General features: G+C 35.3%; 1 protein-coding gene across 1 annotated transcript; it reads left to right on the top strand.

The window, feature by feature from the left end:
- Positions 1 to 21,791: 21,791 nt before the first annotated feature.
- LOC128554546 (interferon-inducible GTPase 5-like) lies at positions 21,792 to 55,990 on the top strand. The gene is made up of 6 exons (XM_053535816.1): positions 21,792 to 21,869; positions 33,934 to 34,036; positions 36,257 to 36,378; positions 37,759 to 37,902; positions 47,512 to 47,580; positions 48,325 to 55,990. Exons 3-6 carry the CDS (start codon positions 36,270 to 36,272, stop codon positions 49,482 to 49,484), a joined length of 1,482 nt encoding a protein of 493 aa, XP_053391791.1. The 5' UTR covers positions 21,792 to 21,869; positions 33,934 to 34,036; positions 36,257 to 36,269; the 3' UTR covers positions 49,485 to 55,990.
- Positions 55,991 to 61,124: the final 5,134 nt, after the last annotated feature.

Raw genomic sequence — 61,124 nt, 5'->3', positions numbered from 1 at the left:
TAATTGGAACTTGGCCCACTTTTGGGTCAAGTAACACCTTTGCAACCAAAATACCTGTTTTCTCAACAAAATCACAAGAACCTTCAACTAAACAAGTTCTAGACTTGTCTACATGATCAAGAAATTTTGCTTGTACCATAACCTCAGAATTTGGTTCAATAACAATATTCTCAGAAACAGCAATTCTGCGGCAATTTGACCTAGATTCATTTTTGAAATAACAAGGAATTTTGTCACCTTTCACCATCATACAATTTTTGCTAATTATCAAATCACAACTGTGTGCCCGCATAAAATCTATTCCAAGGATAGCCTCTTGTACTATATCTGATATCAACATCTCATGTTGAAGTATATGACCACCCTAACAAATTTCCATAGTTGCTTTTCCTAGAAAAGGTTTACTTTCTCCAGTTACTGTACATAGCATTGTTGTAACAGGCAAAATTTGTACCATTTTCCCATTCATCCAAGATTTTGTTACTTATATAGAAACATTAACACAAGAATCACACAAACAAGAAACAAGATTTTTATTTATCATTGCATCACAAAAATATCCATTCTGTTTGCCTAAACTATCTACTTGAATGGTTTCGGACCTTACATTCTGTTTGGTCTGGGTGCGGCCCTCCAGCCCGACCTTTGTCCGTTTCCCGAAAATCTATTACCTTGAAAGTTCTTGTCATTATCATAATTGAAATTTCTGTTCTGGCCTCATGTTATTGTTAAATCTATTCTGTGTTTGATAAGACCTATTATTATTGAACCTTTTCCTATAATTTTGACCCCCTCCTGCCTAAATTGCCCTGACTGATGATTTTGTACAGGTAAAATCCCTATTATCTTGTCTAGTATTATATGACCTATAAGATTGATCATTCTGTTGTTTGTAACCCTTGTCTGTGAATCTAATTGCTCTATTCTCTCTGTTAACCTATCTATTTTTCCTAGAATATTTTCTAACTCTGGTTTTTGTGTAGACTGGTTTTTCCCAGTGTAAGCATTTACCGGTTCATTATGTACCCTCTGTTTATCAGCCAACTTATGTGTCTCTAACCTGACTGCAATTTTTTCGGCTTCAGAAATAAATTTTGGACAACATTCTCTAAGACGTAACCTTATATCAGAATCTTCAAGACTATCAATGAAAGCATCTAGTGCCAAAATTTCTATAAGCTCCGAATTTGCATCTGGACATGCGTGTCGAGTCAGCTTTTTAACGCGCTGAGCTAGCTCTGGAATAGACTCAGATTTTCCCCTTGATAAAGATTTTAATTGTGACCTAAAAATTTCAGCCTTATTTCTAGTACCAAATCTTGCCCTCAGGACCTCAACTAGACGATCATAATCCATTTTCTGTAATTCTGACATTTCACTCAAAAGTGACCTAGCATTTCCTGTCAGACTGCCTGCCAAATATAGAGATTTTGCTGAATAGTTCCAGTTATTTATCTCTGAAACTATGTTGAACTGTGTCAAATATTCTGAAATATCTGTGGACCCATCATACACCTGGGTTTCATTTTAAGATTATTTACATTATTCACAGAATAACTGGATTGTACATTATGATTAGTGTTTACATTTCTGTATGTTGATAGTTCAGGCATAGAATAATTTTGTCTTGGCCTAAATCAGTATTCATACCATTTGAATCAATATCTCTGAAGTTAAAATAACTTCTGGGTCTGGTGTGTCCTTCAGAAATCTTACCATGTACCCTGTGCAAATCTGACTCAATTGATTCCATTCTATCCTGCATTTGATCATGTAACTGTTTTAAAGTACTAGTAATGGAGCTCATTTCTTTTGTCATAGCACTTAATTTATTTTCAAGTAATGAGTTATTCTGAGAAACTTGTAGGAGTACTTGTTCTATCCCACTTAGCATACTATCATTTTCCATATTTGTTTCTGAATTTACAGTGTTTTCCATTTTTAAATCAATAATACACTGCAATAATACACAATCAAGTATTTGTAATCAATTCTGCTAATCTGTGTATTCTTTTTCTATTTTTTAAGGTTTCCACAAAAGGCTGATTGCAACTAGATCAATGTACCTTTGCAATAATTTGTTCAAATATTAAATAAAATATTGCAAAATCTTATTTTTATATCAAATTTCTATTATTCCTGTGAAAATTTTCTTTATTCTTGCTCAACAAGACTTTCCTGAAAAAAATATCAACAATTACCCTTTTTAATCAAATTTTCTAATAAATCTTTTCTTATTTAAAAAAAAATAATTTATCCCACTTCTGACACCAAAATGTTAGGATGGACCGAGGTCCAAACGCTAAATAAGAAAAGCAGTAAAAGTTTACTATATTTATTTTCACACCCAACCTGGTGTAAAAATATGTCAATATTTATTTATACAACAACAATATTTAACTGTAACCATTCATTGAATAATACCTGTATCTTATGAGTATTCATGCTCAATATATCTTCTTTTGCGGAGAACAGGTTTGTACTGGTACAGAATCCAGGAACACTGGTTAGGTTAACTGCCCGCCGTTACATGACTGAAATACTGTTGAAAAACGGCGTTAAACCCAAAACAAACAAACAAACAAATTAATTTTTATCGTTATCTTTATCTTATTCTATCTTTACCATTCAGATCAATATCAAGTCTCCAACTGATGGCCATTTAAAATTCGGCCTATTTGTATGAATGTTTTTGTTTACATTGTGATGTCATCAGGTTTTCCCGTAAAAACTGGGTCGCCCTCAAGAATTCTGGGAAACAAAATGGCGGACATTCACAACGTTGTTGCAGGAGCAACTTTATATAACTAATACAAGATAATATATAAATGATTGAAATAGTAATTATGGATATTACTTAATAAGGTACATTTCTTAATGTTATTACCAATAATGGTTACTAAATATTGTCAGAGAAGTATTATTTTTGATTGAAAGGGCATTGCATAAAGTAGGTGGGGAACAGCACATCACTAGTAAAGAATACGCTGGAATCTTGAACCTGCAGATTACTGTTAATAGAACAGGCCGAATCTACTACTTCCAACAAGTGGAGTAAGAGAAGTACACGCCTGAACCGATGTGAAGATGGACAGAAATGATGCATCGTGTCAGCTTTTAGGTACATTTTCTGCGAGTTAAACATTAGATCAGGTTTTCATTTCTTTCATAATTCTAGCTCACATATGATCGCCCTGTGTCCGTCTGATCGTCAAACATCGGTCGCCATCGTCAGTTTATCTTGTAAAGACCCTAGATGCCGCAATTTTTGCTCATTTCTTTAACAACACTTGATCAGATTTTTTTCTCCAATAAAATCGGCCCCTGGCCGGTGGGCGGGGGGGGGGGGAGTAGAAAATGCAGGCTGTATCTCCATGCAGAGGGGTACGACTCCCCCGAAAATGGAACCGCCCGTTTCCGGAGAGGAGGGTCCTGGATGTTGAGGTGCCCCATAGCACTCCGGGGAGGTGATGCATGCTTGTTTACATGTGTGCATCCTCTTTTTGGGGTGTGGGTGCCAACACACATTTTTGGCCTCTAATTCGGTCTAGACGTTTTTGGCTGTCGTATCGGCCCAAAACGATCAATCGGCTGGTCATGCCAAGCCCTAGGAAATTGCACTTTAATTACTCTTACATCTTCTAATTCGTAATATCAAATTGCATCTGTTTTTTTTTTCCTTTTGACAATGCACAGTTATCTTTTTTTGGCAAATTAACGTCACACAAAATCAATGTACTTTCCTTCTCTCGTCACATTTTACTGCATTCACCAACTTTCATAGTACGTTCACACAAAAGTATTGAACACGTCAATGCAATATGTATTACAATTTCTATTTTTTAGAAGGCGGTGGCTTAGGACCAATTGGTTGGGTAAAGTAGCAATCCCTTGAATCCCCTTATTGCATTTTTGCAATACAGCTGGTGATATAAACAAGATTGCAAAATACCTGGCCGAGTTTATCACTACAGTATCCCTAACATGTTTGAGCTGGATATCCGCTCTCCTTACATGTTCCCTTGTTGGACTCCGCGGCGTTTGGGGCTACGAGTGACGAATCTTAACAAATTCCACATGGAAAATCAAAATAAAAACAAACGACCGCATACCGAAACAGACTCCGATGGCACGGAAGGTGAGAATCCCTCTCACCGACCATACACATCCAACATGGCATTTCCAAGATTTCTATTAATTCAGTCAACTGATGAAACTTTTAAAATGACAAGTCTTTCTCCATTCGTAATTGAAAAAACACTTCAAGTGTAGCTGGTGTTCCGAAGTCCGTTAAAAAGTTACGCACAGGGGATCTGTTCGTTGAAGTAGAAAAAGCAGCACATGCTCAAAAATTACTTAAATTAACAACCTTCTTCAACCGGCCATGTAAGTGCATTGCACACCGCACTCTGAATTCCTCAAGGGGGGTCATCCGCTGTCCTGATCTTTCTGGAGTTTCGGAGTCGGAAATTGTGCACGGCCTTACTGATCAACATGTCACGGCTGCTAGACGAATCAAAATTAAACGATTAGGAAAAGAAATTAACACAAACACTATTATTCTTATTCTTACTTTCGGCATACCTTTCCTTCCTTCAGTCATAAAAGTTGGATACCTCATGACAAAAGTTACAACCTATATCCCTAATTCACTTCAATGCTACTGCTGCTTCAAGTTCGGACACAACGAGAGAAACTGCAAAAGTGATCACATTTGCCCAAAGTGCTGTCGAGATGGCCATTCCCATGACGAGGACAAGTGCAATTATACAGTGCGTTGTGTGAATTGCGGCGAGCCACATTCAGCCAGGTCTCGCGATTGCAAGACGTGGAAACTCGGGAAGGAAGTTCTTCATGTCAAGTTCACACAAGGCATTGGATTTCCAGAAGCCAGGCAAATTGCCAATGATAGATTTACATCTCAAGCACTCGCAAAAACTTGTTCATCAATCACTAAATCTGTCGCTATCAAAACAACACAGTGTATTGATGTTTTTACTCAAACAGATTCAGTTACCGTTTCTCAAAATCCAGCCCCAACTTCGGAACCCGGTAAACAACAATCAAATGTACAGAAAAATTATCAAGGTAAAGCTCCAGCTGCAATACAAAATATCCCTAATTACAAGCCACAACAACAACAAACAAGCAATGTATATAACAATTCAACAAGTACTTAATCATCGGCAAAGGTGAATAAAACACCTAGACAAAGAACTAAATACCGGTGGAATGTGGAAGGGATCTAATGATCCCATTAACCACTACAATCGGTTTGAACATCTAGCAGTAGATGTAGATATGGAAAACGTGGAGGATGGACTTTCGTCTAAGCCTCCTGCCATACCTCCTAAACCTTTAACGGAGAAAAAGATTACTAGGATGTCTTCTTCCGCGAAGACTGAATAGTGTGAATACCATGTTTCCAGAGAGAACATATTTATGTCAAATAAAATAATCTAGTGGAACTGTCATGAACTTAAAGCTAATTATAATGAAATTCTCCTGCTTCTATCAAAATATAAACCCTCTTTGATGTGTTTAAGTGAAACCTTTTTGAAAGAAAGTGACAACATACCCTTTAAAAAGTATTCAACGTATAACTTTATCAATAACAGTTCAGAAAAGGCTTCTGGTGGCGCATCAATTTTAATAAATAATGCACATCCGCATAGAGAAATTGTTTTGAATACTACCATTCAGTCAGTTGCATTGCAAGTAACTATGGATCGACCTATAACATTTTGTTCAATATATATACCTCCTAAATTTAAGCTTAATCTTGAAGATCTTGACAACCTGACCAATCAGCTACCGCAACCGTTTATTCTGATGGGAGATTTCAATGGTCACCACGAGTTTTAGGGTTGTTCTGATAGCAATACTAGAGGTCAAATTATTGAAACCTTTATTCAAAGAAATTATCTCTGCTTACTGAATGATAAATTCAAAACATACAAACATCCTGCTACAGGACACTACTCTTCTCTTGATTTGTCAATTTGTCAACCAAGCCTTTTTTCTTGACTTCGAATGGAGGGTGCTAGATGACTTTCATGGGAGTGATTTTTTCCCGATTATCTTATCAAGTGGCCCCTTGCCGGCGGGAGGATAGAAAATGCCGGCTGTATCTCCATGCAGAGGGATACGACTCCCCCGAAAATGGAGCCGCCCGTTTGCCGTGGGTGGCGGCCCGTAAGCCGGAGAGGAGGGTCCTGGATGTTGAGGTGCCCCATAGCATCCCGGGGAGGTGATGCATACTTGTTTACATGTGTGCATCCTCTTTTCGGGATGTGGGTGCCAATACACCTCTTTGGCCTCTTATTCGGTCTAGACGTTTTGGCGGTCGTATTGACCCGATACGATCAATCGGCTAGTCATGCCAAGTCCTAGAAAATCTCACTTTAATTACGCTTACATCTTCTATTCTTCATTTAGAATTGCATTTATGTGTTTTCATTTTTATATTGCACAATATTCTTGGTTTTTTTGGCAAATTAAAAAAAATGTGACCTCTAGAGTGTTAACAAGCTTTTCCTTTGATTTGACCTGGTGACCTAGTTTTTGACCCAAGATGACCCAGTATCAAACTCGTCCAAGATTTTATTGAGGGTAACATTCTGACTAAGTTTCATTAAGATTGGGCCAAAAATGTGACCTCTAGAGTGTTAACAGTCAAATTGTTGCCGACGGACGGACGACGACGGGCACAGGGTGACCACAAAAGCTTACCTTTGAGCACCTCGTGCTCAGGTGAGCTAAAAATGACAAAATTAAAGCGTTAGTTAAACCTGGCATATTCATGTATCGTCACCATGCTACAGTAAAGTTTTCACATATTTTCAAGTCACACACTTCTTCATATGTCTGCCTGGAAGCATCAAAATGTTGGAAAATTGTTGCCAGAGTTTAAATCAGTTTACAGATAGGAACTGTGGAAGCCTATAAGCAGAAACCAACTTTCAGACTGAATCAAAATCTCTTAACTTAAAACTATGACTGTGGGGTTATATATCATCTATATATAAAACATGAATAAAAGTTGTGGGGCACATGCAAAGTACGAGGACTGAAGCCCCCAGATCGTGAGGTTTTATGTATACACACACATATATATATTAAAAGTTACTCCTGGACAATTATATAATAAATAAAAAAGAAAAACATCCAATGGGTTTCCTCTATCTGTATTTCTGTCTACCTACCGGTTTCATATCATAATCATCAGGGCAGACATATAAAAAAACAAACTTTTTTATATGTCTGCCCTGATGATTATGATATGAAACCGGTAGGTAGACAGAAATACAGATAGAGGAAACCCATTGGATGTTTTTCTTTTATATATATATATATATATATATATATATATATATATATATATATGAAATTGATCTATGCCGTAAAATATAAGAAGAAGCTGCGTTCATTCAAACGCTTGATGCTCCCCGGTGGCAACCCAAGAAGTTAGTTTCAGGAGTTAAAAAAAAAAACATTTTTGTCTTATACTCGTAACTGGATTTTCATCATCGATGGTCCAAAGACTAATCACTCGTGCTTAAGTTAAGTGTTGTATGCTTAGCATATTATATCAAGACGTGAACATGATCAAACATCCATTGAGAGAATAAATAACAGAACCATGTTGGTCCTTAGATAACTCGCCCTGATATTATCACCTCGGCAAATATTATTACTCCAACACAAGTATTCATATAGTTTAAACAAGCAACTCACTATAAAGTGACTTAATGTCTTTAGTTGTTTCCAATTAAATTCAATAAATTCAGATATTCACAAAAGTGTCATCTATTGCATTTTCTTTCAAGAAATTTACAACTTCAGCTGCTGAGGAAAGTGAATAAAAATGAATTCTAAATGTGTATCTTCCAGTTTCTAAACGAGATGCAGAAAAACTAAGATTATCAAATATTAACCTATATTTACGAGCGAAAACACAGGATAATTTTAATTGTCGTAAACTATAGTTTACCTTCTTGAACCCATATTTACGTTTGATACACTAGGTTTCTCGATTGAACAATAAATTTCGGTCATTATCCTAAGTTTACGAGCACGAATCTAAGTTTACAGGTGTGAACCGGGTTCACGAGCGTGAACCATAGTTTGCAAACGTGAACCTAGGTTTACGACCGAAAATCATTGTTTTGTTGGAGAAGTCTATAGTTTCACGCTTGTAAACATAGTTTCACGCCCATTAAACTACGTTCAAGCACCTATATATAGGATCATGACTGTTAACTATGGTTTACGCTCGTAAACATAGGCTCACGACCGTAAACATAGTTTTACAGCTGAAATTGATTGTTGATTTGATAATCCTAGAATATCAATCGTAACCCATGGTTTACGTTCGATAAACTAAGTTTCTTGATTGAACTATGAATTTCGATCGTTATCCTATGTTTACCACCGTAAACTTGGGTTTACGAATGTGAACCTACGTTTACGAGCGTTAACTATGGCTTTTTTCTTTACAGATTTTATTACGACGTTATCCCAAGTCTTCGCTTGAAAAAATAGGTTAGTATTCAAAAAACCTGGTTTTACGTTCAAAAAACCTGGTTTATCGAACGTTAACCTAAGTTCACGTTCGTATACCCAAGTTCATGTTCGTAAACAAAGGTTCACGTTTGAAAATATAGTTTCACGTCCGTCAACTATGGTTCATGGTCGTAAACATAGTTTCACGTCCGTAAACATAGGTTCCTGGCCGTAAATCCATGTTACGATCGAAATTCATTATTGATTCTCCTAATAGATCAACCGTAAACCATGGTTTACGTTTAATAAACTAGGTTTCTCGATTGAACTATTAGTTTCAGTCGTTAGCCTATGTTTACGATCGTTATCCATGTTTACGCTCTTAAATCCCAGTTCACGCTCGTAAACCATAGTTTACGAATGTGAACCTATGTTTACGACCGTGAACTTGGGATTAAAATCGTGAACCTATATTTATGAGAGTGAACTATGGTTCACAGCGTTATGCTCTGTTTTTGTTCGAAAATATAGGTTAGTATTCGAAAAACCTGGTTTATAGATCGTTAATCCTAGTTTTTTGACCGTGAACTAGGGTTTACATAATAATTGGACAATTGCTGTGCCATAAGAGTGAACTAAAGTTTACGCCCGTTATCCAATGTTTTCGCTCGAAAATATAGGGTAGTATTCGACAATCCTAGCTTTTTGACCTAGAACGTAATTATGTGATAATTGGCTGGCCGTGAACAATAGTTTACGGATTGGCCCAATGTTTACGAACGAGAGAACCTTATGTTTATGACTGTGAACTTGGGTTTACGACTGTGAGCCATAGTTAACAAACGTGAACCTAGGATTACGTTCCATAAACTAGGTTTCTCCAATAAAATTATGTGAACCTATGTTTACGGTTGTAAACCCACCTTCCCTGTCCTAAACCAAAGTTCACGGTCGTTAACCTAGGTTCACGTTCGTAAACTATGGTTTACGCTCGTGCACCCAGGTTTACTCCCGTAAATATATGTTTACGCTCATGAACTTAGGATAAGGAGTGAAATTTGTAGTTCAATTAAGAAACGTAGTTTATCGACCGTAAACCTGCGTTCACGAGCATTAACTATATTTTACCTCCGTCATCTTATGTTTTCGCTCGAAAATATAGGTAAGTATTCGAAAATCTGATTTTACGTTCGAAAATTCTAGATAATCGATCGTAAATCCTAGTTTTTTCGCCCGTGAACCTGGGTCCACGTAATTATTGAACAATTGGCTCGACATAAGCGTGAACCTATGTTTACGATCGTAAACCCATGATCACGGTCGTTAACCCAAGTTTACGGTCATTAACATAGGTTCACGTTCGTAAATTATGGTTTACGCTTGTGAACCCAGGTTTTCGCCCGTAGATAGAGGTCTACGCTCGTGAACTTAGGATAACGACCAAAATTCTTAGTTCAATCGGGATGCCTAGCTTATCGAACGTAAATCTGTGTTCACGAGCATAAACTATGGTTTACGCCCGTCATCTTAAGTTTTGCTTAAATATATAGGTAAGTATTTGAAAAACCTAGTTTATCGATCGTTAATCGTAGTTTTTCGACCGTGAACCTTGGTTCACATAATTATTGGACAATTGGCGTGCCATAACATAGGTACACATCCGTAAGCCCATGTTCACGCCCGAAAAACATAGCGGATTTATTTTCCTAATTTATTGACTGTAAACCATAGTTTACGTTTGATAAACTAAGTTTCTCGCTTGAACAACAAATTTCGGTCGTTATCCTACGTTAAACTTTACGGTCATCTATGTTTACAAGCTTGAACCTATGTTAACGAGTATGATCTATGGACCACAGTCTATGGTTTACGAACATGAACTTACGTTTACGACCGTGAACATGGGTTAAGCACCGTGAACATATGTTAACGACAGTTAACATAGGTTCACGCTTGGGAACATAAGATAACAACCGAAAATCATAGTTTTGTTGGAGAAACCTAGTTTATGGAATGTAAACCTAGGTTCACGTTCGTAAACTACGGTTCATGCTGACAACCCAAGTTCATAGCCATAAACATAGATTCATGCTCGTAAACATAGATTCATGGCAAGCAAATTATCAATAATTGCGTTCAAGGATTATTGAATACCAACCTATATTTTCGAGCGAAACTATACATGTAGGATAATGGGCGTAAGCCATAGTTTACGCTCTTAAACGCATGTTTACGATCAATAAACTAGGTTTCACGATTGAACTATAAATTTGGGTCATTATTTTAAGTTTATTAGTGTGAAACATAGTTTACGAACATGAACCTATGTTTACTGAAAATCACAGTTTTGTTCGAGAAACCTAGTGACCCAAACACAATAGACATTATCTACCAGCTATCATTTAAAATTTCCCACTTGACAGTCGGTATTTGAAATTAAATATTTAGCAGTTAGCATTACATTTTTGCATTCAGTAGTAAGCATAATGCATTCCGTACATTCATTATAAAAGCTACACTTATAAGGATACAGATCTTTTACCAATTAATATAAAGAATTTGACAATAAGCATGACTTAAACATTTGGCATTTACCATTTTAGCAATAAGCAATGATATAAGATATAATTATGACATTTATCATTTGGTATGCACGGAAAGATTTCGTAGTAAGCATGGTGTGGCCTTCAATACAAACTAAATCAAACAAATTATGTTCAAACCACCTACTTCATATGAATAACAACATGCTTAGAAATCATCCGTTTCATTTTTAGTTTTTTTTTATTTCTGAATGGCTCATAAATGAGACGCGCCATGAGAAAACCAACATAGTGGTTTTGCGATCAGCATGGATCCAGGCCAGTCTGCGTATCCTACCAGTCTGGTCAGGATCCATGCTGTTTTCTAACGGTTTCTCTAATTGCAATACACTTTGAAAGTGAACAGCATGGATCCTGGTCTGGATCAATGCTGGTCGCAAACCTACTATGTTGGTTTTCTCATGGCGCGGCTCATATTAACTTTTAACCTGTATTATTAGTTACACTGCTTGCTGGTGACAGGATACGGGATATACGCTGTCGAGGAAATACTTGGTTTTTATTGTGGATGAAAATTAAAATTAAATCTTTAAAAAGGTAATGAACAAAATGAGATTTTTGTCAAAGAAGTCGGCGATGTAACTCCATACACGATATTATGAAATATATAATATCTAATCCGATTTGAACAAAATATGCAGAATAACAATTAGTAAATATGTTTCATTACGTGTTACAGGGGTGGATATATGCATTTATTTATCCGTTGTTTTCATAACATGATGCTATAATGATTTATAAAATATTGTAGTGTTTGACGTTGGAATCAAGTACATTCGTGTATATATAGCCGGGTAGAATATATAACATTTATCTTACATTAAGTATTGACTAATATAGGATTTATGTTCTCTTGAGAAATAAATCTATGTTATTTTTCAGTAGGTACGCATGCGCATGAGCTGTTACTCTAATCCAGTCTATATAATATAACGTGCTTCGATTAATCACTTTCACGCACGAGTGGTTCACGGGTTGGGTCGTTTTGATCAATTTTATATTTCAAACCGGTTCTTTACTTCACAAATAACTAAGCAGGCAAGCCGACACTTCGTGTATAAAAATATGTTCATCACATGTTTGAAGAGCTCGCGTTTTCCAGTAATGTTGCCACAGAGAGGAGGATGCAAGAAAAATGTGCCCTCATCCAAGCGTTAGTGATGGATGAGGGGCATTATTTGAGTAAAGCCGGAGGCCGAGCATGTATGAACAGCAAGATGTTCTGCCGATACGGTTGAGAAGCGCGCTTTAAAGTTATTGAAAAACTGTATCACGTGACCGCTCCATGCACCGGAAGCGATGAACAGCTGTAATCATAATTTAAAGCAAATTTTTGTTGACGATTACAATACAAGAATACAAGGGTTGGGAATCATACTTTACCATTATAATATATACACATATATATGAGCAAAAAAGGGAGGGTTCATACATGCTCGGCCTCCGGCTTTACTCAAATAATGCCCCTCATCCATCACTAACGCTTGGATGAGGGCACATTATTTTTCATAAAGCCTTCAGCTCTCGCATGTATGAACAGCATCTTTAAAGTATCGTCAACAAAAGTACAATAACAAAGAGAAATAAGTATACTTTTACTCCAAGTAATATATATCAATCACTACATATAAAGGGCACAACACCTACTTTTTGCTCAAAACTGCTTCAGCGAAAGATAATTCTGATGGAATAACATTTCTAAAATAGAATTTATGAAAGTTTTTCTCATTACTCCAATCAGCAGTACTCAAAATAGTTTGCAAAGAGCATGTACTATATGCTGCTGACACTGAAGCTGAACGAAAGGAATGTGCCTTAAAGAAATCACTGTTTATCCCTGCTAATTCAAGCACTGTCTTAAGCCATCTGGCTATAGTACTTGTAGATACGGCTTTATAAGTCACGTAAGAAACAAGGAGTTGTCTAGAATTTCTCAATTTTTCAGTCTGTTTTACATAATAAGTTAAAGTATGCATAACACACAAAGATTCATCTGGGTAATGTTCCAGTTTCAATACAAAATTATTAGGTCTACCTGACCTTGTAGTTTTCAATAAATATGGAAAGAAGAACTGAATCTTACTGTCACCAAAATGTACATGATATAAATTCAAAGACACCAAAGTTTGAGCTCTGGGAGCTGTTGTCAAAGCAATAAGTGCAGTGAGTTTAAAAGTCAACATTCTTAGATTTAAATCCTCTAAAGGAAAAAGGCTTTTAAGATATCTTAACACTACTGAAACATCCCATGTGAATTTATACCGACAACCACGTGGTTTTAAATGAAATACTCCCTTCATGAATCTGGGTATCAGAATACTTGAAGAACACCAGGAGTTTCCAAAGAAAGGCAATGTCTGCAGTAACATACTTTTATGTGTGTTGATTTTACTGTAAGAAGATCCACTTTTCAGAAGAAAACAAAGATAATTTACTACCTTACTTTCAGTTGTTTGAAATGGATTGCAATGTTGTTTACGACACCAAATATACCAGAATCTGAAGGCCAAATCATACTGTTTCCTGGTTTCCCTTTTTCGCCAGCCCTCGAGGATGATTCCAATAGCTTGTGATGAAATTCTTGCACTTTGCAGCGATTCCCTGATATGACTGCACCGATCAAGGTGATCTGCTTTGCCAGAGGATGAACCTCTCCACTGTGTGTCAGTCGCAACAAATCTTGATGTCTTGGTAGCCTGACAGGATAATCAATCAAAGTTGATAATATCAAAGGAAAATAAGCTTGTGATTTCCAATGAGGAAAAACAATAATTGCTTTATCTACTTCATCTTGTATGATTTTATTTACCACTTTTCCCAACAAATTAAAAGGTGGGAAAATGTAGGGCGAAAACTCTTTCCAAGACAAAAAAAAAGCATTGTTATGAAAGGCTCCTGGTTCAGGAAACCATGTGACAAATGTTCCCAACTGTTTATTCAACCTGGATGCAAACAAATCTATATCAGGTTGAAAGAAATGTTTACATAAACGGACAAAAATGTCTTTTTTCAACATCCATTCTGTTGAATTTGAGAAGTTTCTAGAATAGAAATCTGCCATAGAATTGTTTGAACCAGCGACATGAACTGCAGAAATAAAAATACTTCTTTCTAGACACCAAATCCAAATCTGTTATGCAAGTCTATCTAGTGATTCTGATGCAATACCACCCATGTCATTGATATAAGTAACTGCTGTGACATTATCACACTGGAAGAGTATATGAACATTCCTTTTATTGGAATTCAAAGACTGCAAAGCATGGAAGATTGCTAATAATTCTAAAAAATTTATATGCTTTACACATCCAACACTATTCCATCTTCCACTTGCGACTTCCCCAGAAAAAAACATCATAACAACCCCAGCCTAAATTCGAGGCATCTGTGCTACATTGTATAGAAACTTTATCTGGCCTAACTGGCTTTCCATTTTTGAGGTGTATGTTATTTATCCACCAAAGCAACTCCTGTTTTCCAACAACTGAAAGGTACACTTTATTCTGGAAATTGAACTCTGAACTCAAACCTACAAATTTGTCTCTCTCTAAGGCTCTATAGTGCATAGGAGCTTCTAAAACTGCATGAAAGGCATTAATGATCATTCCAATGAAGGATGCTAAATCTTGTACAACAACTTTTTCCCCTTTTAATAAAATTTTTGCTTTCATCAAGATTTTCTGAACCTTATCTTCTGTTAAGAAGACTTTAAATTGAACTGAATCTAAAATAAAGCCAAAAAAGACAATTCTCTGTGTAGGAACAAGAACAGATTTTGACTCATTCAAAACAAACCCTAGAGAGGTCAATGTGTTACCATGACACATTTCATAGATTTGATGCATATTCAAAGAGCCATCTATATAAAATGAACACCTGGCACCTTGATGTCTCAGCCAAGCATAGATTGGTTTTAATATTTTGGTAAAAACCCTAGGGGCTGAAGATAAACCAAATGGGAGTACAGAAAACATCCATAGGATATCATCCCATTCAAATTTTAAATATTTTTGGAAATCATCGTGTATAGGAACAGTAAAATATGCATCAGTTAAATCTACTGAAGTAAAATAATCATTTCTCTGCACAAGATCCAAAACAATTTTGAAATGTTCTTGTTTAAAATGCTCATATACCACGAATTTATTTAAATGTTTCAAGTTAATAATTGGCCTAAACTTTCCATTTGGCTTTGGAACAACAAAAATATTAGAAACATATTGTCCTGGTTCCCATTCTGATTTTACAATTGCACCTTTCTCAGCCAAATTTTTAATTTCATTTGAAATAACTTGTTTCTCTGTTAATGAAAAGGAAATCACATTTGGAACTGAATACTGGACTGGCTCTTGAATAAATTCTATTTCATAACCTGTTATTGTTTGAAGAATCCAAGGATCATTTGTAAACTTTTCCCATGTGTTCAGAAAAAATTTTAGTCTACCTACCTTAGGTAAACTGTTCGTTTGGGGATGTTACTGTTGCACTTGGCTTTCCCCGACCTCTAGCACCACGCCTATACATAGCTCTAGACTGCCACGGCTGGTAGTATGTATCTGTACTCTGTGGGTGGTTAGAGGCATAGCCGCCATAAGGATGAAAACGACGACCCCTGTTTCCTCTGAAGGAGCCTCTACCCCTAATAAAAGGTCTACTAAACTGATCTATACGAGAAGAAATAGAAATACCAGCATCACAATTTTTAATTTCTTTAGCTATGTCGTCTCCGAACAATTGCGATGAGATAGGCGTACTCTGACTGCACAGATTTCTATATTTTTTCTTTAAATTTGGTCTCAATAGATACCTTCTACGAAGTGATAAGTGATACTGAACCTGACCAAACAAGGTCAATGCAACCAGATTTTGTATCTCAACTAGCATTCTATCATAACTTTTGGGCTTCTTATCGAGAATTTTCCAAATTTCAGGATTTATCAAAGGTGGACACAACTCGTCACAATTTTGAGGGACGTTATATTTCAACATCATGTCCTCTACATCACACTGTGAGGTACAAGCAGTATTGATTAAAGAGGCTAACGATGAAACAATTGGGTCACCCTTGACCACAGATTTTAGTTTTGGCATGGACCATTCAGTATCAGAAGGATCAGTGTTTTCTTTTGAATCACCGCCAAACATTGCATTTAACATATTTTGTGACATGTTTTTATCTTGTACAAAATTATCTTGGTTTTGCAGGTAAGACAAATCAGAGTCTGAAACATCCTCCGCATCTATTTGTACCCTTAAATTTGGTCTAGGTTGATTATAACTGTCAAAATCGTCATAATCTGGCTGAAAAAATGCTTCATCATCATAGTTTTCTGGGTGCATACCAGTGGACAAGCCCAGACCTAATTTTTTCTTCAAATTTGCAACGTCCTCAGAGGACAAATTATCTAAATCTATCATATTACTTTTCTTAGATTTTTTTCTTTGGTGGTTTGCTTTGGGTTTTGGATTTTGGTTTTTTCTGTTTTTGAACACCTTTCTGATTTTGAACACCTTTCTGACTTTTACCACTACGAGTGGGTTGAACAACCTCTTTATTTTTATTTTTGCTATTTTTTGACACGGGTTCATCAACCTCGCATCCAATTTCTACATTAGCACCCACGGGCGGGATATCCTTATCTTCAAAGCCCGAAACTTCCCTCTCGGATTCTGAGGGACTTTGGTCATGGCGGGGATCTACGTCCTCGCTTGAGCTCATATTTACAAGCTAAATGATATCACTCGGGATACTACGTCCTCGAGTAGCTCAAATAGATATTTATAAATGGAAATACTTACGATAGAAACCAATAAAACAACCGGAAAAAAAGAATTTTAGCAAAACACGTGAACGCGATGCTTCTCTCGCCAGCGCAAAACATCGAATGATTACAGCTGTTCACCGCTTCCGGTGCATGGAGCGGTCACGTGATACAGTTTTTCAATAACTTTAAAGCGCGCTTCTCAACCGTATCGGCAGAACATCTTGCTGTTCATACATGCGAGAGCTGAAGGCTTTATGAAAAATAATGCAGATAAGTTTTGAAGAAATTGTCTTTTTCCTTTACAGTGTATTTCATTAAATTAAAGAAGAGTGCAAGGCTGCAGTAGTTGGCCGCTGGGGCACATGAATGCACTGTGGTTTGGATGTTTTCATGTGTTGTTTGTGTCCAGCAGTCATTTGTTGTTTGCGGTATCAGGGGCTGGGTTCTTTTCGAGGGAAATCCCCGTTTCTATTGAAAAGTAGCAGCAATCGTCATTATTTGTTTGTTGCCGTTTTGTTGGGACGTTGTGTTGTGGATATTGGGTGACAGTTTTACATGTCTCATGTCAAAGATTTGACACGTTGCAAAATTCTATTAATTTAGGATGAAAGCTCAAAGTTTACACTGCTTATACCGTCAAAACTAAACGACTATCCTCAACGAATAAATGAACTATCTTTGAACATTTCAAGACCGAAGGCCGCAATACGTGCATATTTTACAACAGCATTATCAACAACATTTTATTTGTTTCACTACTGCCTTAGATATACACTCTATTACAAATGAAATGCAAAAATTAAAAAACGATTGAAAATTGAGAATGAATGAACGCATCTTTCTATGGTTGTTGCTACTAGCAGTTGAATAAAGCGTATTAATTTATCATGTTGTCCATTATGGTCATGTTGCTGGCGTTGCAGATGGTTATAATACTAAGTATACTAGAACGGATTTAGTAGATTTATGTACAGAAAAGGTCGATGTTGGTGAACACGACTAGTGGTCAAGACGATTCTTATGATGATATTGGAATGGACGATTTTGATGATGATCACAATGATTATCAACTTATTACTGACGTTGTAATTATGTCTCTCAGAGGAGATACTGGTCCAACGCACTCGTACAGGAGAATTAATTTTGTTTGTTTTTTTGTTCAAAAATGCTTTTTTTATGCTGTCCGTGTTGATCACGTGAGCTATATAAAATTTATATGATCCACAATTTTGGTATGCCTTTAAAGGTTTGATACTGCGGTAGTATCTTAAAATTCAAGCTCACTTCCTAGGTTGGCCACTAGATCAGCATCTTAAGTTTGGCGTTCGACTGGCCTTCTCTTATTATTGGTGTTAAGGGCGTGCGCTTCTTAACCGTTATAGGGGGCCTTGACCTACATGGTCGGTCGTTCAACCAAATTCCTCGAATTGACTGTATCTTATATTAAACAGGGATTACAACTCCTCGGCCAATTGGTCTTTGACCCGTCGAAAGTTGTTTATAAATGTGTACTTGTAAGTCAGTACATATTATATATTTTATATATTTGTGGATCACTTTGCTACAAACCTCTAACATTTGGGTATGTTGAAACAGACATCATCCCCCTGTTTATGTCCTTGAGTGCCGCTTAGTGGACGCATTGGTCGAGAGGGCTACGACGCTTTCCCACGGAGGTGAAGGCCCCTGGTTCGGATCCTGGCTACTCCCATTGCGGTGTGTCCTTGGGCAAGGCACTTTATCACGTTTGCCTCAGTCGACCCAGCTGTAAATGGGTACCAGCAAACTGCTGGGGGTAAGGTATAAATGGTTTTAACTGTTCTTAAAATAGGGTCGCTCAAAAGCTCTGCAGAACTTATGTTAATTGTTTCAATTGTTTCACAAAGCGACGGTAAATAAAATTACCTTTACCTTTTACCTTTTACCTTTTAGTGCAGTTGATTGCTTGGAGGGTTAACTATTGCGCGGCACAATGTGCCCGATCCTCACCTTTGCACCCGTGTCTGTTGCGTACAATGTATAACTAAACATTTATCAGTTTGTGGAATAGTATTCTCCAGTATTTTGTGCGTTGGATATCAACTTATCTTTTCAGTTTTGCAGGTCCGCATAGTGGTGTGGGCGCCATATATTATTTATTCCTCTACGTGTGTGTCCGTGCGTGCGTGCGTGTCTGTCTGTCTGTCTGTGTCCGTATGTCCGTCTGTCACAAAGCTTGTCCGCACTCTAAGATGAACATTTCACATCCGATCTTCACCAAATTTGACGAAAATGTGTTTGATCATAATATCTCGGCCAAGTTCGTTAACTTGCCAAATTGGCTCAGGCACTTCGGAATGAAGGCCCTTGAAACTTGTTTTTTATAATCAAAGCACTGAAAGTCTGATAAGGCAGTCGCGTTATAATCAAAGCACTGAAAGTCTGATAAGGCAGTTGTGGGAGATATGCGCCTTTTTCAAAAGCATCTCTAGTTTAAGAAATATAATATCGTGGTTATTTACTAATTCTTCTAATTTTATAATTTTGATGGTATCCTCATGATGATGATGATGTTGATGATGACGTTGGGCTAGTAATCATACCTTTGAACGCAATTTTAAATTATTGTGATGATGATGGTGGTGGTGGCGGTTATGATGATGATGATGATTAGACTATGCATTTTACTGTACATCGGGTAATAATTACAGCAGTACTATGTTGATCTTCCGAAACTGGAAATGGTTTTAAATTAATCATACATTAAGTATTAGATTGCGTCACATTTTGTTCATTATACAGCAGTACAATCTATTGTTTTGTTTTATTTTAAGCAGGCATTGAAAGTAAATTTCTTTCGGGCGATGGGATAAGAAAACAGGCATGTGGACAATAGAAATTTATGCCGGTGTTGGGTATAGTAGTTAAAATATGTTATTTGGTAGCATTACCAGAAGGTAAGTAGTCAGGTAAAAGCTACATGTTATTAAACCTTTGTTTTCGGTCCCTTTTGTTCTACCATCTAAATCGGTTTATGACCACATTATTTATTTTAACGCTTTTTATCAAAAACTATTTTGATGTGGATGTTGTAGAAGCGAAAGATAAAAAGTCGATGTTATTGTATTTGGTCCGTGTTCTGCCGTATATGATACAGACTATACATTGGTTTATGTCTGTAATATCTGTGTTTACGCTTGTAATTAAATTGTTTTACTCTGGCTTTTGTTAAATCAAAATTTCTAAGGAGGTTAATTTGATCGAACTGATTTGAACGGCATGTGTCATATAAATTTTGCTTTCGAATTACGACTTTGACTGTGTTTTCAGTGCTAGATGGTGCCTGCGCATGCATGTATTATGTAAGAAAATATTCCGTATTACATTGCCAATGGCTTAGTCGTACAGGAATTGCAGTAACATTGATTCTTGAATATTGCAATAGTATGGTATCTTAATGCCGCCATCTTTTTAATAATTTTCGTCCACACTGCCAAATCTAGGGCTGTGCGCTTTGTGACATTATCGTAATCACGAAATCATTTATCAATAAGCAACATCTGTATAGTAATTCTATTATTTAGTTATTTGGTTCCGAGGGGGTTAACCCAACATAATAGATAATAATTTTGATACTCTATTTACTTTTATTTAGATGCTTGTGTATGCAGCTTGTATATCCTCTTGTCACAGGCGTTGTGCTGTCGATATATGTCATTATACCGGAAGCAAGGAAGAAGCACTGTCGAGTCAAACAATACACTAGGAATAGAAGGGCAGCCTGAGAGCACTGTCGAACCATTTGGTGGTTTGCATGATACTCTGCTAATTCTAAATATACACTCGGAGTGGCAGGGTGGCATGACCTCGGTAGAGTTCTTTCACCTTAGACTGGTGAAAGTAAATGGAAACTTTGCAAGCAGGGTAAGCAAAACACTATTAAGTAAAATTTTTGATCTATTCAAATATACGTAATTACATACTTGAATAATGGCTGAATTATAAAGTGCGCGTCTTATAAAGATTACCACCTGACCTATTTCGGGTTAGATCCAACAAATTATCAGGGAAAAAGTAACTGCTGCATATTATTGATTAGATAAAATCAAGAGAAATAATGGCCAAATAGAGTTGAATATAGCTTATATTGCCATCTTTGAAAGTAAATTATCCGGAAAATCTGGTATTATTAAAGAAATGAATGCTTGCATGTGGCTATTCAGTAATTAGATACAATATTCAATGTACCATTTTATGGACGAATTTTATTTCATAAAATATTTGGTGGCCCTCAACACTCTTTGTGCATTTCGGTATGGCATATTGTATACACAATCATCAGTATAATTTATCATGATGTTGAGAATTCGTTGAGCATCATGGCCTCGGAATTTCGGCAGCTGGATTTGCTAGCAGAATTTGCAATTTTGCATTTTCTCCTTCCATTGTCTAGTACATGTGTACTTATCATAAATTTAGAGCTTCAGCATCATAGCGTTGCCTATTTGTTTTATGCAAATTGGCTAGAAATCTATCTTTTCATGCTTCATTTCATGATACTTCTATCTCATACAATATGCCATGATATTTCTTTAATTTTCTGTAATGATATTATAATAATAAAAGTCACCTTATCCCATTCAATCAGCATTTGTTATTAATGGTCAATAGTCAGAAGCGACAGACTGCTCTTACTGATATATGGTTAAAATCTAGGTCAGTTCTCGTCATGGTTAAAACAACATGTCTCTCAGAGTGCGGGCGAGTCTGTCGCTTCTTATTTTCATGTCCTACGGATAAAATAATTAATCATCTTCCTTGTTTGTCGTCTCGCTACTTGTATGTCGGTTTTGTAGTTATTTTAGTTCCCGTTCTTTTGTCATGTGATCAGTCATGTGATCAGTCATGTGGTCATTCTTTATCTGTTTGACGTCATTATTTGCTTTAGATGAAGAGAGGTCAGACTGTTGAAGTATCAAACTTGTAGACAGATATCACTATTGTGGAGTAGTTACAGGTAAGTTGTGATGACTATATAATGACTAATTTTGTTAAACGTTCCGTATTTATATTTTCTGCTTTGAAAAACACTTACATTGCTTTTTCGATAGAAGGCGCTGTGGTGAAGGGCGTATTTTCAATACCTCGCCACACTATTTTTTATTAGTTTTAGTGTTTTGACACAAATTTTATTATATTTCGATCTCTTCTGTTCTGCACGACATTTATGTTGTGCTAGTGTACTGTTTAATGTTACAGCTTGATCATTTCGGCCTGGGTGGCTCCAATACTCCCGCTGTAAAAGCTTTTGGTATTGTTTAACCACTCTTTGAATATAGTGACTGGTTTTTAATTTTGTCTTTTGGCAATTTCTGTGATATGCAGGTTCCATAACCACATATCCCCTCTGTTTAGATCGGCCCATTGTTTTCTCGTTTAGGGCACAGCCATTATTTTATCTGGGACCATATGCCGCTTTTCATGGAACTGCACTCTGTGCACTAGTGAAGGTTCCATGTGCATCGTCTGCAATATGAATACATCTGCGGAGGTCTCTAAATTACATTCTGGTACTTATAACATGTGTAAATGTTGAGTTGTGCACAACCCGGGGCTAGAGAGCGAGGACGTTAGCTTGCATTTCCACTACCGTCTAGGCTCAAAGAAACCGAGCCTGCAACATTTTCATTTATGTCGTGTTGTGCGACCTGTGTTTTTCCACATTTTTTCTTACTAATTTCTATCTACGCTTAGAGAAAAAGGTGCTGGTAAAATTGATGTATTGGTGGAAAGCGTATGAAACAATGCTGAGCATATCAAAGAGACTTGATAACTGTTCCTTTAATCAATCATAAACCCGCATGGCTGTGGCGGCAATGGAACTTTTCGTCTTGATGCGAATACAACGACGCAAATGCTAGCACTCTAAAATACGCCAAAGTCATATCGCATTTTATTAAAGTTTTAGACACAGTATAACATTTAAGAAAAGGAATTTGTGTGACTTTTAGCTCGAATATTCGAAGAATAAGTAGAGCTATCCATCACACTACGGCGTCGGTGTCGGCGTCGGCGTCACACCGTAGTTAAGTTTTTCGTACCAGTCCACATTTTGACAAAGTCATTTGAGATAAAGCTTGGAATCTTTCAACACTTGTTTACCATCACCATGTCCAGTTATAGGCAAGAGTACATAACTCCATCAAGGATTTTGGCTGAATTATGGCCCCTTTCGACTTAGAAATCTTGGTTAAGTTTTTCGTACCAGTTCATATTTTGACAAAGTCTTTTGAGATAAAGCTTTGAAACTTTCAACACTTGTTTACCATCACCATGTCCAGTTATAGATAAGAGCACATAACTCCTTCAAGGATTTTGGCTGAATTATGGCCCTTTTTGACTTAGAAATCTTGGTTAATTTTTCGTACCAGTTCATATTTTGACAAAGTCTTTTGAGATAAAGCTTTGAAACTTTCAACACCTGTTTACCATCACGATGTCCAGCTATAGACAAGAGTACATAACTCCAATGATTTTGGCTGAATTATAGCCCCTTTTGACTTAGAAATCTTGGTCAAGTTTTTCGTACCAGTTCATATTTTGTGTAAAGTGTTTGACATATGCCTTTGAAACTTTTATCACTTGTTTAGTATAATAGTCTCTATCTGTAGAAAAGAGTACATAACTCTGTCATCTACTGTGGCTGAATTATGGCCCGTTTTGGACTTTGAAATTGTTTCTGTTTTCATACAAGTCCAGTTTTGTCAAAACTATTTGACATTTGGCTTTTAAACTTTGGACACCTGTTTATCATCACGATTCCATCTGTAGACAAGAGTACATAACTATTTTGACTGAATTATGGCACTTTTTGGACTTTGAAATTGGTTCTGAATATCTGTGGAAATATTTTGACCCCATTCTTCAATCAATTCTTCGAATAGTCGAGCGCGCTGTCATCCGACAGCTCTTGTTCATTTTTAAACTCCTTATTGTAGCTACGTAATTTATCTCAAGGTTTGCGATAGTTTGAGTGTTTAATAAGGTAATCAGTCATTGTAAGTTTTAACTATCTCATTCCCATATAAAATAGAGCAGATATGATCGTCTTCAACATATTTGATACATTGTGTTGATTTCTCTGCCACTGTTCGTTTGTATAAATTATTGCAATCATGCTTAAAGTACGTGTCAATAGGGCTAGGGAGAGTCAGCGTACACATTATACACTTTATATAAAAAAAAATGTTGTCGAGCTGCTGAACGAGTATGCTCTCTCTGGATGTGCTATTACAGGACTGCAGACGCTGCAAGTTTTGATCTATTGAAGTGGCTATGTTGAAGTATTTCGCCGAGTTTGACTCTAAGCTAGATTCAGTTGAAATATCTAACACTACCGACTCATTTGGGAAAATAGTGGGACATAGATATTCGGGTTATTAGCAAAGATGACGGTCCACATACTATAAATTTGTACAAATACATCAAAGTTTATAATTAATGGTAGGAAATGTGATACTTTCATAAACAGAAATTCATAAGTTAGGTCATACTATTATCAACTCTTAACAAAATCTACAACTCCTGACAAAATCTACAGTCATTGAACAGTATGCTGGCAGGCCAGCTAGTCTATGTACATGAACAGTCAACAGAAAACAGATGTACCCCCATAAATACTGGTGCACTCACACAGTTAAATAGGAAAATCGTTGTGATACAAGAAAAACATATTTTTAGTAATAATGGTTAAAATGTACTTGTATCAAATCTTAGACCAGTAGTTAAAGATGGTCATTTGCTTTGGCAAGAAAACTACAATACATTAAACACTTGTTAGCATACATTAATCTCTTTAATACATCTAAGTTAATGGCATATGGACTCAATGAAATATTTGCCTATGTAAATAATAAAATAAACAACTTTTAACACAACAAAGGTTACCCTTATATTCTACCTAGTTTATATGATCTTGGATAAAGACTTTTTCTTCTGAGGTCTAAAAAGTAGAGCAATAGGTCTAACAATAAAAAAGCACCTTTTTACTCTGATATACATGAAACCTTGAAAAAATATTTTCGTTTCGGAATTTTAAGAAAAAGGTTCATAATAAAGTCATAACATCAACTCTACAGGCTACATTCTCTTCTTCATTTACATGTAATACGAGAGAATCTGTGACTTGATAACATATATTGAAAAATTTGATTTGGGATCAAGTACAATGCAACTTGGTCAAATAATCGTTTACACACGAGAGGCAACACTATCCTACTTTTTGATTTACATGAAACATGGACAGAATGTAAGTCTTCATAAAATCTCGGACAGATTTTCAAATGTGGGTCACTGTAGTAAAATAAAATAAGGTCATTTGGTCAAGTCATACCAAAAAACGTCATTAACAATCTAAGTGCCATATTTCCACATGGAACTTGGTCAGAATATTTTCTTTATACATTCAAGCACCATTACCAAACTTGTTCATCTGGAATAAGGTTATCTTGTATAATGTGTTGTGTATGTTGTCTTGTGTGTTGTAAGCGTTTCTTTCCTCTTTCTTCTCACTACTCCATCACCCTCTGCCATCCATTCCCCTCGCATTAGTGCTCCATTGCTTTTGCGCCCGTCTCCTTTTACTATGAGTAAGTTGTCGGTGCCCACATTAATCTTGGCTGCCGGCCTGCGTTAGGCGGTTCTCGTCTGTTGTTTTTCCCGTTTATGTGTATGTGCTTGTGCGTCTGTGTGTAACGAGCGGCGGCCACGTTATTGTCATATCTTACTTGTCTGTATATTAGTTATATGTATGCGTGTATGTATGTGTCTTCGCTGCTTTGGTTTACGTTGTAGAGTAACTGTGTTTAAGGAACGTAGTATTCCCTTTTTAATATTCATCATTATTCTACTTTCCTCATCCCCCATTTTCTAACCCTACCCCCTCTCATCCTTTTTTTAGCTCACTGAGCACTAAGTCCGTCGTCGTCGTCAACAATTTGACTGTCTACACTTTGGAGTTTACAATTTTGGTCCAATCCTAATTAATCTTGGTCAGACTGTCACTCTCAATACAATCTTGAACGAGTTCGATATTGGGTTATCTTGGGTCAAAAACTAGATCACCAGGTCAAATCAAAGGAAAAGCTTGTTAATACTTTAGAGGCCACATTTATGACTATATCTTCATGGAACATTGTCTGAATATTAGTCTTGATGATCTTTAGGTCAAGTTCAAATCTCGGTCAAATGGGGATAAAAACTAGACTGGATTATTGTTAGGTCAAGTTTAAATCTGGGTCAGGTGGGGTCAAAATCTAGCTCACCTGGTCAAATCAAAAGAAAAAGCTAGTTAACACTCCAGAGGCCACATTTATCAGAATACCTCTATGAAACTTAGTCAGAATGTTAATCCTGATGATTTTAAGGTCAAGTTTAAATCTGGATCAGGTAGGGTAAAAAATTAGGTCACCAGATCAAATCAAATGAAAAAGCTAGTTAAAATCCTAGAGGCCACATTTATGACTGTATCTTCATGAAACTTGGTCAGAATGTTAATCTTGATCGTTGACGTTTAGGTCAAATTAAAATCTAGGTCAGGTAGGATAGAAAACTAGGTCATCAGGTCAAAATCAAATAAAAAGCTAGTTAACACTATTCATGACTTAATCTTCATGTAACTTGGTCAACATGTTAATCTTGATCATTTTGCGTCAAGTGCAAATCTGTTTCAGGACACCAGGTCAAATCAAAGGAAAAGATTTTTAACACCCTAGAGGCCACATTTATGAATATCTTCATAAAAATTGGTCAGAATGTTAACCTTGGTGATCTTTAAGTCAAATTCGAATCTTGGACATGTGGAATGTGACTTACTGTGACAGTCCTACTTTTTTTAAGATAGAGCCTTGAAATTTGGATGACATGTCTTGTTTTGCACACCGATCTTAGGATCCTCTTGTTTTGTACAGTCAATGTTAAACTCAATGTCATACTTTAGAACTGCTTTATATCAAACAAACTGCCCTATTGATAATATGAAACGTTATCATTACCCAAAGTAAATAGTCATGCCCACTCTTGCAAATCTACATGTTTAATGTTGAACTGAATGGTTTAACTTCTATGTCCTTAGATATTTTAAACCCCTCAAATTTATATATCACTTTACTGTAACGATAAAATAACCTAGTTAAAATTTTCATCCAGTGGTTTTAGGTCACAAAAAGATAAACATGAATAAAAATCAAGGCATTAGATTGGAGTTTTGTTTTATTTATTTATTTACTTTGTTTGATATACCTTAAACATTAAAGACAAGAATCAAGGCAATTTCAATTTATTTGGCCTTTATTTAGGCCTGATTATACATGGTTAGGCATCACTTCATTTGATGAAGAGTTATAATGAGGTACACAAAATCTTCAAGAAAGATAGTATATCATACAGCGATACTGTGAAAAAGATGGTATAGCCATACAAACACTTTTTTTTTGCGTAAAATACATTTGATGAAATGCTGGCGGTTCATCTGAAGATTGTTTTGTTAACAAGTTACAGTCCAACTTCCAACTTTTGCTAGTAGTCACCTGCCGGTATTTGCATACTTGAATTTCACAAATTGTTAATCATTTCGAAAGATTGGGTTATCAATAACAAGATATAAAATATTATCAAAACTTGAGTATTTTCCCTTCTATGGCTATAATTTAACACATCTTATGATTGACAGTCATTCAAAATTCATGAGACTTCTTCAAAAATATGATAATATATCAGGAGACGCTGAAAAAGATCAGTACCCTTGTTAAGTAATCACCATTCCTGAGCAGCCATTCTCCCATGACTGGTTGTTAAACAAAGGTTTGACAGTGTGTGTTAACCAGGGTTCTCCATGTGATATCAAACTCATCTTTTCCACTCAATATTTTAAAATGAAAATTGATCTATAGGTAGCTTATAGTAAGGTCTATGTTTAGATTATTACTTGAAATAGGAAAACAGTGCTAGCTTTAAAATACAGTTGAGATGCAGTGAGATCAGTGTCATGGTCATAAAAAAACTATTCTGAATTGAGATATTGAAATGCAACTCTGCCTTTTGGTAGCTTTAGTACGACCTTGGTACGAACTGCATATTCGCCCAATTGGGCCAAGGTCAATGTTGCCAAAGATAAAGTTTGCTCAGTAAGAGGAAAAAAAATACCATATCAGCAATAAATGCTTCAAAATGTCTACAACTGTTTTTTTCTCCTTAAGCTTGTTAACACAAGGGATTGCTTTTTAATTCTTTTTACCCTTTTTTCACAAATTTGTGGTAAATCGTCTGATTACAAATGATATAGGGTAAGAGCATTTCAGCCTCATTTAACTATCCCTGTCTGAAGGCGAAGGTATATTGTTTTGGCGTTGTCCATCGGAAATAAAAATGCGTATAATTCAAAAAGTACTTCAGCTAGAATCACAAACATCACATAATTATTAGGTAGGACACCACTTTTGCTCACACAATAGTATTATTCCCCTTGCCTCGGTAAAGGCAGAATTTTTCCCCTTGATTTGGTAATGCATTTAATTCAAAAAGTACTTTAGCTAGAATTACCAACCTTAAATAATTATTAATAAGCACATGGTATTTCCTTTACTTTTAGTACTACTCTTCCCCCCCCCCCCCCCCCACCCACCCACTTGACTAAAAGCAGAGTTTTCCCTTTGCTTTTGTAAAAATTAGGAATGTGACTGCATCCAAGTGACCTTTTAATGTATCTTCTTAAAACTTTACACAAACGTTTATCAATTTAGAGCTGTGTTGCACACACCCTGTTTGTCCGGATCACTTCAATAACCAGAGTTATTGCCCTTGAATTGTTTTACAATCCATAAATGTCCCCATAGCAAAGTAATGCATTGATGTCTCTTCATGTGGTGGTGCATGCATATCTTTCCTCAAAATCTCTACAGTTACAGCAGTGTTCATAAATTCTCGCAAAACAAAGCAACCCATTGATGGATCTTAATGAAACTTAATACAAATATAGATCACTATAGGACAGAGGTTTTCCCCTTGGTTTGGTAGAAAATATGATCCAAAAACCACAGCACTGTCCTATTAAACATAACATACTTATATGTGAAAATAAAATACCTTTTAAAGTACAGCCTCCTCATTTTGTTTTCATTCACAAAAACAATCTGTTAGGCGGGGTATATAAATTCACTGAATTTGTTTGTTTTATTAGCACATCTGAGCCAAAGGCTCATGAAGAGCTTTTGTGACTACTCTATGTCCGTCGTGCATAGTCAGTCGTGCGTCCGTCAACTAATCCTAAAACATCTCCTAGAAAACTACTGGACAAAATTACACCAAACTTCACAGGAATGATCTTTGGGAGACACACACACACATCCTTTCAAGTTTGTTCAAAGAATTGAAATCCATGCAGAACTCTGGTTGCCACGACAACCGAAAGGAAAAACTTTGAAAATGTTCTTGTTTCAAACCGCAAAGCACAGAGCCTTGATAATTTGCATGTGGCATCATCTTATGGTCCTCTGTCAAATCATGTCTCTTGCATGAAAAGAGGCCCCGCCCTAGGGGTCACAAGTTTTCCTAGATTTATATAGGAAGCAACTTTAAAAATCTCGTCAAAAACCACAAAACCTAGGCCTTTGATATTTTGTATGTAACTATGTAAATTTGTGGTCCTCTACCAAAATTGTTTAACATTATGCCCCTTGGGTAAAAAGAGGCCCTGCCCCGGGGGTCTCAAATTTTTCATAGCCTTATATAGGAAAAAAAACATTAAACATTTTCTTGTCTGAAAATGCAAGGCCTTTGCTTTTAATATTTGGTATTTCGCATTGTCTTGTGGTCTTTTACCAAAATTGTTAAACTTACAGAAAATATTAAATAAAATGATCTTTTTCGTTTAATGTAGCTTCAAAACATTTCGTTTTTAAAGTACGATATGTTCTAATTATTTTATCAATGGACCGTATATATCAGGGAATGACAGCAGCCATTAGCAAGACGCAAAATCATCAGCCATTTTAAAAGAAAACAAGAGTAAATTTATTAATGACTGATAATATCATCATTTCGTTGACCGATGAGTTAGCGTCCGACCATATACGTCTGTCATACCCACTTCAACTAAATTATCAATATAAATGAAAACTACAACACAGTTTAGTGGGAAAAGGCCGCGACTTTATTTAAAGATTTCTCATGCCAACTGGCAAGGTGAGATAATGTTTAAAATGCACATACTATACAAACAGCTAAAGATTATATTGAAAATAACCTAATTTCATTTGCCCAAGCGGCACTGCAAAGGTACAAACAAAATACATTAAATAAATAAGATAAAATTTGAATCAATCGAAAGAACAATTATCCCCAGCGATAGCTGCAAAAGTGGGAAAAACTATTAGCAATAAACATTATCAAATAACCAATACGATTTGAATCATTATTTTCCGTCTTTTGTAGTTAATCACCTTGCCTAATGCCATACCTGAAATGCGCTTATGTGTGTTGAAGGGCAACTAAAATTATTATTTTATATACGTATATATACATTATAAATAAATAAAACTGCTTAGTAAAATAATAATTGCCCCAAGGTTAATAACAAGCGTTAGTTATATCATATCAAAGTAGAAATTTGTTTAAGGTTTAGCAGTATATTAGAAAAACATAGAATTTTTTTAGTGAACGAACAACATCCCTATAAACAACCCATCTGTCAAATACGTTTTTTTTCTGTCCCGTAGAATTGGATACTTAAATATTCTAAAAGATTTGTCCCCCTACAAAAAATAATGCCATTTGTACATAAATAGAATTAAACAATAGTCAAAACGATATTTAACCTAGTTGTGTAAATATTAAGCACTCGTACCATGTTGCAAATGCACCAAACGAAGCTAGACATGTAACTTTTTTTTAAAGCAATGATGAGATTTTAAAGGCGCTGAACTGACCAAAGTGTGGCCCCTTCACGCAGGCCCTTTTCAAAATTCAAAATATTTATAAATATGAGTAAATTGACAATGGATTTGTAGAATGAAAATTGTTTTATATGCTACATTTAATTTTCGTGTAAACAATTATTACTATCTATAATTTGATGATGTTTACAATTTCTTCTCCAAAACATGGACCCAATTCACCCGTGTATACATGTAAACATCTGTTTTAAAGTGACACCCCTCATTTGTTTTAAACACGAGAATGTACTTACATTATTTGATAATGTAAATGTGCCGCATTTGTGGAACATTTGTTAAGCATGTTAAACATACAGGGAAATAAACAAAAACGTTAGTAGAGCAATTTAAATGTGATGTAGAAAAAAGGGGTATAAATTATTTAATATTCTATAAGCGTTTCAAAGTAGATTTTAAACATACGTCTATGTTTCTCATAAATATTTTCCAATTTTACAAAATTAAAGCATTTGGTGTCCTCGTGGAGGCAAGCCCCTTTAATGTGATTAGAAAAATGGTCATGATAATGTTTCATTTATCAGCTAAATAAATAAAATGTATGTATCAGGGGCGATCCGACCTAGACAGTTATTACCATTTGTATATAAACATGTATATAAGATACTTGCCTTTTCTAAAATAGAGATGTTTCACTGCAATAAATGGCTGCAGATACGAATCATCCTGTTAAATGAATGCTCATCTAGATTTTGATCGGACGTCAATCAACACCACAGGTGTTCAACCCATATACTTAGACAATCACTGGAAACATGGCGACAGTAAGAAATTTGTGAACCATTGTGCCAGTCGATGGAATCTGTGATGGCAATTATTAAGCCAAATGCCGCTGAAAAATATTAATGAAACAGCAGCATAGCGGATGTAAGATTACGGTAATGATCTTATATGTGATACTCCTTAGAAAACAAAACTCACGAAGAGAAAAGGACCTGTAAGGTGGCTGGAAGATACAATCTGGCTGTCAGACATGCGTACCATGGAAGTGTAGTCACCTATATCATTTCTGATACCATATAACAACGATAATTTGTTTTACAATTTTAACTTTTAATGTTGATCTGCAGGTATTTTCCTTAAATTAGCACGAACAATAATGAAAGATCTGAACATTAAAACTATCTACGACAATGCACTTGTATGCTAACTGGACAGGTCAAGACAACATACTATGCCCGAATCATGCAAAAATACCAATTAAACATAAATCCAAACTGCCATGCCCTTATGTGCGGAACTCAAATTAGCTATAAACAAAATTTTCTTGTACGAATTTTGCCATTTTTAACTAAAACCTACTTGTTCAAAGGACAAAAGGATACAGTACACTTACTGCGCATATAGTTATATCCCAATCACAGACCTGCACTGACCAAAAGACGGATACTCTTCAAGGGGGTCCTCTTTGGCGGGACCCTGGTTGTTAGAGGTTTAGCAAAGACTTTTGTTGTTATTTTTACTTTGCAACTCTCGACGTTTGGGACGGCCGATGAGAAGCTTACTTTACCTTGAAGTATATAAGTGCAAAGGAAGCCGTCGGAGACGACACTAGCCGACATTTTTTATTGTCAAGGCTGCCTCTAACAGGGGTTTTACTTTATTTTACCCCTTAAACCAATATAAAGCATGTACTTGTGCCCCCACAACAAAAGTACATAGCTGCACAGATTATGAAGACGTGGCTGCAGGCAAGTTTTCTGCCAAACCAGGGATATAAACTAGCTATATTTAATTAGGGGCCCAGACTGTCCAAAATAAACGTTAAACATTGGGTATAAGGGCATTTTATACAACATTTTACAATTTAGGGGCCCAGCCAAAAATCTATGGCCAAGGGCTACTGGACCCCGCTTATTTTTATCCCTGCTAATGCACGCTTACACGCTTATAATCAAGTTCACGCTTTTTTCATTACAAATTGAGTTCAAAATACAAAGGGAAACAACTAGCGCACGACTAAATACTAAAATACTGTTCTCGTCGCAACCTCCTTACTGGAACAGGGGTCCATGAAAAATAAACAGGTTTATTATGCACAAAGGGGCAACATAAAACCCATTATCTGCATTTATCTAAACAAATTTCAATACTTAAAAAACTTACAGCAATACCCCTCGTCTGACTATTGTATGGAAAAAATCATAGTGCTTGCAGTTAGTATTCTCGTGGATAGTGTTAAAATATAAAGCTGAAACTAAGTTCCTAGCATAAACCAATATCAACGCCTTTGAATTTAACATTTAGATATATTGGTTACGGGATTCGTTATCATAGTAATATTAATATAATTCAAGAAATCACCTTTTCTACAGAAATTTGAACTATAATAGATCATAGGTTAAGTATGTAAGAACCAAATTATCAATGGAAACGGAAAATAAACAGCAGGCTCGTTTATTCAAAAATAACCGTAATAAAGTAACCTTTCACTCAGCTATATTCCCAATTACATCAGTTACCATCATCCATTTTCTTACATTCCGCATAACATTTCGATATAACTGTATAAACACGCAAAAGATTAGTGACAGTTTAATGGTTTTTTAAATAAACTTACAAACATATTAATCAATTTGTCGTAAACCTTGTCGTAAATCGTCACTTAAGCTTCTGGTTGGGCATACGCACACACAAATGTTCAAGGTATAATACTACCTCCTTAATCGCAATGCATTTTGTTCTGAAAACGGATCATATTTCCAGACCTCTTTAAAACATTTTATTAGTCCTTGTTTGTTTGTTTGTTTGTTTTGGGTTTAACACCGTTTTTCAACAGTATTTCAGTCATGTAACGGCGGGCAGTTAACCTAATGAGTGTTCCTGGATTCTGTACCCGTACAAACATGTTCTCCGCAAGTAACTGCCAACTTCCGCATATGAATTGTCGCAGGTGGAGGACGAATGATTTCGGACACAATGTCTTTTATCAAATCGTCGCGGAGAACATACGCCCCGCCTGGGGATCGAACTCGCGACCCCGTGATCAACGCTCTCCCTATTGAGCTAAAGGGCGGGTTTTATTAGTCCATGGTATCTTGAAATTGTGCTTATAACTGTCAATCTTCTTGATAGGTCAAAGGAAGAATTAAAGCGATACAAGAGGTTCAAGGCGACCCTTAGCAGCGGCATGTTAATACTAGTATTTACGTCAAAAGCAGTACATAAGGTATCACAGGTAAGCAATTCAATTTAAAGTATTCGTAAGTGAGTTACGTAAATTTTCACGATATATATGATGGCTGACAGAAACCATCCAATGGTAAAGATAAACGTCACTTGTGACAAACTCCTGGTGTGGCTACAGACTATACAATATTTTAATAAACAATTTGTATTTACAATTCTTTAAAGACATATTCATGTTGACACCTAAGACGCTTATTGATTCCTACACGGACGCATTCTGGCACAAGTACAACCTCTCTAAACCAAGGGTACTTACAATAGATATACCATTGTCACATACGACTTGCTGAGTCTAAATTGATAGGGGTAACGTCCATATATATTATTCGTCTTTGTTGTCTGCATATACTGAGGCAATTCTTTCGGGGTTTTTTCCGGTGTATGTACAGGCCGCAGACTGGTTGTCTGCATGAACATCCGAGCACCCCGAATCAGTCATAGAAATTCGTAAACCGCACCAACATGATTCTTTCACTTCTTTTTTTTTTGTAATAATAAAATAGAACATGCAACTTAGAAACATTTTTAAAACAGTAAAGAAGTGTAAAGGCCGTCAGTTTCTGCGTGGAGTGCAAACAAACAAAAAAAATCCTGAAGTCATGCGAGAACGCGGTGAATGACGTCACCGTCACGGCTTCCCATAAATTTTGCGAAGTATGATATTCGCTGTAAGAGGTATGATGACACTAAATGTAAACTTGCTGTGTAGAGCGAAGTTTCATTTTCCTTTGAGTGTTGAATATTTCTTTGTAAGTGGATATATAAAAGATAAATCCCCGTGCTAGGCGGTGCCTTAATTCATATTATTGTATGCAAATACTGCACGGCTGGGAATACATTGTCAAAACAACATTAATAAATCGAATATTTTTATAGGGAATCGATCTTACCGATTTTCATCGCGGGAAGATGAAAATCGGGATCGATCTCTTTACAGTAGCATGCGATATACCGGAAGAAAAATTTACTATTGAATTACAAAATGTGACCTTCCGGCACGTGCACAGAGCGCTTGACTTCGGATGTTTGGAAGAAATCGCTTTTTCCTAATAAGCGTCCACATAACTTGTCCCAACCGTAACGTCTTGCACATCAGTACAAATATGGGCAGTGTTGTTTCTATTGCAGAATCTTCCTTTAAAATGATACGGAATTGTTGCTGTCAGCAGACAATTCTTTTCAAATCTTATGTGATGAGTTGAATAAGGGTCGATTTCGAGTTGAAGCAATGCCTTATTTCATACTTCTTATTATAAATTACTTTAATAATTTAATGTCCATTGATCAGCAAATTATTTTGTCTTCTTAACTTTATTGAATGTTCTTTCTAATTATGTGAAATAGCGAACTGGTTCCGTGCGATGAATATTTTAAACGTATTCAAGGTTATTAAAGGTATATATACTAAACCGCAGATGTATTGTTATCATATTCAAAACTGTTCATTTCTGAAATTACAGTCATTTGATATCTGTTTACACAAAGGTTGATGAAATATATAAGAGTATCATTACATAAAAAATATCGCATAAATCTTTCATTCGAATTCGCTTTGTTATGTTGAAAAGCAGTGTGTAGAGCGGACAAGGTATTTCAAAATATAATTTAAAAAAAGATTATACTAATGGTGACTAATTCTTAAACAAGTTGCACGGAAAAGACTATTTGTCAGTGTAAACAATATCCTGCACTTCTTCTGTAATAATAAACATTAACACAGCGGTTGTTTTTTACAGCTTTTGTTTTTTATGCTATCTTCAACCCTATTTATCTAACAAACAAATAACACTTGAATCTCCTTGATAGAACTTGCTTAATTCTAAAGTTGCAATTTGGTGTATATTGTAGACAAAGAATTTATCAAAATAAGTGCTAGATATTGTATGCAAAAACAAATATAGGTATTGAATGGAAAATGTGCAACAACGATAAGTTAACGCCGACCCAACACAATTAGAACTCATTTGACGACTTTCCAGCTTTGGTGATTACTGAAGACCCCAGGTGCCCCTTTGTGCGTTATATCATCACAATTGGCACTTCAGTGGAACTACCGACCTTCCTTAAGCCAGCTGGATGTATGAGGCTCGAACCCACATCGGTTAGGTGTCAGTGATTCGAACTCAGCGACCAAAAATGATGTTATTTATGTTATTTTCCAATGTTTACTTAACAATATATCTCTTCTTTCATTTATGTTACATAAAAGGTACAACAGAGTAATGGCTGAAGGTCCTGATAACGGAAAGGTTTTTAAACTGACAGATTCGACAGGTTCAAAAAAGAGAATTGTAAAGTATCAATATAACTACAAGGAATTCTCACTAAAATGTAATTACCTTTTATCATGACTATCATTGTATTTATTTGTCATTACCACAGGATTGCTTATTGCACATGTATCAAATGTACCCCTTTAAACATACTTACTGGCTATAAATTTCCTCTTATAGAAATATTTACAGATTATGTATCATTTACTTTTTATCGAGGCTCTTGACAGGAAAAAGAATATATATTCAAGATGAGTATATTATTATTGTCTTAGCAAATAGTATTATAACTTTATAGCTCATCTGTCATGTAGTGAAAATGTGAGCTTTTGTGTTCGCCCTTCGTCCGTTCACAGTTTGTTTCTTGTTAACACGATAGAGACATTTTGCAATCAATTTTTATCGAACTTGCACACAATTTGTATTGACATAATATCTCGGTTCCTTTCGAAAACTGGCCAGATCCCATTATATTTTCAAGGTATGGTCCCTTAAATGGCAAAATTTGCTATTTTGGCTTGTGAACACGATAGAGACCACATTTTGCAATTGATTTTAATCAATCTTGATCACAACTTGTTTTGGCATTATATCTGGTATCCTTTATGACCATTTTGTGTCGATTCGCCGTAAGACCCAACTCACTCACTCCTTTCAAAATCTGGCCAGATCCAATCATGGGTGCCAGAGTTATGGCTTCTTGTAGGGCCACAATTAGCAATTTTTGCTTTTGCAGCCATATAGATACTTCATTTACGGTTCACGTAGTACAAACTTATAAACTATCGTAAACAACAATAGATCTTAGATTCCATGATGAATCTGTCAGATCTAATCATAGGTTCCGGCCCCTGAAAGAGTCAACTTTTGTTCATTCTTATCTTGTGAGCACAATGGAAATGACATTTTACTTCATTCGGGTTTAACCACACTTACACACAAATTAAGTCACTATAAGAACTCGTTCCTTTCGTAACCCTCAGATTCGGTCATGGGTTCTAGAGTTACTGCCTCTCAAAGGAGCAACATTTTCTAGTTTGGCCCTTTTAGCTATACAGAGGTTTCATTTATGCTTTGATTTGATACAAACCTGCACAGAGGTCAAAACGTAGGTCACCTGGTGAAAATAAAGGAAAAGTTTGTTAACACACTTGACGCCACATTTATGACCCTATCTTCTTGAATGTTTATCTTGACGATTCCTAGGCCAGATTTGAAACTAGGTCATGTCGGATCAAAAACAAGATTATCACTCAAATCAAAAGAAAAAACTTATGAACATTGTAGAGGCCACACTTTTGACCCTTTCTTCATGAAACTTGATGAAAATGTTTATCTTGACGATTCCAATGCCAAGTTAAAAGATTAGTGATACTGGATCATCATGACCATCTTATTTATATATATGATCGTTTCTGATATTGATTCTATCATATAGGTAAGCAAAAGTTTGGCATACCAGAAAGCGAGACTATTATTCTTGAAACAGAAGACGGCTTTGAAATTGACGAAGAAACCATACTGGAATTTGATAATTTTTCGATACTTGTTTTGCATCAGCAAAAGGCATCCGTTAGTAATGGTAAGGTACTCGGCATATTAAAGTGTAAAATCAGCTATTATTTTCTAGTATTGTTATGATATTATAAATGCGCAGAATAAAAGATCAAAACAATACTATTTTGTCATTAATCTGTGCTAAGACTGATAATTAATTAACATATTTATCTTGTATTGCTCAAATGAAACTTTGACGGAATAATTGTGTATATTTGCTTGTAAAATGTATTACCTGAACCTTTTCTTCACTGCAGGCATTTTGTTTCATTTCACAAAGTACGTGTCTATAAGATGAATATACAACTTCTATTTTTAGCTCACCTGAGCAATGCTCAGGTAAGTTTTTCTGATAACTCGATGTCCGGCGTCTGTCTGTCCGTCTGTCTGGTTGTCTGTCTGTCGTCTGTCAACATTTAGCTTGTGTATGCGATAGAGACTGTATTTCATTTAATTGATCTTCATGAAATTTGGTCAGAATGATAACCTTGATGAAATCTAGGCAGAGTTCGAAAATGGGTTATCTGGGGTCAAAAACTAAGTCAGTAGGTCAAATTAAAGAAAACCTTGTGTATGCGATAGAGGCTGAATTTTTCAATTAATCAGGGATGACTATTGTTCAGAATAATTACCCTGATGAAATCTAGAACGATTTTGAAAATGGGTCATCTGGGGTAAAAAACTAGGTCACGATGTCAAATCAAACAAAAACCTAGTGTATGCGATAGAGGCTGAATTTTTCAATTAATCTTCATGAATTTTAATCAGAATGATTGCCTTGATGAAATCTAGGCCGAGTTCGAAAATTGGTCATCTGGGGTAAAAAACTACGTAACTCGGTCAAATCAAAGAAAAACCTTGTGTATGCGATAGAGGCTGAATTTTTCAATTAATCTTCATGAATTTTAGTACGAATGATTATCTTGGTAAAATCTAGGCCGTTTTAAAATATGTTATCTCGGGTCAAAAACGAGGTCACTAGGTCAAATCAAAGAAAAACATTGTGTATAAGATAGAGACTGTATTTTTCAACTAATCTTCATGAGTTTTAGTCAGGGAAATTGCCTTGATGAAATCTAGGTCAAGTTTGAATATGGATCATCTGGGGTCAAAAACTAGGTCACTAGGTCAAATCAAAGGAAAAGCTTTTATATGCGATAGAAGCTGTATTTTTCAATTGATCTTCCTGAAATTAGGTCAAAATGGTAACCTTAATGAAATCTAGGCCGAGTTTAAAAATGGGTCATCTGGGATTAAAAAGTAGGTCACTAGGTAAAATCAAAGAAAAACCTTGTGTATGCGATAAAGGCTGTTTTTTTTAATTGATCTTCATGAAATTTAGTCAGAATGATAGCTTTGATGAAAAAAAGGTCATGTTTGAGTAGGGGTCATCTGGAATCAAATGTTAGGTCACTAGGTCAAATCAGAGAAAAACCTTGTGTATGCGAAAGAGGCTTAATTTTTTAATTGATCTTCATGAAATTTGGTCAGAATGATTGCCTTGATAAAATCTACCTTAAGTTTGATTATGGATCATCTTGGGTCAAAAAGAAGGTCACTACGTCAAATCAAAGAAAACCCTTCTGTATGCAAAAGAGGCTGTATTTTTCAATTGATCTTCATGAAATTTGGTCAGAATGATTGCCTTAATGAAATCTAGGTGAAATTCGAATATGGATCATCTGGGTCAAAAAGTAGGTCACTAGGTTAAATCAAAGAATAGACTTCTGTATGCAAAAGCGGTTGTATTTTTTCAATTGATCTTCATGAAATTTGGTCAGAATGATTGCCTTGATGAAATCTAGGTGAAGTTTAAATATGGGTCATCTGGGTTTAAAAACTAGGTCACTAGGTAAAATCAAGGAAAACCTTGTGTATGCAATAGGGGCTGCATTTTAATCTAGCTCAAGTTTGAATATGGGTAGTCTGGGGTCAAAAACTAGGTCACTAGGTCAAATTAAATAAAAACCTTGTGTATGCGATAGAGGCTGTATTTTTTCATGAAATTTGGTCAGAATGATAGCCTTGATGAAATCTAGGTCAAGTTAGAATATGGGTCATCTGGGGTCAAAAAGTAGGTCACTAGGTCAATTCAAAGAAAATACTAATTTATACTCAAGATTTTTGCTTCAATTTTAATAATAATTGGTCAGAATATTTTTTTCCATGAAATCACTAGGTCAAAAATGTTTACACTGTTATGGTGTATTATGGTGTTTCTCAAATAAGCGACCCAGGGCCATCTTGGCCCTCTTGTTTACATTCATATATCCTTTCCGTAGCCGCAACGTAATAAAACGTTAGGCGTTGATTGCCCTTTCACGTTTATAACACGAAATTCATTTTGAAACCGCTTCCGAAAGGACTAGGTCTGAAGCTCTAAAATACGGAAATGTTTGACATCCGGGGCATATACTGATACAGACAACATCAAAACGAGCCGTCTGAACGATTTGACAAAGTTCGAGGTATCACCATACACCCTTACTTCGTTACGGACCCCAATGGGATTTGTGTTTTTTTTTCTTATTGCAAATACTTCTCGTAGATATAAAGCTTTCTTGTCGTTCTAAAACTCAGGTATTTTCAAATTGTAAGAAGGTGCTGAAAACGGATTCCACATAAGTAGAAAATAGTCTACGCGCATACATATTACACGGGGTGACCCCTGCACGTGAACCCCGACTATAGACCAATGCAAATGCGACTTTCGATTTCAAGTTTAGCCAGTGTAGTTTCATGTTCTTTACTTCCGGGTAAAGCTGAAGGTTGTCTGCGCCATTTTATGTGTTGTCAAAAGCCTACTTATGCCTGGCGATATTGTGTAAATATAATATTTATATTTTATTGATAAAATGAAACTTTGACAGTATAATTGTGTATATTAGCTTGTAAAATATCATGTTAGTTTGTAAAATGTATTACTTGAACCTTTTCTTCTATTTACGCATTTTGTTTCATGGAATATTTTCTCCTAAGGGTATCTAGTGAATATCTGCTTTTAAATATTTTTGTCCGAATATTTGTAAGTTATAAGCAATTTTAAATTTTATTTTTCAAATCGCAAATAACTTTTATTATCATTCCATGTAAATCCTCGTGAAGGACATACTGTTTTATGACTGGTCGTTCTAGACAGAATTTTATATTTGCACCTTATCTTTTAGTTGTTTTTTTTTTAAGATAATAGCTCAGCAGTTGCAGCCTGATACTAAAAATGACTATTGTCATTACGTTTAGGATCTGTACGCATTATAGATATTCAAAGACATGTTTGTTTTAGACTTTAGTTAAAATTAAGGTTATATAGATATGATTCCGATCATGGCATTTCAATTTTAATACTGGATAAACACCCAAAATGCTCGTTCAAACGTATTAAAGGGATGGAACTCGGCTTGTACAGTACCATCGTTTTACAGCATGCTAGCTGACTGATATCTTTGAAAGAAGCCAAACGCGAATATCATGGGCAATCACTCTAAGTCAGTATTTTATATCAAGGCGACCACTTCCGTATAATTACATTCATAAACATTTATATAATTGCTTCGTCTCTCCATGTACCTTTTTTTTATAAATCTGCCTTGCAGCTGTATGTTTCTGTACAAAAGACCTTATGAATTAAGGTGGAATGCGCCTAATATGAAGTTCTTAGGTTCTGTTTCGAAATTTTGTTTAATATAAAATTCAGCATATTCCTCATAGAATGCGTATTTTACTTTTTTGATATTTTTGTAACTTTTTTGTCTACAAACCTTCAAACACGACCATTGACGTCCATTTTTGCTTTTTCTCATCATATTTTCATTTAAAAATGTCTTTGAAATGGTGCAAAATTTGTGGAGATAATTTAAACGTTGAAGCCGATATTTACGTTAAAGTGACGTCAGAGCGACAAATATGACGTTTAGTTTTGAATAAAAATTTTCCGTTAATCTTGTCTCATGTAAAACCCAAACGATAGACGTTGATGAAAAGACTAAATTGATCATGAAAACTTTATTTTCTGTCGATTGAAGGAAAAAATTATGGGGCCACCGAATTCGTTTTTGCGTAAAATTACGTTACGCTACCCCTACCCCCAAATAACAACATAGCTTAGTTTGGCTGTTTTTCTGATATATCTCTTTGTTCAAATCTTAGTATTTTACATTCTCATTCATCAGTTGTTTACTACAGGCGTGAAACGAATCATGGAACGTGAGAAAGAGAGCTTTCCTTTCAAAAGAGGTCCTTATAACTGTAAAATTGGCGACTTCGTTGAGAAATGGTTTGAATACAGAATGTATAACATACGCCAATACGACAATCTTTGCTTAAAATACTGATCATGTTATTTTTTAAAGTCGCTTTAAATATACTTTCTATATGATAAAGCTTATTTTTCCAAATTTTTTTTTCTTATTCAAAGTACCAATAAACACGTTTTCCGTTGTAAAACACTGCTAAAATGAAAAATATTTGCATATGCAATTGTGTATATTATTCGGAGTTTTCACACTTGAAACACAAACAGAAAGAATCACTATTGTACAATATCATTGATCAATATTATACAACAGATTAAAATATTCTACAGGTTGTGATTTCAGACGTATGACCCTTGACTCAACCGCCCCTCCAAGGGAGTAAAGGTTGTTTGTATCTTGTTTTTCTTAATATTATCCCTAACCCTCCCTAAGTGCGCACACACGCACGCACGCACATCCCAAGGTCTTACATTTTTATTATTTCGTTTCTTTCTTCTCTACCCTAATAACAGTTAGTTTATTCAAATATATTCCGAATATGTAGACATTAATTATTATATTTATAAAAGATGTTTAATGCTGAGATGTATATCTAGTGTCCTTGTAAGATCATTGTCGTACCTAGATGCTCTTATCACTTCTGAAGTGCTCTCTTGTCATTTGGTCATAATTATAATTGTCTTCTAATATTCACATACTAACAGTGTCTGTATGCACGTCATCATCGTCGTATCTGCAGATCTACAATGTAAGAGTATGTAGGTCGTAGTTAGGTGAGGTCAAATACATTATTTGAGAGTATACTTAAAATCCTAACGTATTTCTATTCGTGTTCACTATATTCGAAACAGATATATACACAATAATAAACAGGAATCATTAGAGGTCAAATACATTACAATGACTATAATCCTACGTTCGCATAATTTGATGGCGGAATTTGGTTTAACGGGTCAGAGTTAATTTTTGAAATTTTATACCACAGACGCTATTTTAAATAAATCATAACTTCTACAAGTTCAGTTTTCATGATATAAGAAATGTTTCGTTGATATACAGCGAGTGTCAGTCACAACCGCTGCTTTCTTTCTTTCTTTTACCCCATCCACTTAGCTGAATAGGAGTGCAGATCTATGGATCGCGAGTTCGGTTCCCGAGTAGGGCATGCCGATTTGATAGAAGGCGCGTGTCCGAAATCATTCGTCCTCCACCTCTGATTTATGTGGTGAAGATAGAAGTTATTTGTTGAGAATACAGTATCCAGGAACACTGGTTAGGTTAACTGCCCACAGTAACGCCCACAGTAACGTAGAAAAACAGAGCTAAACCAAAAAAAAATCTTTCTTTTTTTGTCATGGAATGTTTCCTTTACTCGTATTTCTTATGTTTCTAATATTAGGAAACAGTATGATGTATGGAATATGTTTCTATTATGTGTATATGAATACAAGGATAACATTTGTATACACATCTCCGGAGAGCTAAAACCTCTTTGCAAAGGATGGTGTTTCTATCTGGCCAAGTTGCTAAATAAATTAACCTTTTCAGAGCAATAGCCTCCGTAGCTGTTTTCCCGCGGGTTATTCAGGAGGATTCACTTTATTTGAAATCGTGGTGTCCGACTTCTCTCCAAACAATCGAAATATTTCCAAAACGTAAAATTTGTAATAAAGTTAGATAAAATAATGTTTACTCGAACATGATGTTATAATTAAATAAAGGCTTTCTAAATTTTAAAAAGTTGTATTAGCACTTTTTTTCGAGCTATGTTAAAATGAATATTTCTCATTTTCATCTACGTTTTACTTTTTTCTTACTGTGTCGAGGTTGGCCAGGTTCTGTTTACCCCAGTATTATTTTCTGAAGACTGGTTGTTGTTCGAATCTGCTTCATTAAGAATGCACCTATATTAACTGATAAGATATTTATGGCATATATTTATAATGTAGGCCTATATTTGTTTGACTCAGTTCTATTAGCTGCATGTGTGGAATTATATACCGGTACTTGTTAAAATTAAAAGGCTGAGATAATTCAAATAAAAGATTTTCACTACATTCTGTCGTTTTTTTTTTAATTTATTTTTGTAAATGATAACAATGTAATGTGCATCGATACATGAGTTTTCATGTATTATTATTAACTGGCGAGATAAATAATTTCACTTGTAACGTTGAATGAAATCATTAATAGTTGTGAAGGCATCTTTTAATTAAATTCTACTTAAATAGGTTAAAGAGGAGTTTGTCTTGATCACGAGAATCAGAAAATCCATTGAATTACGCATTTATTTTATCTGGTGTAGGAGCAGAGTAATGTAATTCTGCGCAAATGGTAACGGGGTGCTGATTTTGTCGCAATCCCATATATCAAATATAATCTAAACATTAAAATCTGAGTTCTACACAGAAATTATTTCGCTAATGTAACAGACTTTTAAAGGCTATTTTGATTTAATATTACTGGGAAAAATAAAATAGAATAGAGTTTATCCTAAAAGGAGGAGATACATGAAAATGAAAAAATACTCAATTGCGCTATCTTGTGATTTAGGGGGTAGGGGTAATTAACGTAATTTTACGCGAAAACTAATTCGGTGACCCCATAATTTTATTCCTTTAATCGACAGAAAATAAAGTTTTCATGATCATGTTAGTTTTTTGTCAAAGTCTATCGTTTAGATTTTACATAAGACAAGATTAACGCAAACTTTTTATTCAAAGCTAAACGTCAGTCGCTCTGACGTCACTTTAACGTAAATATCGGCTTCAACGTTAAAATTATCTCCACAAATTTCGCACCATTTCAAAGACATTTTTAAATGAAAATACGGTGAGAAAAAGCAAATCGATACTTGTTGACTGAACAGAACGATTTAAGAAAACAGTCTGACGGGCGTGAAATAATGGTTCATCTAAAATGGACGTCAATGGTCGTGTTTGAAGGTTTGTAGAGAAAAAAGTTACAGAAATATTAAAAATGTAAAATACGCATTCTATGAGGAATATGCTGAATTTTACATTAAACAAAATTTCGAAACGGAATCCAAGAACTTCAAATTCGGCGCATTCTACCTTAAACGTTTTCTGTAATTACATATACTTTATCCTGTATTTATATGAGCAGAATTAATTTGCTCGGAGACCGATGGAAAAAAATGTTAATGCACTAGTGTAATAAAGCTTTGACGTCGACGTCGTTTATAGTATAAGAGACGATGGTCAAATTGACTTGTTGATATTGTAAAAGAAGGTAGAATTTTTGATGTTTCTACAGGAAAAACTAACACGTCATAAAAAGAATATCATATTTGTGACTAAATTACATGTGTTGATTTGTTTCCGGAATGCTATGGAGACGTAGTTTTTAAAATTCGGAAAATAAAACATAGCACTTACTTTAATCAAATATTTGTAAAATTGGTTAAAAAGTTTATCAAGTGGCTACGATGCGAAAATCGTGAAGCACAGTGCATGTTTAGTGATTGACCTCTCTACAGTTAATTGCTACGCTTTCCTATTTGATGGTACGATGACTAATAAGTGTAGGACTCCTTGATGCTTTTCTCCTAAATCCTACATACAACGAACGGAGGGAGTTGATTTTTGTTTTACAGTTTTCTTAGTTTTGCCCTTAAAAGTTAGCTTCTTGTTGCTCTGACTTCAGACAAGTTGTTGTGTACATTGGTGTAATTAGACCTAATATTTACTTTAATCTTATGTTTTGCTTTATTTATCTGTTATTTTTGCACTAATGTTAGAACCTTTCTCAGCAGGGATTTTATTTACATTGTGTTAACTTGTTGAAAATAGCGTAAGTGCGAGGTTGGCATACCCTAAACGCGTTTAAATCCCCTGTTTCTTTTATAAATTTATATAGGTAACTGACCGTTCCAAGGCGGTGCCCCTGTTTTCAACTGGTTGTTTTGTCCGTCTTGTATTGTCTGTTGCGTATGTTTTCTTGTTTGTTGTAAATGTACTTCCTCCTCCTCACCCCCCCCCCCCCCCCCCACCCCCTCACCCCTCCTTTCCCATGCATTTACGCTTCTTTTTGCATCCCCTCTCCCTTTACTTTGAGTAAGTTTTCGTGCCCCCACCACCTTGTCTTTGAAGCAAGAATCCTAAGATGGTATTTGATTGTTTTTTACTACATGTCTTTGTGCGTTTGTATGCTTGTGAGTTTATAACGGTGCCATTCTGTTTTCTTATGTGTTGCTAGTTCGTTTGTCTATGTTATTAAGTTGATCGTAGTTGTGTGTTTATCTTTGGTACATGAGTGTCTGCGCTATTGTGGTTTACGTTATAGTATGACTGTTATTAAAGAACATGGCATGGCATCCACTGGATATTTGCCCATGTTCAACTTCCCCTTCGGGTTCCTTGCGCCCAATACCCCCCACCCACGCCGCCATTACCTTTTCCTTCCTCACCCCATCTATATTTAGCATAAATTAATATTTACTTGTTGGATGTGTGACGCAACCGTCTGAAATATTTTTCTTTCCATTACAGCTTCTTTTTGTTGTGGGCCTACTATGAAAATGCGTGGCTCTGGGGTTGTGTTTTTAGTGCTCTGTGCTTCCAAGAAATCTACCCTTACCTTTTATTTTTTGTACATTGACTTTATTAAACTCGTTAAATAAAATTGATCAAATGCTCGACACAGCCTCGCATTTTATTATAATTTTCTCGTTTAATTAATTCATCATGTAATATCCTCTGTGTATTGGGTGTCTTGAAGGAATGACAATAATATCTTGTAAATATATGGAGCAATGGGTCTAACACAATCGTTAAATCATACAAAATGCATAGCGTGAATGAAGTACAAATATCAAAAATGAGGGATCATTTGCTAGGTCTGGTAATTCATGCGAATGAAAAACTTACCTACGACATTGTGTCTGAAATCATTCGTCATCCACATCCGATTCATGTGAATCATGTGGGAAAATTGGCAGTAACTTGCGGGGAACACAGGTTTGTACTGGTACAGTATCCAGGGAACACTGCTTAGGTTAATTGCCCGCCGTTACATGACTGAAATACTTTTGAAAAACGGCGTTAAACCCAACACAAACATCCAAATTATGTGCGCACGACATCTGTGCATCTTTGCGTGCGTGAGGACATGCAAGCGTGCGTGTGTTTGAGATTTTTGTGACAGAATTTTCTTTTATCCAGTCAGAAAAAGTCTTTTAGGCGGTAATTCTTACCCGCTCTGACCATGTTAGTTCAGATTAATTCAATGTCATCTTTTATTTTTTGCCAGCTGCTATCTATCTATTTACCGTTCCCTGTCGTAGAAATGACATGGTAGTACATGCGTGTAAGCAGTGTTTATTTTCTGTGTTATAGTAAACTCGATATTTTCTTTGATAGAATATACTAACGAAATTGGTATTGCGTCCGATGAGTGGTCAGATCCTGCCGTAGAAGACATAACAGCAGGTATATAAAGCATAGTTTTGGTCAATTTGTAAAAAAAGGTTTAAACCTGAATAGAAAGCAGGAAAGGAAAGTGTATTTTTGTATGTATTAGAGATCTTTCATGATCTTTCATTATAGCTCGACGAGCCATTCAGATATAATTCGGATGCTATTATGGTTTATCAATTCTATTTGATAAAGACCCAAAATACCCGTCAAACATATTGCTTATACAAACTATATTGAACACGTAGGGTTTAACATAGTGCCATATCATAGGTGCAAATTATGCTATGCCCGTGACTTTATCAAAGGCGATTAGTAACCTACGCATAAACTGCGTAAATAATTTTTTTTTATTACATACTCGTTTCTTTTTTCCGTTAAATTACAATGGTATTATAAACGTCAACATTTTTCTATACACTGACGCCAGAATTCATATTGAGTGCCTTACGTAACTCAATGTGTGTATTAGTTCTTTATTTAGTTCAGGATTGTCAATCTTATTCAGGCTATTTAATAAATTCATAATATTTACATTACATTTATACGTGCATATACTGTAATGTATAAATAACATTCCAACATCTCTCAGTTTTATTTACAGAATTGTCTAGCATCTGTATGATTTTACATAATCAGTTTCTATAAAAAAAATTTATCATTTTCCTAAATGCAATGTTTCAATATCTTATCATATATGTCATGACGAGTTAAAAACTGATAATTTCCTGTATTAAACCTTAAAGCCTTGTTCCTTAGGTGCCAAGGAAATTAAACGAAAATTGAAGGAACATGGAGATGAGAACGTTGAGGAGATTGTACGGTCTAGTGTTGATGAATGGAAATCTTCGCCTTTGAATATATGCGTCACAGGCTCTAGCGGAAACGGAAAATCATTTCTAATTAATGTGCTACGTGACGTCAAAGATCCGAAAGATAAATCATATGCCAAGTCTGGTACGACAGAAACAACATACGAATGTAAAGATTACCCACATCCAAAATATAAAAATATTATATTCTGTGATGTTCCGGGAGTCGGATCGCCGAGATTTCCAAAGGAAACGTATTTATCCGATATTGTCGTCGATCGGTATGATTTCTTCCTTATATGTTCTTGTGCCAGATTTAAGGAACACGATTCATGGTTGGCCGAAGAAATAAAGAAGAGACATAAACGTTTTTATTTTCTCCGCACAAAAGTTGACCAGGACATAGACTGTGCATGTCGTGACAAAGGTGTAGAAGGCTTTAACAGGCAAACTGAGCTTGCGAGCATCCGAAAATATTGTGAAAGCTTTCTTCCTGATAATGCAGCCGTTTTTTTGATTTCAAGTTATCATCCGACAGATTATGATTTCCCATTACTTTTGAAACGTCTTGTTGACGATGCCCCTGCGGAACAAAAACATGCGCATGTGCTCGGTCTATGTTTAAGTTCTAAAGAATCGATTGAAAGGAAAGCAAAATTTCTAGAAGGAGAGATTTGGAAAATTGCATTTCTATCAGGATTTGGAGGTGCTGTTCCCGTTCCAGGCGCTTCCGTCGCGATGGATGTAGCGCTAATTTGCAGAACTGTCAAGTCGTACAGGGAAACCTTCAAATTGACGGATGAAGAAATAAACACATTTGCCGTCAATACCGGTGTACCACCAGATTTATTTAGGGAAGCTGCTGGTTTAATGCTGAGACCATCGATGTTTACACAAGCAGGTATCGCTAGTTTAATATCGTCGTTTGCATTGGAGTCCGCTTTAGAGAAATCTGCTGTTTTTGTTCCCGTGATAGGCTCTGTTGTTGCTGGAACATTGTCTTACAATATAACAGGAAGAATTTTAAAGAAACTGCTGAATAACTGTAAAGATGACGCCTTAAAAGTATTTGATTTTGTTGAAGCGCGACAGACATCTATTGAATAGGTTGAATATAACGTTTATAGACAGATAATTTTTTGCAGAACTAATGAGGCCCGACATAACCCAACACATCTGTATGGTTCCATACTACAGTAGATACCTCAGCACCACAATGTCGTGTAGTCTTAGTGTTTGTTAAGCATATTATAATCAAGGTGTGTCTGTGTTGGTGCGTGCTTGCGTGTTTAACGTCTTTTCAACAACGCTGTGTGTGTGCGTGCGCGTTCGTGTGTTCGGATTTAACGTCTCTTTCAACAACTTTTTGGTTTAAACCAGGATTCTGTTCAAATAACAATGTTAGGTTTAGTTGACTGATTGATGTTTTTATGTATATTCTTTGTATTAAAAATTACCTATTAATTGACAATACCTTTAGAGACCTTTAAAGTTTATTCTTGAAGTGAGCTATATGTACCTTAGGACATTCGTATTTATACTAAATTTAGAACGATGCTTTATTTTGTTGCTTTTGGACGGATGTAAGAAAGACATGTTGCCAGTTAATTAAGAGATTCAGATGGGTTTGATATTTCATTCTAATCTAATTTACGTTGAATGTTCTGCCGTGATGGGGGAGAGAGTTGGGTTTTACGGCGAATCGACACAAAATGGTCATATATCGCCGAGAAGGAGTTATATTGAGAACGCCAATTGTAAAGTATACGTAAAATCATTTATGTAAAAATGTATAGCATATCTAAAATCATTTTTTAATGTAACGCATATCTAAAATCATTTTTTTAATGTAAAGCATATCTAAAATCATTTATGTAAAAGAAGTCTACGCGTATACATTTCGAAGAAGGGGTAAACCCCTGCGCGTGACCCTTGAGTATCGGCCAACGCAAATTTGATATTGATTTTAAAGTTTAGCCTGTCTACTTTCGTTTTCTTTACTTCTGTGAATAACTTTGGATCGATTGAGATCATTTCCATGTTGTCAAATATATACATAAACAATATATAACGTATAAGCGTTTAACGGCCCATTCATGCTTCCATTGAATCAACATTTGAGTGCCGACCAACGCATGTTCGACCTTGATAAACAAGTTGAGCCTTTGTATATTCATTTTCTGGACTTCTGTGAATAACTTTCGACTAAGATAATTTCTATGTTGTCAAACACATACATAAGCCGAGCGAGATTGCATGAAAATGTGCCTGTTGTCCTAATGATACTAGGAATATTTTTTGTACTACTTTTTTCCGACAATTGTTGACACGTTTGTACTAAAAAAATAGCTATAGAAAATGCATTTTTGAATATATATATATATATATATATATATATATATATATAAATGAGATATTAAAGAAAAAACATCAACGAAATGCCTTTCAAACACACTGGATCCCGGAAGGATACAAGAACATAAAGATATAATTAAACTTCTGACACTGAACATATATTTTTTCTCATACTCTATATATATATATATATATATAGTAGAGAGAATTTATACGAACTAAATCACCACCACAATATACCAGACCAATTACGGCAAAGCGCCTAGCAGAACAAACGAACACGCACATGCCACAGCAAGTCCACTAACCCAATAAGATTAGTTTCGGTGCTGCTTTATATACGAGCCAGAATTGTACTACACATTCATACTGGTTCAACATTTGCATATATATACTCAAATCTCTGTTTTCATGTCTCATAAATCAGCAGTGGCATTTTAGTCTTTTTAACTGATTGGGACCAGAGAAGCTATATTTATATACATTTTGTAAATTTAAAGGACAAATAGTATATTAAATAGTATAATACACGATACATTACAAATAATATATTTTGAGATTACGGGTTCCAAATCAGTTGAAAATGCGTGATATTCTAAACGTACATTATAATCCTGCTGTTGCCTTTGCGTGTGTTACGGTTTCACCTGGTGATGATAACTTTTGTTTACACTGTCCTGTGACTCTGGAACATGGTGGGTGTGAGAGTGGAGTTAGGTGTATAATAAATCGATTTAAGCTCCTCAGTGGTGGTTTTGCTACTGACCGTTCTAGGACGGTGCCCCAATGTGTCCCTTAATTTGTTCGTTTTGTCTTTGTGTGTTTGCTTTGTTGAGTGTCTGTGTTGGTCGTATGCGTGTACTGGGTTAACGTTTGGGGAGGCTGCGGTTTTAGAACGTGGCTTTCCCTGTTGGACATTCATCGTTGTTTATTTTTACAGTTAACAGTAAAAATTACATATAGTTGATGTATTTGGGCACGCTAAACAACCATAGGTTATAACATTTACATATTTTTTCAAGCGATAAACACAGTATAAGAATACCGTATATTGACTCGAGAAAAATCCTCTCATATTAATTAAATACAGTGCACATTGCACATAAATTACATTCAGTGATGGCAAGCATTGAATATACGCATATAAACATGCAATGTATTATATTGTAACACCCTGGGTTTCATGAAAACCCGTCAGTCTATCTTAACACGTATTATTTACATAATTTTATGTTACTTACCTTATTGTGTCAAAGTACTATCTTTAGATCTTTTAAATCTTCAAGGTCTCCAGTCGCGTGAAGCATGTAGCGACACACCATACATAAAATTCATAGTCTGACATGATTTATTTTACTTGCCAGTCTACGCGTAGAACAAATAGTGGTCGCCATTTATCTATCTGTAATTTGTCTGTTCATCTGTTTCCTATTTTCCTTATTATCCTTCCTAGCTTGAAGTGAAAGCCACATGATTCCGGCGATTTCCTAGTTTTTCATACTGTTTACACTTATTCCATTGTTAATCCATAAATTCTGTTAAAACTACTGATGCCATCGTATAATATGACTTTAAAGCAATGTTTTAGCTAAGTTTGAACATCCATTTCTTTGTTTTAACAAGTTTAAATTGTAGAAATATGGAAATGATTTTTACAAAGTCACCAGATAACGCCATTTTCCCTGTTGCATTCTGGGACGTTTACTACTGACTGAAAAGCTGAGTCATCGTTTATCCATATAGTGTGGTAAAGATTGTTACCGTACTTATCATAATATTCAATGTTAAAACTGAGGCAGTCTAATTTCTTAAGATATCGGCAGCCATTTTCTTGGTTAACATAACTTGAGTTGGTACCACAGTTTTTGGTCACTACCATGTTTGGGTAGTCGTTGTTCTACCAGTCCTTGGTAGACACTACCAGATAAAGGTAGTTCTACCCACTTTGGGTCATTTCTACCACTGCCTAGTATATAAGCAGCGCATTTTTGGTCACTAAATCAGTCAAGCATACAAAGTTCTAGGGCAAACCTATGCTATATTTTTTCTGTGGAATCAAGGAACTTATATTGGAAATCTTGAATTTAGACCAATAGTCTAAAGGATTGTTTGAATTTGTCTAACTTTATAAACCTGAGTTTGGTACCTATTGTCATTGTGAGAGTAATTTACGCGCATTGTACAGTGTATACTTTATATTTTGCGTATATGGAGACCTTGAACGCGATATTTAATAGAAGCACCATTTAATAGAATTGAAGACTTAATATTCAGTGTATTGAGTAATTACACAGTTAGCAGAATTATTAAAAGTTTATTTATTTGAAAACTGACTTTAGTTATTCATCTGTAGTTCCACACCATCTACAAGTATATTAATACAGCAAGCATATAACTGTATTGACTAATACAACTACCGTATTTATCCTAATACGCAGAGCTTCATCTTATCTGGTATATAATTACCGTACATATCCTAAGACATCTGGTGCATACAACTACCGTATTTATCCTAACATATGAAACAGTGTTTCATCTTATCTGGTATACAACTACCGTACATATCCTAATACAAAGAGTTTCATCTTATCTGGTATATACAATTACCATATTTATCCAAACATACGGTTTGGTCTTGTCTGGTATACAACTACCATACTTACCTTATATACAGAGCAGTGTTTTCTTCGATTGGTATACAATTACCATACTTATCCAAACACACAGTTTTGTCTGGTCTGGTATTAAACTACCATACTTACCTTACATACGGAACAATGTTTTACTCCGATTTGAATACAACTACCATACTTATCCAAACATACAGTTTTGTCTCGTCTGGCATACAATTACCATACTTACCTTACGTACAGAATCGTGTTTACTTAGACTGGTATACAACTACAGTACCTACCCTTACATGTAGACATCGTTACGGTATTTTGTCTAAAAAGCAACTACCGTACTTACTCTAAAATACAGGGCAATGTGGTAAACGAGTACCGTACTTACTCTAGTTGACAAAATAGTGTTGTGATACTCCATCTTGTGTACAATACCGTATTTACCTTATGATCTATTGCACATTACCACAGCAGTGTGTGAAAGGAGAGCAGTGAGATTAGGGTGGTTTCTAAAGAAGGGCTGTTTTTACTCATAAGTTAGCGACCCCCTACCCATTGAACCGTAACAATATTAAATTAGGTTTTTTTGTTAAATTTTGAAGTATCTTAACTCGTCGTCAAAGAGTAGTATCTTTCAAGAGCGAGATGGTACGTTATTTAAAGGCGTCAAGTGGAGGCTGTATTCTTTTCGCTGTCATTGATTTGATTATTTCTCTGTAATTATTGCACATAAAGATTTTTGACTGTCTGTTAGCCGATTGTGAGGAGATTGATGTAAATAGTTTTGTGAAATATTTGCATTTTGTTTAATGTATTGTTTTACGTTATTTAAAGGCGTCAAGTGGAGGCTGTATTCTTTTCGCTGTCATTGATTTGATTATTTCTCTGTAATTATTGCACATAAAGATTTTTGACTGTCTGTTAGCCGATTGTGAGGAGATTGATGTAAATAGTTTTGTGAAATATTTGCATTTTGTTTAATGTATTGTTTTCAATTTATAAGACATAGTGAATAACGTTGAATTTTCTTCTCACATTTTCCTATTCTATTGGATGCATATTTATTAACATTTTTGGTGTCATGCTGCTAATTTTCAACATTTTTGTCGTCCGTACAATTTAAAATGTTTGTCATTTCGTTTTCGAAGTATGTTTGTGATTGCATCAGATTCAGTGGATCTCTTCATTGGCATCCAATATTGACGTTATTTTATATTTACCCGTATTTTAAAATACCTAATTGTTTTATTGTAGTTAAAAAAATTACACTTGGAAGAGATTTCCCCCGGGCTTGCTTTCCAATATCAAATAGTTCACGTCTATTGTATTGGTGTGACACGAAAAGCCACAGGTGATAATTGGTCAATCAGTATGTGGAGAGAAAGTTATCGAGAAATGCATGTAATGTAGTTTCAATCCAAGATCTGTCAAAAATAAGACAATTTTTCTGTGTAATTATATACTCTCACCGAGACTGAAACTATCCTAGATTTAAAAGTGTATTGCCGAATTTGTACCAAATAGTTATTGAATTAAACATGTTGTGCGGTGCGGAAACAGCCATGGAAGTGGCGTGGCTCTCTTATTTAACTATGCATTTACTCTTCATGTTATTGCATTTAGTCGTGACAAAGATTTTAAGCAATTTGAATACATTGATTATAGTTTGAGCATTAATGGATTTTCTGCCAGAGTGACAGTGTTATATACACAAGGGAAACAATCTGTTTATAGAGTGAAATCATTGAGTGAACACCGTAGGTCAATCGTAATCCTGTCCATGTTATATCATTTCGTTATAGAATGCCAGGATTTCTTAAGCCTCCGAAAACAGTATATTAGAAATTATTTCTGGCGCCATCTTAGCTTTTTTAAGTTTTTACAGTTACTTAAAAGTGATAAAATCACTGATGTACGTAATCTATCCATTTATATATACAAAGTTTTTGAAGTAAGAAATAATACAAATAGGGTCTAAAGGTATGCAGACGTTCACTTGTGATATACATATAGCTGTCGTCTTAATTTTCAGCTTTCTATTTTTGTACAATATAAATTCATACTAACACTAACCTATGTTTAAAACAAATATTCCAAACACTATTTGATCTAATACATGCTGTCTCTCCCGTTTAACAATTTATTTAGACAGTATCAAATTTGTACTTTTTGTCATCCTGCCATATCATGTTTTAGATTATGAATTGTATATGATGCTATGCTCATGAATCTTGTCAGGTTTATTGCATAATAAAACTATTCTATTCTATATTAATGCAGTTTAAAAGTGAGCTCTCTATGTTACCTGCTATACAGGATAACACAGTCATGCATCTAACAGCTCTGAAATTGTTTAATTTGATTTTCTCATATTTCTAGATATTTTACCCATACTTTGATGCATATACATTTGTAGCAGAAATTGTTCTCTTTCTAGCAATAGCGCTGTCAACATATTTTACCTTGCGAAAATCTGTGTTTTAACTTTTAAAAAAAAGTGTCTGTTTGTTGGCACATTTTACCACAAAAATATATATAACATATTTACCTAGCGCCTTTTTCATGATAAACACGTTAAGGACGTATGCTAGAATTTGGTGCGAAAATTTTCCCATTAACAGAATTTCTTCAAACTTTGGATATTGAAGGACAATCATCTAAGAAACAAAAAATGCAATAAAAACCATAGGTCACCGGTATCGAAAAAGAGTTATCTGCCCTTGAAAACGGCATTTACCCCAAAAAATGACGTTTTCAAGGGCAGATAACTCTTTTTCGAATCCGGTGACCTATGATTTTTATTGCATTTTTTTGTTTCTTAGATGATTGTCCTTCAATATCCAAAGTTTAAAAAAATTCTGTTATTGGGAAAAATTTCGCCCATCTCATATACAGGGAATTCTAGCGTACACCTTTAAAAGGCGCTTTACATAGTGAAAATGCAGCCTTTCAGGGCGCAAAATTCGCCCTCGGCTTTCAGAGGGACAGAATGAGGCAGAGAGAGAGAGAGAGAGAAAGAGGGAGAGAGAGAGGGAGAGAGAGAGACCTGTCCAGCTAACTTAGCCTTGCTGTTTGTGGATAGTCAGTCTGGTTCTTTAACGTGCCCGGCATATAGCACCGATACATATGAAGCAGACTTTCCTGGGAAGGACCAGTGCTGGCTTTCAGTTAGTGGAAGACACTCAAGAGCATCTCAAAAATCCGTGCCTAGACTGGAATTCGAACCCCAGACATCTGAATTGAGAGTCGAGCATGTTACCACTAGACCACCGGGCCACACTAACTGCTGACCATTACAGTAATTTTGCACGATTATTTTATGCTACAAGTAAAAAGTGAATTGTTTGCATGAGATACTATGTACCTTGTCACCTCAGCCTAGAATAAAGTTTTAGCAGAGTTGTCTCCATTTTTGCCAAATATTTTACCCAAGCACTAATAAGTCATTTGAAAAATAATATTTTAAATATTTTTCAGACTGTGTTCTTGAATGCAGTTAGCTACATATATATTTAAAATAGATAGTGCCTACTTGTAATTTGTATATTTTGTTCAAGTGCCCTAGATATAATTCAGACGATTCCACTCCTCAGTTCGCTACACTAGTGTCAGAAGGTGGAAATGTGCAGGCTGCCAGCAATAGAAATTCGGAATATCATGTCACCGGGTAGGAAAAATGTGCATCCATAAAATGAGTGAAAGCCGGTCCCTTTGGATACTGTTTAGATGCTCTATGAATGGAACTAGGCCAGTTAAATATTTTCTCACTGACTAGATGCTCTGCCAACTGAGCCACTATACCACGTACACATTCTCTTTAAATTTCATAATCGAGTCGTTCTCCGTGAAACAGTTCAAAATTGTGTCAGTATTTCATGGATTTGATGTTTTTCTTCATCTGTCATCCCGTCTGTCTGTCACACTATCTTGTGTATACAACTCATACAGTTTCTATCCAGTTAAACGGAAATTTGGTAAACGGCATCAACATGAAGTAGACATTCGCATACTCTTGGGAGTTTTATGTATATTATTGTTTCATTAGTTAGCCTCTTCTAAGCTCGCCTGAACGAAAGGTTTGGGGTGAGCTAATAGTGTATGTGAATTGTTACATAAACGTCTACTTACAATCGAGCTCGGTTTTGAAGATTTCGCTGACATTATAGAACCACTGCCAAAAAAAGTGGAAATTAGATACAGAAACGGAAACAGCACCTGAAATACAATGTATTGGAAATCGGACAATTTCAACTGGTCTTCTGCACTTAGGGAGGTTGCAATCTCAGTCATTATTTTTGAAAGTGATTACCTGAATGAACTGGGTTAATGGTGGATAAAATTAATAATACTGCAGTACTTTCTATAGCTAAACGGACACTCAAATCAATGAAGTACAATAAAAAGCGATTAACGTCTATACACTTTTTTATATGTTAGGTTGAATCTTCGGAGTAAAAATTAATGGAACAAGCAATTGATGTCTTCGATACTGAACACGAAAACTTGCAAAATACAAGTCTTAAATTGAACTAACGGAGACAAGCACTTTCTGAAATGAGGGAAGCAACAATACAGTTAAAACAAATAAAATCGCAGAAAGGTCTTGGTGAAACAAAATTTTAAGTAAAAGTATAAGAGAAATCAAAGAAAAGACTTTTGCAGGAGTCAATCAAAAGAAAAAGGATTTAGTAAGTCTATTAGTAGGGTGACTTTAAGGGCAAAAATGGACATGGAGTGGTCACAAAAGTATAACAAAGGATGTTATATACCAAAATGATGGCAAATGTCTGAAATTTATGATTCTGGCAAAAATATTTTTCTCAAGTTGGTGCGGGCCGAGAAATCCAAGATGGCTGCCCATACCTAATTGTTTTATTGTAGTTAAATAAAATAAACAGCTTATATTTCATATATATCAATGAAAATGTTGAAAAAGAATAAAAACAGAAGAAAAAAATGCTAAAAAAAATTCAAGGTCAAGGCCAAATTCAAGGTCAAACTTAAAAAATAGTAATTTTTAGGTATTTTATGTATAAATTATTGCCTTTATTTTAATGCAATTGGAAAAATGTGTTATTTATTGTCATTTACAGAAACACTAACAGGTATGCTATAATACATTAATAGCAGAAATTAAAAAAAAAAGATTACAAAAGGGAAATCCAAGATTGCGTCCAAGATGGTCGATATTATCTTAAAAAGCAAAATAATTACTATTTAGTTCATATGGTTCTCAATATCTCCATGGTCAAAGCATTTTAGTTAAAACTATAAAAGCGTGAACATATTTTAAACTGCCGACGAGACTGATTATAAGAAAGTAAAAGGTCAAGGTCAAATTCAAGGTCAAATCTTGAATGTTTCATTTTTTCTGTGTCTTTTTCATTGTACGTTCTTTGCTTCTGAAGGGTCTTTTCACAGATTTTCCTGAATGATATCATTACGTATATCTTCATAGCAAGTGAATACTTCTAACTTTTACCATTGTTGTTGTTGAAAGCATCATCAAAAACAGTGATATACTGTGCTAATAACATAAATTTACTAGTACTTTCTAAGGAAAATCTAAGATGGCGTCCAAGATGGCCGACATTTTCGTTAATTGTTACGGAGATATTAAAGCATAGTAAAATACATATTTTTTTCTTCTTATATTTATTAACTTTCAAACATTCTAATCTTACAAAATTCATTGATTATAGCGATTTCCCCATATCAACAAGATATTGGTGTGTTTACTTGATGTTCTTTTAGCACTTATATGGAAATACTGAACTCGCCCTTTCCAAAATCCCTATTGTTCTTAGGCACTGTAAAACTGATCTAGATGCGTGTCCATGTAAGACACTGGTGGCCCAACTCCCTGTCACTGTACAGTCATGTTACTTAAGAAATACTATATCCCAAACAGCAATTTGTCATTGAATAAAATCACTGTTTTGGGTTCAGATGCAAAGGAAATATATCACAAGAGCGCAGTCCAAGTGATATAACAATACGCATTTAAACAAAAATTAATTATGTTATTCAACAGAAAATCATGTCCTGAAACTACGTTGCATATCATTTTGTTTCCAACACGAAATCAAGGATTATTATATACATCCTTGACGACATATATCAGAAATGAGTCTGTTTTTTAATAGAAAAACAAGTCTGGTCGTGTTTGAATTGTTGGCAATGAAAGGCTAAACTTTCATATTACTTTAGGCTGATGCGGGAGTGGTTGTTGGGAGGCGGTAGAGGGGGAAATGGATACTACAAGTTTGGACGGACAGACATACAGACAAAAGTGTTTAATGGCACCCAAACTATTGGGGGTGCGGGAGCATAAAATCTTGGTCTTAAAAACTGTATTATCATGATATTAATGACTCCCTTTATGAAGCACTGCAAAGGGGTAATGCAATACGGTGATTCTTGGAAGCAATATAATATCACACACACCTCCAGATACATTTAACGAAAGAAGACCTTATCCTAACATAACTGTTGGGGTTTTTTTTGCTACATAATAATCCCTTTTATTTTGCCATTCCCTACTTTTTTTTTCTTTAGAATGGGTGCACTTCGATATACTTTTGTCTGCGTCTGTCCTTAAAGGTAGTTTCACATGTATCTCAAAAAAGAAATTGATTTTACATCTTGAAATCTTAAAGAAATATTATATTGTATATATTAGTGTAGTGTACTTGTGTACCTGGGGTAATGTTTGGTATTTTTTTCTCTTGCAGACCCGACGAATTACAACTGACGCTGCCAAAATAAACATAAAGGGTCTAAAAGTTTGTGTGGCATGTAAATCTGAAATGTGTTTGACACAGAGTCTTAAAACATCAAAGAATTATTATATTCACTCTGCCAGACCAGAGTTATGGCTCTTAACATTGTTTCATCAAAAATATGCATAAAACGCATACGAACTTCGTCAAACATATCTCAAAATTATTTGAAATTGAATCTTGAAACTTTACAGGAATGTTGTGAAGTTGTGCAACTTGGGTTTTATTTGGAGTATACACTCTCAGAAAAACAATTGTTTACTCTTTCAGTTTCTTTAATCTTGTGTTTCTTGGTGATGTTTTGTAGTACGCATACTCCCTCCCCCGATGATGTGCTCCCCAACACCCAACACAAGGAAATATGAAAGCCCATCTAGTCTTGCATTTTTAATCAGTATCATATAACCTTACAGTGAAAACAAGTTGGAGTATGGACATACATCTCACTTTATTTGTTATTTTTGCTGTAACAGACAGCTAAGGCAGTGCTTACAGTTTGGGAAGTTAGCTGACAGACTAAAATGTGTATAGATATTTAAATAACCCGAAGAGTTATTTCCAGAGCAGTGCAGTCAGAGGGACAGGCCGCATAGTATAACAATGGAATACTCCTGCATGATCAAATTAGTTATTTGAGAGAAATGGAGCAAAAGTGGGTTTTAGAGATAACGAAAACCAAGTCGGTCTTTAGGATAAAGTTTTACGTCAGTATCTAACCTCTTTGAATATACACTATTACTAATAAGGCACGTGTCTTGAATAGCAAAGGCAGACAATCTAAATCATTTTCAGGTTAGTGTCAAATGTATTAAATGATTGCTGGCCCAGATAAAATAAATTCTAGTAACCTGCATATTTTTTATTGGCAAAACAAAGCTTTCTTCTAAAGTTCAACCTTACATTTATATACTGGTTAAAAAAGACCTGTAAATAGATTTACATATACTTACTATTTGGCGTTTGAGTTATTGTGACTATCATACCAT

The sequence above is a fragment of the Mercenaria mercenaria genome, unplaced genomic scaffold (genome assembly GCF_021730395.1).
Source record: "Mercenaria mercenaria strain notata unplaced genomic scaffold, MADL_Memer_1 contig_517, whole genome shotgun sequence".
NCBI lineage: Eukaryota > Metazoa > Mollusca > Bivalvia > Venerida > Veneridae > Mercenaria > Mercenaria mercenaria.
This window is presented reverse-complemented; position numbering and strand designations above follow the sequence as displayed.

Excerpts from the sequence above, each read along its gene's own strand:
- LOC128554546 (XM_053535816.1), top strand. The coding sequence starts at position 36,270 with ATGGCTGAAGGTCCTGATAACGGAAAGGTTTTTAAACTGACAGATTCG. Across the intron at positions 37,903-47,511 it reads AAAGGCATCCGTTAGTAATG|AATATACTAACGAAATTGGT; the intron begins GTAAGGTACTCG and ends TTTCTTTGATAG. Across the intron at positions 47,581-48,324 it reads CGTAGAAGACATAACAGCAG|GTGCCAAGGAAATTAAACGA; the intron begins GTATATAAAGCA and ends CTTGTTCCTTAG.